This window comes from Aulonocara sp. 'chitande type north' Nkhata Bay, linkage group LG14 (assembly GCF_057382095.1).
Source record: "Aulonocara sp. 'chitande type north' Nkhata Bay isolate Kocher_YH1m ecotype deep benthic linkage group LG14, A_spYH_male_GT1.1, whole genome shotgun sequence".
NCBI classification, from domain to species: Eukaryota; Metazoa; Chordata; class Actinopteri; order Cichliformes; family Cichlidae; genus Aulonocara; species Aulonocara sp. 'chitande type north' Nkhata Bay.
The window spans coordinates 9,163,914-9,235,395 of NC_141357.1; the positions used below are offsets into that span (position 1 = coordinate 9,163,914).

Sequence of the window (71,482 nt, forward strand, 5' to 3'; positions counted from 1 at the left end):
CCTCCTTTTTTCCACTAACTGTAACAACCTGAAGCTTTCCAGGTAGTAATATCACATTAATGGCACTGCTGTAGGTGGTGGCAGCACTGGTTAAATTCCATCCTGCCTGGATCTACCACTCAGTCTAATTAGATGAAGTAATTATAACTGAGAGGTGCATTCCTGAAACCTGAAATGGGTGTTATGCACCTTGTAGGGTGGCAGCACCAGCATCGCCCAGAGCTCAGAGGAGGAAGAGGGAACATTTTGTTTCACAATAAAATGAAGCTGAACATCTGGTAAAGGAGTTTTTTAACTTTCATTTCCATTTAATTAAACTGAGTAAAAAGCTTTTCATTTGACACAAGTTGTCTAATTTTCAATTTAAATGCAAAAATGATTTTAATGCCTAACTGACGATACTATATTAATCTTGGGCTATGAGTGCACATTGTCCATGCCTAGTTTGAATTTCTTTTCTGTTTTCCATGGCTTTTCAATTTGTACTAAGAAGCCCTTGAGTGAATGAGAGGGGCATTTTTCAAAACTTGCTCAGAGGCCACTACTAGCCCTTAAAATTGGCTACATAATGGGATTAAGTTAATTTAAGGTCTTTCTGGCAGCAGAATAAAGAGTTATGTAGAAGTTCAATGAGCTCTGTGTGAATGAATGAAACAGCTCATTTACAGGCTGCGTTTCCTGAGGAATCAATTTGTTTGCTACTTTTCTGCATTGTAAAGTAAGTGGAAAATGATGTCATCAGGCTGTATGCTTTTGCACACGTGGCCATCTGTTAGTAACAGTCAAGAGAAACGGCTTGATTTTTTTTAAGGAGACCTGCACTGATCTGTGATACATTTGTGGGCAGTAGTGTGCTGGACATTAGGGAATGTGGCAATGTATCTGAAATCCAACCTCAGTAGCACCAACAGGTAAACAATCAGGCTTGAGGACAATTTTCATTGTTGGGCTTTACAGTACAAGGTTCGATCGAAAATGGAAGGTATGCTGACACGCATACTGTTTTTATAAAAGCAATCTTTTGTGTATTTGTACTAAAAAAAAGACTGGTGTAAAAGATCACCAGTTTTCTTTCCTGAATAGGTTGTCCGTAGGGAGCTTCACTGAGGAGTCAATCATCGAACTCTAAAACGCGGGAAACTGTAGGTCAGTTACACTTTGTGCTGGAGGCTAAACCCTGGAATGTTCTGACATCTAAATGGTGCCAGTCTTTTACCTGTACGTTCATATTCCTGTGTACCCTGTGGTTTTTACAGTACAACATTTGAGCGACTGGCTTACAAAGCTCAACTAATTATAAAGGTATATATCGGTGTGCAAATTTCTTGAACTAGAAGATTTACCGTATGCAGTGGTTTAGCCTTTTGGAAATTCAAATGGCTAAAATGTAATAGGTAGTTTTAACATCACTGAGTTGGTATACTCTGCCTGGCTCTGTAGTGTCTGAAAACTGGGTAAATTATATACACACTTGGCATCGAGACAAAATAGCTTCATTCCATATTTTGGACTTTAAAAAGCCTTTCTTTTAAGATTCTGTTGAAGAAAACATAGAAACATGCTTACTCTAGCAATTACACATGCATTTAAAATAAACAAAATCTTTGAAAATTAATTAAATTTTGCATATCACTTTGGCAAGGGAGGAAATATAACATATTTTCTGCTAGTCTTATATTTCAGAACTCTACCCTTGATTTTACACATATAGTTTTTTTTTGTTCCGTTACATAGAAAAAACATCTTTCTTTTTTTTTTTGATATGTCACTGCACGAAAAGAGCAACAGACAACAAAATGAACCCACACGTCAAAAAGAGAAGCAAATAAAAAAACAAAATAAATAAATTGCATAATTCATTTCACATTGACAAATAGAAAAGCAGACGGTGGAGAGTAGTGGACTGCTGGAAGAACTGAGGCCTGCTTTTACTTTTGGAACGTGATGGACCCACTGACTGGCTGCAAGTCGCTAATGAACTCTGGATAAATGTAAACCGAAGAAAACCAGGACACGTTTATGGCCTTCCACATCCTCACACTGCGTGCATGTTTGTGTTTCTGACCTGAATGAAACCAGACATAACGACAGAATCCAAGAGCTCTAAACTGAGCTCAAACTCCTCTTCCTACTTTTGCATTCGCTTGTTTTTGTAGCGGAATGAGTGTATGTTGAACATGCGTGCACGCCATTCAGTAAAAATAGTCCAGCACTGACCTGTGCTCTGCAGGGATTAGATCAGCGCTGTACTGTGCAGTGACTCTTCAGCCAGAGCTGCATATAGTACAGGACATTGGCTTGGCTTTTAAGCTCAAGGTCAGCATTTAAGCTTTCACTAGAAGTACACGCTCACAGTAAGTGAAGGCCAAGAGGTTGCTCAAACCTTAGGCATTCTGGCATGGCCTGTCAGCACATTTGTCCCTCCTAGTCCACGTAGTAAACTTCGCTGATTTCACCGAGTCCCATCGGCATCCTCAGAAGAGACTAAATCTGGGGATAATCACCTGTAAGAATCACAGAGATTATAAAAGTAAGAGTGAATGTAAAAATAGAGCTGCTGCTTAAGCTCAAAGGCCAACTGCAGATCTAGGGCCATTACTTAGCATCATGTCATATCCAGAGTATTTCCACTATAGCTTCAATATCATTTTGTGGCACTGATTTTTCTTTTTAAAATGATCAGTGATCATTTATATGTACTCTGCATGGTTTTTATGACTTAACATAAAATATAAGTTAAAGGCTGACTGTGTAGAAAATACAAGAAGCCACTGCACTGTAGAGCTCCGTAGGGGTGATCAGTTTGCAAATGCTCACTTGATACTCCTAAATGGCGAAAGCACAGAGTGTTGGTCTGTAACAATTACCTGTAAACTGATTATGGCCTCTGCAACAAGACTTAAACAGACAAATTGTGAGTTTGGCATGAACTGCTATGTTCTTGTGCCCTTGTCTCAGTCACCTGGGCCTCCTCCCCGCAGAGTTACAGGAGGAAATCATGCTGGTGGAACGAAAGTATACCCAACTGTCTCTATATCTGGTTCAGTAGGCACACAGTGTGTTCCCTCCATCTTTTGCATCATAAACTCGTGCATGTCTGTATGTGTCCAGAAATACAATCTTTTTCCCAGCGTGACTTCCTTCAGTCTGCCACTCTTTCACTCGTCTGCAATAATCAAGGTGCAACACTCTCTGTCATCTTTATCTTTTTCTGTTTCTTGCACATCATTCTCTTTTCTCTCACCATGCATGCATGCTGAAATCCAGTCAGGAAAGAAATGCAAAACGAAAGCCACTGAAATTAAAAAAACAAACAACCTACAACTGTCCCTAGAGAGCAACTACGATCAGTTACACAGCTTGATCATTCAAGAAACACCGCATTGTGTAAACATGCCTTTGTCTAATGGCTCATAGGCCTTAATTACCTGAAGCTGCGCAGCTGATTTTTGAAGAAAATCAAGGCTCTATAAAACACATAAAGGTGTAACTGCATTTTAAATTCAGATAAGTAACAAGAAGTGTTATTCTAAAGAGCTGCAAAAGAAGTTTGAAAAAATCAGCTGCACATCCTCAAAGCATTTTTTTATATCAAAGCTCACAAATCTCTCCCCTTCCTACACCGTGCATGTCATTAATCAGGACCTACAGTGACAAATGCTTCAAACTCAACTAAAATGAAAAGAAAAGACAGACAGTTTATACATAAAAAGTACAGCAACAAGATTTCCCAATCAACCCGCCCCATAAAGATAAATAAATCTATTTGGATATACTCTAAATGGATAAATAATATTACCATGATATACTCTATGTAACGTTTCAGCAATAATTAAATATCTCAAGGATGGCACCATCGCTTTCTCAAAAGAAGAAAAATCATTATTCATTGTGATGTGTTTTATGAAATCTGTTTAAAGTTGTAGTAAAGCGATCTCTTCTCAAGCTCTTTCGTTATCTTTCGCTCTTCTCTTTTTGTTTCATCTCTTAGCACACGAAAAAGCTGGAGGGAGTGGAGTTTGTGCTTTAGCAGAGACTGACGCTGTCTGGCCGATCATCCGTTTGTTCATTAGTTCCTCTCAGATGTTTACGCAGCAGGAGAGCAGCGAAGGTCACTGCTGTCGTTCGAAAAACCCCTCGGGTCTGTACAGGTCTGTACAGTGGAGCAGAGCAAGAGTAAGGGATAGGGCAGAGAGGGGGGGGAGTGTTTATTGTACTCACTGTGTTTCTGTTAAAATCAACTTTTGCCAAGAGACTAAACATAAACATCGTCAGTCTTACTCTCTTGGTTTTGGCTTGTAACGCTTTCTCTCTTGGCGTCGGTCTACCTCAAAATCTCAAGCAGGCAAAGAGAGGAAGCAAAAGAAAAACGTTCTGTCTTCCCCCCCCCTCCTTGGTTCATATGTTTTCCCAAAGCGTGACGTCTCCCTCCTGTTCTCCCTCACTCTCAAACTTGCCTTCATTCCCCAGAGTCTGTCACGGCTTTGACAGTTCTTCCGTTCCTCTTTTTAATAATGTTGCTGCTGCTCATCCTCCCTGTCCCATCCCCTATCCTGCCCCCCCCCCCCCCCCCCTCCCATTTTTTTTCACTGAGGCTGACACAGTCCAGAAGAAAAGCACCATGGGATGCATCAAACAACCATGTCGCCTTCGAATATCCCCAGAGAACACAAAACAGCCTCTCATCTGTTTTCCTCCCTCTTCCCCTCTTACTCTCATCTCTAGATCAGCCCCGTGAGGATTTAATTCTCCGCATAAGAAACGAGAAGCAGAGAAGGTCGTTAGTTAAAAAAGACAGAAGTATAAAATGGCAGTTGGACTATCTCCTTATGAGATCAGCATGTCTTTATTATGTATGTTTGCAAAACGAAATTTGTTGTCCTCTTTGATGCTCTCTAATTTTCTTCCTTCTCAAGCCTCTGCTGACTTTCAGCGCCGCAGAGCCTGAGGTTTGGTCTTTTTTTTACATTCTGTTTCATTCTGTCATAGAGGAGAGGTCATCTTGTTTGACCTCCACACCATCTTCATTAAATTAAAATCAGAATTCGTTCATTCTCTCTGTTGCACATTCATCCCGCTCCCCCTCTGTTGTCTGTCTTCATCGTCAGACGTAGGCCGATTCGCTGGACTGTGTGCGTCCCAGGTTGGGTGGCTGAGACAGATGCGCCATGTCCTTCTTCCTGATTTCACAGATAGACTTCCTGCGGGCCTGGACGCCCCTGATGGCGGCCTTGATCTTGCGCCAGCCGAGATGATTGAGCTCAGCCAGATTGAGCACAACACAAATGCCGCTCACGGCAAACATGAAGACCAGGAAAACCGTTTTTTCTGTGGGCCGGGACACGTAGCACTCCACCTCCTTGAGACACGGGTAGCGGTCGCACTCGAAAATCCCAGGCACGCTGAAGCCATAAAGGAAGTACTGGCCCGCTAAGAAGCCAATCTCTAGGGCGTTTCTGAACACCACCTGAATGATGTAAAAGCGGGAGATCCCTTCTTGACGGCGAACCTTGGAGCTCTTCCCGTGCGTGAGGCCCCGTGGGGCATTGGGGATCTCCTTCACCTCCAGACAGTCAGGTTCTTCCTTCCCTCCTCCACTATCCCCTCCGTGCTGAACTAGAATTCCATTTATGTTGCGGAGCTTCCGAGCCCCATCCCTTCCGCCGTAGTCCCTCTCCATTATTGGATAGAGAAAAGAGTAGCGCCGGTCTCTCTGCTTGGCTGACTGATGGACAGAGTAGGTGATAAAGCAGAGGCTGGGTGTGCACACCAGTATGATCTGGAAGACCCAGTAGCGGATGTGGGAAATGGGGAAGGCTTTGTCATAGCAAGCTTGGTTGCAGCCCGGCTGTAAAGTATTACAGATGAACATGGTCTGCTCATCCTCGTACACCGTCTCTCCGACGATGGCCACAATCAGAATACGGAAGATGACAACGACAGTCAGCAAGATCCTAAAAGACAAACAACACAGAGATAAATGGGGTTAATACAATATTTTCTTTTGGAGAATGCACTGAATAACAATACTGTGCATTTCATCTCACCATCTCACCTGGGTGTTATTTTTGACTCTGAGCTTGGTTTTATCCCACATACTAAACATGTAACCAAAACTGGATTTTATCATCTAAAAAATATAGCTAGAGTCCGTCCTATTCTCTCTCGGGCCAACACGGAGATGCTGATGCATGCTTTTATTACCAGTCGCATTGATTACTGTAATGCCCTGCTCTTTGGTCTTCCTAAGAAGAATATTTCAACTTTACAACTTTTGCAAAACTCGGCAGCTCGTGTGCTGACGAAGACCAGAGGGCGGGCCCACATTACACCGGTTTTAGAATCGCTGCACTGGCTCCCCGTGTGTTTCAGGATCGACTTTAAAGTTCTTTTATTGGTTTTTAAATGTCTTAATGGTCTTGGGCCTTCTTATCTCTCAGATCTGCTTTTACCATACGAACCCTCGCGGACCCTGAGGTCCTCTGGTACTGGCCTTTTGATTGTCCCTAAAGTCAGGACACATACTCACGGAGAGGCAGCTTTTCAGTGGTATGGTCCTCGTCTGTGGAACAGCCTGCCGGAGGAGCTCAGGGCCGCAGAGAACGTACATGTTTTTAAGAACAGGCTCAAGACCCACCTTTTTAATTTAGCTTTTACTTAACGTTTATTTATTTTATGCTTATTTATTCTATCCTGTTATTCTATTATTAATTTAGACTTTACCTAATATTTATTGATTTTATTCTTATTCATTTTTTAATCTTCTTACTCTATTTATATTTATATTGTATCCTGTTCTTATTTATTTTATCATTTTACCCTGTATATATCCTATTGTGTCATATCTCCAGTGTTTCCTCAGAGGGCGCTCTCTGCACCGGGGCTGTGATCGACCATGGCTGCTGGGTCTCTGGGGGTCCTCTCAGCCTGGCTGGGGGGCTCCTTGGCCTCCCTCCTGCTGTGTGCCCAGCCTGGAGGCTGCGGTCTGTGACCGGTTCCTGGCGCAGACGGCTCTCTGTTATAGTGTTTCCTCACTTGGCTCATGCGAGCCCAGCCCAATTTTTACTCTTTAAGTGTGCGCATGTGTGTGTGGGTGGGGGTGGGGGGATATATGTGTATTCACATCATTTATGTTAATGAGAGTGTGGGGAGTGAGTTGGAGGGTGGGGTGGGCTGCTTTTAACTATGTAAAGCACTTTGTGCTACATTTTTTTTGTATGAAAAGTGCTTTATAAATAAAGATTGATTGATTGATTGATTGATTGATTGATTGATTGATTGATTGATTGATTGATTGATTGATTGATTGATTGATTGAGTTGTGTTCATCTACAAGAAAACGTCCCTATCAGAAAGGTGATAGAGGTGATGAGGGGATGAGATGTCCTCTCCCTAAAATACATCAGCATCTCTAGCTGGGTTATGGTAACCTCATTCCCTCCACCAGAAGTTATTTGTTTAATGAAATTATGTCCAGTCCTTTGAACAAAATGCTAGCAGGAAGTCAAAGTAACATTAGAGAGAAAACAGATGGCAGCTCACAGAGCTATTGTGACTGACTGGTACCATCATGTTTCTCTTTACTCGCATGTTAGGTGCATGGATACATTTTGCTGTACCATTTAACCCCGATATGAGCAAACTGATAAGAAGAATGTAGCTACATTTATTTTCTGGTCTTAACTAAGGGTTAGCTATCAGGGCTCTCTACTATAGAACCAGCTCCCAGTTTGGATTTGGACTTCCTTTATGATAAATCTTCCCATACTGCTTCTCTTGGTGATTGAACAATTCAATCAACTCTTTCCACTCCCTTGTGTTTATACACCAGTGTTATATTTCATCGTTAGTTATGGAAAAAACTCTTTCTCCCATAGCGTGTCTTTTGTCATATCTTCCTCCGCTCAACCTGAACCAGTCGTGGCAGATGGCTGCCCCTCCTCTGAGGTTTCTTCCCCTTAAAAGGGAGTTTTTCCTTCTCACTCTCACCAAGTGCTTTCTCATAGGAGTTGTATGATTATTGGGGTTACCTTCCAATATTGTAGGGCCTTTGCCTAAAAAGTATAAACTGCCTTAAGAGGACTGTTAGTGTGAATTGGTGATATATAAATATGACTGAATTGAACTGAAGGGTTCCGAACTGTCAATGGCTGACTCATTATTAGGAAAACAAAGCTATAAAGACCAAAGGGCAATAGAAATGACCTTATTAAGGCTACAAAGTTAAGCAAGGTGACTTGACGCTGAAATCAAAGCACGGGCTTTAAGGACGAAAGCCGAAAAGAAAAGGGAAAACCTGTATTAACGAGAGAGAGAGAGAGAGAGAGAGGCATTGTGTCACTGTTAAGTCACTGTTCCCCCGGATAAGAACCAGAGAAGAAGAGTGCTCCAAATGTCATTTATCAGCCAGAGTAAACACTCCAGAAGAAAAACATTTATGTGCAGAGCATTGCTAACGCTACTCGTCAGTCCTCATAAGTCAACCTGCTACCTGTATCTTACAAACAGAGTATGTGTGTTTTGTGAAGAGGGGAAGCAGCGATGACATATCCACATCTAAATTTAGTCTCTCTTTTCTTTGCATCTTTAGGCCCAGCTAGCATAGCAACCACAGTTTAGACTCACTTAAGTTGGAAATGTGATTAATCTTGGTAATATCCAAGCACCATCTCTGTGTTGTTGGCTTTCTTGTTAACAATACACCCTCTTTCCTTTTAGTTCCATAGCAACAGGTGAGAAGGAGGTGAGCTTTGTTTGCAGATTTGGTGCTATTCCTGTGTGTGGTGTGGTGAGACAGAGATTATTGCTCCTGAAATGGGTTCACATCAACTCAGCCTCGGTGTAGGTGTGCCTCGTTATTCGCGTCTATCCGGGCATTTGCTTGCATGTGATGACTTGGCATATCTGTACACTTTGTGAGTCTGTGTGCCTCCATTATGTTAGACACACATATTAGGTAAACTGGATTCTTATATTCCTCTCTACTTTCTTTCTTGCCAACATCTTTTTCTTTGTTCTGTTCTTACTTTAGGCATCCTTCATTTATTTTTCAGATCTTAGACCGAGCAAGCACTTTAGATAGCAAGCTTTTTGCACGCTCCATGAGCCGATGGCTGTCTGGCACTGTATTCTGCGACCATACTTGTCTAAAACAAGATTGTGCACCGCAGACAGGCTCAGCAATATTGTTAGTGTGTTGATCGATTGTTGCATTACTGTTCAATCCCTTAAATACGAGGTTTGAATTCTGTGTAAGATGTGCTCTCACCAATCACCAATGTTTAGATAAATGAAAGTGTCATAAATAAGAATCGCTGTCGTTGCTTCACATGAACCCAGAGGACACGCCATTCACTGGCTCATCAAAACCTGACCTCATTACATTTATCATGGACTTATGGGTTTTGTGCATGTGCGAGTCATTAGATTTTGACATATAAAAATAGCCATGGAGTTAGTGCTAACAGGCATTACAGTATGATGAATGAAGAGAAGCTCATTCTTGAAAAAGAGCTTCACAACAGACAGTTGGAGTGTTTTGGGTGTAATTTAGACAGCAGTAGTGAATGATACACTTCCCAATTTTACATGTTAGTGTTATTTTTGCAGTTGTGTTTGCATTCATTTAAATATGTTGGTAATATTGCATATATTACATAATGCAAGCCACTAAAAAGGGGGCAAGACTTGAGGCTCCTAGGTGCTGCTCCTTGATCAGAAGAATCCTTTTTTAAGCCTAAAACATTATGTATATATACTTTAACAGGTGTCTGACACAAGGAGCTATACCTGTTTGCTCTGTTTGGTCTCATCTCTGATACTGACAGTCACCAAACTGGATTTCTCCACTGTGTTGTGTTTGGAGCATTTTCATAGAATTGCCTGACAAATAATGGGGCTTCCTGTGTGGTAGCCCCATTACTTCATTTTGCAAGTAAAATTTTAGTATTTTTTTATTAGCCTGCACTAATTACCAGATTTGTGTCTGCTTCTGGCAGCCTTACACCTTAAGAATGCAGCTTACTAGTACTTGCTTAGCACTCAACTCTCTTGTCCGATTATTATCCCAGAATGCATCCAAAACCATCAGATGATGCGATGGTGGCTATATACATCTTTTAGACACAGCCAGTGTTACTATAATACATCACTATTTGTTCATTGCTGATCCATTTATCAAATCAGTTTCTGTTTAACAGTAAAATCTAACTTTTGTGAAACAAAACAGTTTCAGCATTTCATCAACTCAGTATGTAAAAGGTAAAGTACAAAGCTTTCTCAGATTTATCATATCAATTAGAGGATTTGTTTATCTGGACACTGTTGGGAGTGGACTGTGAATCCAGGGGGAGACCCATGGTGCTGCACCTGAGACCCTGCCAGATAATCATTAGATGGCATTTGGCTGTGTGAACGGTAATCTACCAATCGCACAGTGGCTTCGCCAGTCTTGCGTGGCGCAGATGTGGAGTTGAAGGGCAGAGTTAATCCTTTCCAGAGTCCAGCGGCATGCAGCTCACATGTAACTCCTATCAAAACGACAGGTCACCAGTGATGGCTTCCAAAATGAAAAATAAAAGACTCACTGCCAATCCTTTCACCTGTGATCAGCAATAGGGAGAGAGGAATGTCGGAGTAAGGGGGAAAGGAATAGATGCAAAAAAACCCCCAAAAATAATAAGCGATTCCATTAAGGAGCTTAGTAAGCAGGGAATTCACAATACAATGGTGGAGAGTGTATAGCAGTAATTGTGCGCACACAAACACACATATACTGTAGCAGAGGAACGTCCAAACGGGGACGGGAAAAGCGATTCCATTAAGGAGCTTAGTAAGCAGGGAATTCACAATACAATGGTGGAGAGTGTATAGCAGTAATTGTGCGCACACAAACACACATATACTGTAGCAGAGGAACGTCCAAACGGGGACGGGAAACTGTTGAGTGAGCGCTAACAGAAGACATCAGCTTTCTGTTGAAGATGAATGAGTTCCAGACAGGGATAAAAGATTATAAAGTCACCAAAAACGCAGTGGCTCAGACATCTTCAACTTAAATTAAAAGAGGTATGTGCCAGTAGTGTGACGGCGTGCGAGAGATAGAGAGGGGTTAGTAAAGAAAACCAGCAATGGAGGAAAATCTCATCGTAGAGAATGAATTATATAATAGCTTCCACACGCAAACCCAGTTCTGTAATCTGTGGCTGGGCCAAGGGAGGATTCTTCCATTAGGGGTCTTTTTGTTAATGCCATCGAATAGCTTTAGATTATCGTACCGCACAGAGCAAACCCCACCTGTTTTTTTCCCTCTCCTTTTCAGAGCATTATTCTTTCTTTTCTTGGTTTTATTCACTCTTCATGCAGCTTTGGGCCCCCATTTATCTCCCTTGCACCACAACAGCAGTCATCGGCCCCCATGAGGAATAATCCGGAATAATCTTAAAATTGTGTCTGTAGTTTTCTATGTAAAGCCTTGATTCACAAGTGATTCCCACAAAAAAAATAAAAATGAAATTCCACAGAGTAAACTTCCTTCTTATCTCATGTGGAGAAATGTGCAGATTCACATTAACATGCACAATTAAAATGAAGCAAAGATTTTTACAAAAAAGTTGAAATCAGCTTCATTTACATGATTTTTGTGTTGCTTTATCACTGAGTGTCTAGCCAGTGAGCATATTTATACACCGGGTAATTTATAAATATGCTTGAACGATATTACAGACACGTTTCTCAGCACACTCACACCCTCGGTTCCCAGCAGACAGTGTTTGTTGTTCCTTTTGACTAATTTATTGGTGATTATGCAAAAACATTACACCAACTCCAAAACGCCTCCTCTCCTCCAGCAACTGCAAGTCCCTGACCCGCCATCTTTTTTTTGTCTTTCTCATTATCTGACAATAGAGCTCTAGCAATAAAGGGGTGGTTGTATGTTTTGAAAGCTCTCATTACGGGCATGCAGTTAATTGTAAAAAAAATTGATGTAATGTACAATAGCATGAAAAAAATTATAGCTCTGGCATGTGACTGGAGAAATCTTGTTCCATCTGTTTCTCCATATGTATGCAGACATACATGGACACAAACACACGCAATGCTGCTGCTGCTGCTGCCCTGGTAATCAACACTATTCAACTTTCAGAGAAATTAAAGTGCAATTCACAGTGCAGCCTCCGTGGTATTAGAAATGAAATCTTTAATCTATCTTTAATGTCAGTCTTTTCCAATTAAACTTTCCTCAAAAATGATAGAAATCGAGGTGATGTGGGAGTTGTTTCTCATTATGCGCTGGAGCTGAGTTTCAGATAATAATGAGGCATAGCAGATGAACAAATGTAGATCTCTGTGTTATGATGTTTGTGGAAAGGCATTTTTGAGTGTGCTGTGTTAGACAGGGAGAAAGGTTGAGATGTTAATATGGTGGAAAAACATCACAAAATTCATTAACTGTGGATGAATGCGATCATGAGAGAGCTGAGGCTCTCTTAAGCTCATATTGAGGCGGATATTGAGGAAGAGGAGGGGAAGGACAGAAAATAAGTGGCTCGAGGGATCAATAAGGAACACAGGATTGTAGATTGGAAGATGTGGCAGTGGAGATAAAAAAAAAAAGAAGAAGAAGAAGAAGAAGAGGGATGAGGGATGAGGGATGAGGAAGCGCAGCAGTGGTTCCTTTACCCATAAACCCAGCAAACACACACACACACCCCTATCTTCCCTCTCTCCCTTCAATCTCCCCTCTACTCAACTTTCCTCTGCTAGTTACCACGGCAACAGGCAAGGGGCAGAAAATGAAGGGAGATGAAGAGAAAGAAGTGTGCAGACTAGAAGCTAAGTCAACTAAAGAACAGCGTGTTTCAGCCGAGCAGGGGGGCACATTTGTCGCACCAGTCAGAGCGGAGCTTCGGTGCCTCAAAGGGCTCGATGCAAGTTCACTTTATGCAAAAAGCCCAAAGAAGAGTTCACTGAAAGAGTAAATTATGCCAGCAAGGCACAGCAAATTATCCAATGTTGAGGTTGTTTAGAAGTAATTCAGATTTTCAAATCCAGAATATACTGGCCCTGCTTTTAAGTGTTTGTGTGTGGGGGTGGGAAAGGGGGGCTCGGGCTCCACAGTTATTGCATTTTAAGGTGAGAAGATAAAGGAAGTTTTAGAGATAAGATACAGTAACTATTTTAAAATATGGATACATAGTCTCGACTTTTAATGCTACAGTTTCAGTTTATGAAATCCCCAGTAATATTAAGTCAAAGAGAAAGCTCTGAGCTCTGTCTCTGCAGGCTGAGGAGTCCATCAGCTGCTTCGGGTTGTGATGTAAGGCTCATTGATACGGTTAACCTGCTAATCTTTTTCAGACTTTCACCTTTGGTCTCCTTCGATACCTGTTGGGTGCTTAGCTCGGCTTTTGTTTGCACGTCACACCACTACCTCCACTGTCAACCCCGCATCGCTGCTGCCACTCAGTTTCTATTAGTTACATCCCCAACCCGCTTGTTTCTTTTTGTTATCCATTAGTTTTTGTCCCTCACAAACTGACCAGGCAGTTCCATCTTGTGTCATCTGTTTCACCTCAGATCTGTCCCTCACTGACCCTGATAATCGATCTGAATTGCTTTTTGACTTCAAATGGAGAGCAGTGGAACAAGGTTATCTTCTTGCTGTGCCTCCACTATAAATTAAATTTCCTGACATGAGCGGTTCTAGAGGAGCTGGATGGTTGCATTCATTGGAACTGTCTTTCAAAATGCCTTTCAAGTGTCACATTTGATAGAGAGCAACTGAAAATGACCTCATCCATTATCACAATGGAAAAACTAACTAGAGACGGGAAATAAAAAGATGACTCTGTTTGGTTCTGCTATATGCTGGCTAGATTGCATAACTGTCATAAAATAATATACATTGACAGCTAGCTGTTAGCATGCTAAAAGAAGACAATGCTGAAGCTGCATCATGACTGCTTTAGTACATATTTCAGGATGTCAGTGGGACAGTTTGAGCTCTTGTTGGCAGAGCTGGGTCCACATCTGAGGAGTCAGAGGAATCATTTCAGAGACCTGTTTGCCCCAGAGCAGAGTCTTATCTCAGTGTCTGAGGTAAAATCGTATTATTTTGCTTTTTGTGTTTTCAGTTCCGACACATATTTTGAGCTAAGAGTGCACTTGTTGCAAAATGCAGTGGCTTGATTTGCCATATCGGATCAGAAATGGGCTTGGTTCAAAAAATAAATGCCGCAAATTCAAATTTAGGTGCTTGGTGTGAACACTAGCATCAGGAATAGGTGCAATACTTCCAGGATGTTACACGTCCAGTGTGTAAAGGCCTTGAGGGTTGAGTTTTTAATAAACTTAGGCATTAAGGTCTACCATAGAGGTGGGAAAAGGACAAGTTTAACAATCAGGGAGCCCTCCATACACTGCTGTTTTGGGGTTTTGTAGTGTAGTCAGTGAACATCCTGCTGATTTCCTGTTCCACACACCAGCTATAGTTTATACAACCACATATATTTTTAAAAGCTAATAAAAAAGCTGTGTTGTTGTCTGACAATAACCAGTGATTCTGGTTTGCATTTCAGTCAATGTTTTGCCTTTTCTACATGAACTGTTTACCTAGAGATTAGTCATTTTAATATTGCTGTATTTTGAATTACATTTTTTTACTAAAGACTCATAATCCTAAAATTAATCTCTATACTGATTTCATAGTTGGGCAGACAGTGATTCATCTTTTCTGAAGCATTAAAATATTGGTGTCTGGGACACTGAGAGCCTGAGGGCTGTGGTGTACACCGTGAGTTTTTAAAAGCTTAGCTTAAAGGCGGGCTGCAGATGAGTGCTAATAAAAAGCTGTAGAGGGGTAGAATAAGAACTGAGTAGTTTTTGGGAGCCATGGCGCTTCAGAAAAAGAAGGGACACAGTACTGCAGCATGTTGAAAGGACAAGTGCCTCAGCTGAGGCAGTTAAGGCTTGGACCCAGAAAAAAGTACTTTTCAGAGGGTCACAAAAAAGTCATGTAGGTCACTTTGGAGACAGTTATTAGGTATATAAACTCTTAATGATGTTCAGCAATACAACAGACAAAATATTGCTGATTTTTTTTCTTGCACCCCATCGCCACCCTTTATCCTGCTTCTCTTTCTGCTTTTTCTCTGAAAGGTTCAACTCTTTATCTCTCCTGTGTGTCTTAAGTAAACCAGTTGTTAACCCAAATCCAACCAACAGCGCGGACAGATTTAATCCTGTCACATCAAATATGGATGGACACTTGTCACACACTCTCTCTCACAGTCTGTCTGTTCCTTTGCCAAGGTTTATCAATAGCTCGTAGTTCACAGCAGGTCATCTGGCACCAGGTTGGATCCAGCCTCATACAGGAACCCTGAGACCCACACTCTCACACACACACACCCAGGGGGATGTTCCGGTGCTTCAGGCCAGCGACAGAAGGAGTGAGGGGGCTGCCCTCTCCCCTGCTGACAGACCTTTATCCTGCATGGCCACCCACCTCACCACATACACACACACACACACACACACACATAATCACATGCACAGACACTCTAAACGAACTAAACTAAAATACGGAGACCTGTAACACCAGCGATTGCACTGAGCACCAATTCTGTCAGGACACCTTTCCATGCACATGTGCGTGCATACACACACACATTTAATCAGATACACGCAGTCTTCCAGCTGTTACAGGGCATCACAAAGCCGATTGTGACTGACATTGCTGAGTCCGCCATCTCAGGAGAAGATGAATTTCTAATACAGAGACCAGTGAAAATAGTTACCGGACCTTTGCTCTCGAGTAAGATGGGATCAGGGCTCCGTAGCTGTTTACTAACAGTTTGCGGTTCTCTAACATGGCAAACCTGACTATTCACCTTTGCTGCTTGCTAAATTGATTTTCTCGTCTTTCTTGATATCTGGCAAGACATGAGTTGTGGACGGAAGCCAGGGTACCTAGAGAGAACCCACACTAACACGGGAAGAACATGCAAACTGCAGATAGAAAGAGCAAGATGTTTATTTTGTTTTTATTTAGCTTTTTCATTTAGGAATAAAATATAAACCTGGACGTGTTTAGTGCATGGCTGCCTTAAAAATGGCAACAGACAACTTTCTCCATCTTTCATATACAGTCTATGGTTTTATCCTGCTTTTCAGAGGTGTGATCACAAACTGCCTGTAGTAAATACATGTTTTCTTAGTCTTTCATTTAAATAGAAATAACTGAGTGATAATTGCCTAAAGTAAACTATTTCTTTCATTCCCTGCTAAGCTCTCCCTTTAAGATTTCACATGCTATTTATTGTCAGAAAGCTTGAAGTGAAAAGCTTCTATCGAAACCATGTGACGTGATATGAATGGAGCCTCGATAAATGCCACACAGATGCCTGTTGGGAGACACAGCTTTCTCCAGTAAATTGCAGCCGGCATCACAAGTCTTTTCTGCTGTCATTCTACAAGTTGTGAAGTCTAAATTTATCTGTATTCACCTCACAACACTGTCTACCAAGTATCTCTTTTTTTTATAATTAGCTACGAGAGTGGTGCAAATGCAACCTACTGCTGACCTACCTCCCTGCAGCTCTGCCTCACCGCTTAATTGAAGAATCTGCAAATGCACTGTTCCAAAAAATAGTTATGTCAAAGTATCTTACTGTATATTTTACAGTTTTGTACTGTCCTTCTAGAATATCATGAAATTTACATAAGTAGACTGTGATTTTATATGTCAAAGGTAAAATAACATAACATCACTGTACATATCGTAAAACACAATTTACTTGTTTTTTAAATATATATTTTTTGTATATTAGCTGTGCTAATTATATATTTTAAAAAGTAAATGTAGAGGTAGGAATTGCAATTAATATAAATCTCAAAGTATTCACAACATTCCTGAACAGAAATAGGCCTCTGCACATGGGGTGAGGGTGTGGCCATGAAAACAATGTGACATGCCATTGGATGTTGGGACACATAATAACATGACGCTAAGCATCGGCTAATGAATGTGAACTAACAACCACAAGGTCGCGGGTATGGCTGTACTGTAGGAAAAAATCCTAATATAAAAGTATTTTACTGTGCATTTTACAGTTTTGTTCTGTTCTTCTAGAATATCCTTAAAGTTACGTAAATAGACTTTGACTTCACATTTCAAATGTAAATGAACGTTAAATCACTGTAATGTAATAAAACATAATTGTCATGATTATTAAATGTATCTGTCTGTACATATGCATATTTAGATTGTTAAAACACATTCACAAATGTATCATGATTTCACAAATATCTGTCCGTTATTTGAAAGATCGAACTGTTGAATTCAAATGTAATGCTATGGAAAAGTATATAACATGATTCCTATAAGCTTGTGTTACATCACATAAGTATTATTATCATTGCTATTTAGGGTGATCGTGGCTCAAGAGTTGGCAGTTTGTCTTGTGATCAGAAGGTTGCTGATTCGAGCCCTGGCTCGGACATTCTCAGTATTGTGTCCGTGGACAAGACTCTCCACCTACTGGTGATGGCCAGAGGGGATGATGGTGCGATATGGCAGCCTCCCCTCTGTCAGTCTGTCCCAGGGCATGCAATCCATTATTATTTAAACCAACTATTAACTGTATATTTCTGTACATTTACGTATTATGATTCATATTGCCATATTAATTGACCTTGTTTATAGGTAATTTCATTATTTGATCACGTTAAAATGTTCCTAATTTAATGTCTAAAAGCACTTGGAAAAGGCAGAATCCCATGTAAAATTAGCGCAACAAACTCTATTTTCATTACTGAAAATGACTGTATTTTCATGAGAAAGTTATTTTCTGTTATTTTACTGTAGTATTTTGGCGCCCCAGCTGCTGGAATATTACCGTTTTCTTAAGATTTGTTTTTTTTTCCCTATTTATAGATAATTTCATTGTTTAATCACATTAACATCTTCTTAATTTAATGTTTAAAATCACTTGAAAAGGCAAGATCCCATGTAAAATTAGCGCAACAAACTGAATCGTCATTACTGGAAATAACCATATTTTTATGAGGAAGTTATTTTCTGTTATTTTACAGTAGTATTTTGGCGCCCCAGCTGCTGGAATATTACCGTTTTTTAAGATGTTTTTTGTAACGGTGTGGGATCGTGTTTCGTGGAGTGAGTGTGTGTGTCGAGGTGTGAATGCATTGCCACGATTTTGCTACTACTTATAAGACTGACAAACAATGATTTTGGTCTTTGTGGCCTGTTGGACAGCAAACCTTAAAACTTATCTTTGCCCTACAAACAGTCAAAACTACATCACACACACATGAAAATCAAGGTCAAAACACATAACCAAATTAAATGAAAGCAGTATAAATACATAAGCAAATTAATGAATTAACTTTTACGTTTTCATACATTTTTCCATTTGCCAAAGAAAAAAGTACTGTAAGGTGTTAAATTTAGACAACGCACACTAGCTTGCTGGGTTTTTTCTCAAAGGCATTTCCATCTGCAGTACTTTACAGTATTCATAGAACACTACAGTAATTTACAAAAATATCCAGCATAGTGGTGTGACTACAGTTTTGTATGGTGTTGTATCACTAATGGGGATTAGATTAGTATACTGTTTTCCTGCCGATGCTCAGGTAGCTCTACCTTGGCAACAGACCATGTGATAGAGTTCAATGGGAGAACACGACATTAAAAATAGACTTTCTAAAATTGACTCACTGATCATTCACTCTGTATCAATGGTGAGACTGAAAAAAGTGAAAGGAGTGAAATGAGTCACCATGGCAACAGAGCAGCCAGTGGGAGCGTTGGTTTTGGGGGGTAGGTTGTAAGGTCGTGATGGAGGAGTGAGGCACGAGCAGGAGAAAGAGCAGCAGGACAGAGGAAGCAAGCGATTGCGTGGGCAGGAGACGAGGGATGGAGCGGGGGTGGGGGTGGGGGTCAGTGGAGGGAAATAGAGAAAGACAGAGAGAGAGAGAGAGAGAGAGAGAGAGAGAGAGAGAAATGATGGCCGTAATCCGGATTAAATCAGTGGGTTTTGGACAATCCCGAGCTAAGACCGTCCGTGCCAACTCCCCACCCACCGTGGCAATCCCGTGCCAAGCCCCAGCCCAAATCAGCCTCTTTGGCACATGCAGGGAGCCTCCATGACACACAAGCAGACAGCACATGGCCATGCAGGGAACATCCCAAACCCACTCACACAAAACACACTCCAGAAAAAAAATATTACTAATACCTATTTTTATACAGTGTTTCTACAATCATGCAATCATGCAAATCAATGACAAATATGAATGACTGAAAGACACATGACATAAAAATTTTTAAATGATCTTAAATCCTGGGTTTTATATAGATGTAAAAGATCAACATAAAGTATGAGAATAAAAGCTGCCACTGTAGCTGGTTTAAAGACACGAGCGTGTGCTTGCTTCGGTTTTTACCACAATTTTAATGATATTCCAGTACAGAAGCTCAGAGATATACAGATATACAGAGGGACATGTTGGAACATTTTGAAAAACTGAGAGTTTGTGTAAAAAATTTAGCAAAAGTCGATGAGATAGAAACAAGTAACTATGAGATGATGTTGCGGCAGCAAGCAAAGGGACCATTGCAGTGTATACTGGGGCCTTAACACGGAGAGACAGACAACCATTCACACTATGGCCAATCACTAATTAACCTAACTGCACTTATTTGGACTGTGGACAGAAGGCAGAGTACCTAGAGAGAACCCACACTAACACGGGAAGAACATGCAAACTGCAGATAGAAAGAGCAAGATATTTATTTTGTTTTTATTTAGCTTTTTCATTTAGGAATAAAATATAAACCTGGACGTGTTTAGTGCATGGCTGCCTTAAAAATGGCAACAGACAACTTTCTCCATCTTTCATATACAATCTATGGTTTTATCCTGCTTTTCAGAGGTGTGATCACAAACTGCCTGTAGTAAATACATGTTTTCTTAGTCTTTCATTAAATAGAAATAACTGAGTGATAATTGCCTAGAGTTAACTATTTCTTTCATTCCCTGCTAAGCTCTCCCATTAAGAATTCACATGCTATTTATTGTCAGAAAGCTTGAAGTGAAAAGCTTCTATCGAAACCATGTGACGTGATATGAATGGAGCCTCGATAAATGCCACACAGATGCCTGTTGGGAGACACGGCTTTCTCCAGTAAATTGCAGCCAACATCACAAATCCTTTCTGCTGTCATTCTACAAGTTGTGAAGTCTAAATTTATCTGTATTCACCTCACAACACTGTCTACCAAGTATCTCTTTTTTCATAATTAGCTACGAGAGTGGTGCAAATGCAACCTACTGCTGAGAATAAAGCGCGCTCCCTGCAGCTCTGCCTCACCGCTTAATTGAAGAATCTGCAAATGGGATCGTGCTTCGTGGAGTGTGTGTGTGTGCCGAGGTGTGAATGCATTGTCACCCCCTATCTGCTTGCTGATATGATCAGCTGCAGACATGGGGACTGCGACAGTTTTGGCAGCATGCACGTTCGTGTGAGAAAGCGTGTCTATGTGTATGCTCCTGCCCCTGAGTGATGAGTAAATATAGTAACCGCACTGCAAGCTTACGCACATGTTCGTATATTTGGATGACCATCTGGTTATGAGTGCGCACATGTGTGTGAAGGGGCATTTGTGTGAGAAGGCAGTGAATCAGATGGTGCAGCATGTTAGTCCTGGCAGAGATTGTGTGTGTCTTAGCAAGGTGTAAGGTGTGTGCACTTTTGCTATTTGTTTATTCGTGTTGAGTCAGTTGCACTGTGCAGACGCTGATACTGCCTCTGAGGAATAGTCATCACAAACACGCACACTATAAACAGCAGAAACAGATGGATCGACCACAAACCAAGTGGTCCTAACAGTAATCCAAGTGAAGTGTTAAGATGCAGCCGAAGATGGGAGTTGCTTTGTGGGGTGCAAGGGGGATAAATCAGTGTCAGAAGAATATCCTTTTCATCTTCAAAAAGCGAGATGGGATGAGATAACAGGATACATGATGATGTGTAGAGGAGTGGTTTTATCTGATCAACAGACAAACATGATGATCAATCAAATAAAATGGAGCGTCTTTACAAAGCCTGCATAGTAATGCTCTTAGTCATGTCTCACAAAAGCATATTGTATAAATAAGACAATAATCTCACAGTAATCTCACAATAAAAACACCAAGCTCACAAAAATAGACCCAAGTGAGAGAACATCAAAAGCTGACGCTCTGCCTTGTTCCAAACAAAGATCAAAGATAGATATTTGTTGTAATTTTAGCCCTCGTATTTTATGTAAGTTGCTTTTTTCCCCCTCTTCCTAACCTTTTTATAGCACTGAAAACAGCCAGGTAAGGATGAGTTTTAATGACATTTCATTATCATTAAATCACAGATTCACTGTGTTTTGTAAGCACTGCGTGCACCATACACTTACAGATATTCTGGGTGGCCCTACATGGGAATTTGTTCCACTGTAATCAAATGTTTAAATATTTCAAACACAACTGTCTCCCTTGGTAACAGCTGTGTTTACATGCATAGGAGTGCATTAAATACAATCATGTGAAGAAGTAAGAGTTCACAGGACTTTTATGTCCAGTCCTGGACAATGTTAAGTACAACCTTACTGTTTCCACAGGAATTAAGAGCAGAGGTAGCAGCCAAGTGCTGCTAATCAAATGCATTTGATTTACGGATAATTAGAAAGTGTGACCACTGCTGTAAAAGCAGAAGTCTTGGCAGTTTGCTGGTCTGGAGCATTCAGGTATGTGTTAACACAATGCCGCAACCTCCCCAGGATTGGACGTGGCAGCAAATTCACTCCGAGGTCGGACCGAGTATTGCTTAGAGAAAATGCAAAAAAATGCAAAAGCTACATCTCAGACTCTAGTGGCCGCAGTTAACATGTTAAATGTTAAAGTTCATGACAGAACAATTAGAAAAAGACTGAACAAGTGTGGCTAGTTTGGAAGTGTTACCAGTAGAAAGACTTTTCTCTCTACAAAGAACATGGCAGCATGGCTTAGGTTTGCAAAGTTAATCTGAATAAACCAAAAAGACTTGTAGAACAATAGTGACTCAGTCACTAATATGCATAAGGAATTGTTCTTACCCTGCACAAAAAGTGAAAAAAAGTGATGATGAAAAAGTGAATCAGACTTTTTGCAAATCCTTGGTGTCATGCTCACTGCCTACAATCCGCATACTATCTGCTTACCACTATACTGCCATTTATTTGTATAAGGAAACAAGTTCACCTTGAGGTGGAAAAGGTGGTGACAATATTGTTATACGCAGGGTTGCACATAAGTGGTCTGCAGGTGCGCATTCGCTGTCAAAATAAAAGACGCACACCAGATAAGAAGTTGCCACGCGCGTTTGCGTACATATTAAAGGCAGTGTTTTTGTCCGGTAGAGTGGTATTTTCACAGCATATTCTGCACCACATCTCTGTGCGTTCATCATTTGTTTGAAGCCAGCTCACCTCCTGCAACCACTTTTCCGAGAATACGCGCTTCTTTTGCGGTTCGGACTCCTTCTGACATTTCTTTGGAGGTGGAGGAACACCAAAGCTTGCTTCTTCGACATCTTTAAGAGTTCTGAACAAATGTCTGTCCTCCTCCAGAAAATCTTATGTACGCAAACGCGCGTTGCAACTTCTTATCTGGTGTGCGTCTTTTATTTTGACAGCGAATGCGCACCTGCGGACCACTTATGTGCACCCCTGGTTATACGAGACAATCCTGCAAAAAAGGTCAAAAAGGTTTGGCAGGACAAAGTCTGAATTAAGAAAAGTAAATGGCGTCTGAAATGGAAGCCAAAAAAGGCACAACTTTGCAAAGGGTTTCCATGGACACCTCATACCAGCTGTCAAACACGGTAGTAAACACGGTAATAATTTGGGCTTGTTTTGCACCCACAAGATCCCCAAGCACATTAGCGTTACTGTGTCATCTATGAACTCCTCTGTATAGCAAAGTAGAATCTGAAATGCATAACCTGAAACTAGGTCATCCAACATGGCAATGAGCAAATCTTGGTATCTGTCTATGGATGCAGCTTTTTGACTAGGGTAGCTCACATTAGCTAATAACTTGGCAGTCTAAAAATGGTCACTTCTGGCCCTGAAAAACCAACCAACCATTTCCAGCTTCACAATGAGAATCCACTAGAGGATTACCTCATGGGCCATCATCTTATCCATCTTTTATTTACAGTCTGTGAGTTACATCAATACCCCAAAACCACATTTACTGTGGGTAGAGGTGATTTTTGTAGTTTAAACTCATTGTCTGGCTTTTTAAAAAAAAAAAAAATCAGGGATCCGAAAGGTGTAATGTTTGCTTTACTTTGGATTCAGCTTGTGCCGCTAAAGCATGAAAACCAGCATGCAGTGATGTGAAGTTTGTTTATGATAAATAATTCATTGCATCACTCTGAGTATCATGCAGTAATACAGATGAGCACAGGGACTGCTTTTCTTGGGTGGGTTTTAAGGTATTGACTTTGTGACAACACAACAGTGGATGCCGGCAGGTGGTTCTTAATAACTTAAGGTGAATCAGAAGTGCGTGGATGCACCACCAGGGACACAACTGGTTCTGCTTTCCACTCCATTTTATAAAAAGTAGAGCGAACCATATGATAACTGCTAAGGATTCAGTTGCAACTTGGATTTACACTGCTGTTGGCAAAAATGATTTTCACTGCACTGTTCTCAAGTGATACAAAGCTAATGACTGCCTGGAAGGGTAGAAAAATGTATCAGTCTAGAACTAACAAGCACATATATGATAATTACTTTTTACAGCAGGGTACCAAAGTTAATGTAGCAGAGCTTTAAAAAGAAACAATATCTTATAAATGAAGATAAGACTAAATTGCCTTAGATAGACATTTTTCCAGGGTGGATCCCATGTTTGTGTGTGTGTGTGTGTGTGTGTGTGTGTGTGTGTGTGTGTGTGTGTGTGTGTGTGTGTGTGTGTGTGTGTGTGTGTCCTCCAGTGAGGTGCTAACACTAAACCCATAAGCCTTGCTGAGTCACCCCAACAGGGACAGCTTCCCTCTGAGGCTCTGCAAGGTGAATTCTTTCTGAACTTTGACCCCTGCTCTAATTTTCATCCCCTCCACCCTTGAGATGTTTTTATAAATTGATGCCCTCCTAGATGCACAAAGCAGATTGGCATTAGTGTACAGGTTTATCATCTACTTTAAATAATGTCTTACAGTGTAACCAGTAAGCTGTCAGCCTGTAAATGTCATAGGCAGCTGTGAAACCCAAATGCAGTACACAGTATTTAAAATCAAAATCATTCTTTAATGCTGTTTAGAAATGTTTTTTTGAACTGAATCCAAATATTCAAAATCACTTGGAATAAATTCCTCAGAGAAAACAGAGCAAGAAAGTGAAGAGCAATCAGGGACAGACCCAAACTGAGCGTTCAAATACACAAAGGCTGATTAGGTGGTCGGTAAATAAAACAGGTGTAACCAATCAAGCAAAAGAAGATTTAACAAGAAACAAAAGGGAGCTAGAAACAAATAGAAACGCAAGGAATGCCGAATAATAAGACTATCCTCAGGAACTACGAGCTTGAGACTCAGTACGCTAATGAAAATACATTAAGAACATATAAATGTTAAGCACGCAGTGTGGGTGCTCGGTTAATGACCCAGGAGCATGACAGTAAATGCCATGTCAACCCTGACCTTAGCATATGTGGAGCGTGAGATTGAAGCAAGGAAGAATAAGCAGCTGGGGTACAGCGAGAGGATGGGGGAGGAAGTAGATACGGGGTGTAAGCAAAAAGAAATGAGAACACGAGCTGTGTAATTACATGCAGTTGCTCTCTTTTTCTCCCCCAGCTACAACTCTGCCTCTATAGTAATCCCAATGGAGGCTGGTTGTAGTATTCCAGCCATGAAAGGCTGTGAGCAGCTAAAGAGCAGCTCTTTCCTGCTCTGAGGGCTCATTTCCAGGATCTTTGTATCTCGAGCAGGAACACTAGTGCATACTTGTGAGGCACTGTCAATAATAAACTTATGTTTGATATTTCATTTCCAGATGCTGCATGTAATTAAAGTTTTATCAGCAGCTGTGTAGGAGCCATCTAATGTAGCAGGAATGGCATGAGTCTTACTCCCATCAGTAATTCATAATCTGGCAATATAACATGTGAGGTCATTTTAATAAGTGTTGTGTGGTAGCACCGTGAAGGCGCTGACATTACAGCCGGCAGCATCTCAGGGGTCATTACATATGAATGGAAGGAAGTGTGAAAGCAGAGACAGAGAGGGATGGAGGGAATACATGTTGGCGGTCTCACTTGGCTCCCTGTTAGAGTGTCTTTTTAACAGTCTCGCAGGGGAATCTGCCGCAAGCGACTCGATATCGCAGCCTCTTTCCTTTTTTTTCCTGCAATATAGCATCATTTGTGAGCTAATTCTAATTATGTACAAACAAAATCGAGCGTAGCCTCTACGGGGTTGCGAGTGCTCCACAGGGACTTGCTAAATAAATGCACCATGATCTAAAGGTCATGTGACGACAGAGCTGAAACTTGCCACCAACCAGAGACGCATCGAGTTGCAGATAACAAAGGTCACTAATAAATATTGGTTTTAGCTTAATGCATGCATTGGAGTGTGCTGATAAAGTGGCATACACAGATACATGCACACATATATATGGATGAGCTCCCTGAGTGAACACTCTTGAGATTTACAGGGGCCGTGCTGAGGAATCCCACTGAGAGAGCAGGCCTTCGTCAAGAACGAGATGGAGACCTTGACTGGAAACATACAGTATTGATAAGTCTGCATGTGCACAGACACGCTGAGATCAAATGAAATCCTCCATCATCTTCTCTTCTGAAGGGAGACGTTAATGAACTGAAGCTGGAAGGCCTACTTGAAATGCACATCTAAGCAGTTCGAAGGCTTCAAAATGCTCCAGACAAAGTGCTCGTCAGATCATCTAACAGTGTCTGAAAACCTTTGGGTGCGTTTGGTCAGGCTTACAGTAAATTCTTTACATTTTTTTTAAAGCAGAAACAGCGAGAGCTGAACGAACTACAGTTTGGGAATTTAACCCTTTCACGCATGGTGGTGGTCACAGTGACAGCTATTCAAAGGCTGTTTTCTTGTATTTGTGTCAGTGTTGATGGTATACTTGCACATAAACCACTACATTGGACACTGATGTGTCACTCTACACCAAATTCAGAATGTATGTTGTCCTCCTAAGTGGACAAACTCTTAGAAAAGTACATGTTTAAATAATGAAGTTCAAAAATCTTTTTTTCATGCCTAAAGATTAATAAAAATACTTAAGAAAAAAAATCCTGATTGAGGTTGTCATAATTCATCCATGAAAGGGTTAAACAGATCAGGATTTGCAAAAAAATTGTTATCCTGTCTTCAAGTGTGACTGTTCAAAGCCAGCGTAAATACTGTTTGATTACTGGGGATTTATGCTTCACCGGGAAATCTATGCTGTAGCAACGTCACAGCTGCAAACCCCTCTGAAACCCTACTCTGTAATGTAGCATGCACCTCCCTAGAAATATAACTACACATCAGGTCAATGCACCTCGCAACTTCTGGGATTGTTCTCTTCAGTACTGACAGTTCCTCCTTTGCATTTGCAGCTACTTTTCACAGAGTGAGAATAACCATCATCATCTCAATATAAGGTGCAATAATCATAGCATCAATATAAGGACTCACAAATTCCCCCAAAGTGGATTGTAAATACTATGCAATGTGAGGAAACATAAAAAGAAGTGGAAAAACTAGAATCACAAGTATGTTTGCCCCTGAAATAAACAACAAAAAGCAGGAACCAGCAGGGAAAAAAGTCCCGGCATTTTATTCGTTTTTGTCAACTTGCACTGCATATAAAACACCAGGACGCGACCACATGGTAATTAACACATTAATAATGTAGCAGCACAAGCAGAAATGTTGGCAGTAACATTGGTCATAGTCTCTACAAAGATTCCTCACAGAAGTCTAAATCCGGCCTTAGATCAGAATACTTTATTAATCCCAATGAATTATGTGGTCACAGTTGCTTAGAGACAGTAAGTACCAAACTAAATTTAAAAATACAATATATTACAAATGATATAGTTGATATAAAATTGATTAATATTGTTATTTTCTCTATAGCTGATGTGCAAATAACAGCATTAGCCTCCAAATATGCAAGAGTATAATTTTCTGTAAAAACGTGAAAAGTCATGTTGTATTTGAGAATTAGGTATTTAAATATTCACTTTGAGTAGTGAGAGTGTTTCTGCATACCAGCTCTCAGAGTGCTGCATTATCTGTTGATTTGGCTAAGTTTAAGAATTTACTGAAGTCAACAAAGAAAATTATTTATGAGAAAATTCGAGCAAATGCAACTCCTTTACGCCTTTACTCCATAAATACGCCGGCTCCTCTGTCAGGTAGCCAAGAACGAGCAGTGCCACCTAAAGAGGCTCAACATAAGGACTGAAAATCAGCCAGAGAAACTTGTCCTGATGGCTCCAGAGAGCGAATGTGTGATAGAAAGACATGCAAATGCTTGATTAAGGTTGTTCTTTTTCCCAGCAGATTCTGAATAAAATTGAAAAATTGAAAGATGGAGAGGATCATGTCTTTGAACTATTAGTATCATAGAGTCATGTTTTGTAGCTTCAGAGAGTCACTTGCTTCTTGATATTTTTATCTTATGAACTTTAATCTTAGTGTTCATTGTTTCAATGTTTTGCTTTTATTCTGGATTCTTTGAGGGCGGTTGTTCTCTCTTATATTGTCTCTAGTCATGCCTATTAGGGCTGTCAATGGACCTGTTTAACACTGCTGCTCATAAATGGTGATGCTGATCACTGAACTTTTATTTTACTGTCTTTGGGGTGGCTCATTGAGAAAGCCATTGTAAGAATAAATATTTGGCCTGCTAATTAATATCAAGGTTTATGTTAACAGGCAAAAAGTCAATGAGGTACTTAGAGCTTTAATCGCTCACTTAACATTTCAGTCAGTTAAACCCATGAGGTAATTCGTATTGCAAATGGACAGGCCTGAAAGTCTGTTTCATTAAGCGACCTGTCTTCTATCAAGCGCCGCTTTCCATTCGATTATTGGAGATCAATATTAGGAGGTGGGAGGATGGACTTACATGTTTAGCAGTCTCGTGCTGGCCAATGGCAGCTGACAAATGACACTTCCGCATATGGAAGGAGGACCATAGCGACAGAATGAGTGATGTGTTGACAGCAGTTAAGTGGCGAGTGTTATATCACAGCTTGTGTTCAGAGGCTGTGTGTACCAAAAGGCAGTGCCACAGTCCATCATGTGATCCCGGAGAACTCGATTTACACCTGGGCCGCTGCTCGTAATGGGAAGAATAAATCACTGCTAGCAGGTGATGCACAAGAACACACACACTCGCAGGCAGAACTAAAGCAAGCGCACATGATCTGCTGCCAAAGTACGTTAGAGCTCACGTTTTACGTACAGCCTGAGTGTTTCTGTAGACACACACACACATACATATAAACCCTGACTGTAGAAGGGACTCTACAGTCACGGTCGTGTGTATTCTTACACGAAGGAGTGTTATATTACTGCTAAAGTGTGCGTGACTCATGTATGACAAATTGACTCAGGCACACGCTGGCATCGCCTTAGGGACAGCAACCTGTCCAGTGCTTCTTTCACAGGACGCCACCTTCAGTGACCAATGAGATGAAGGAAAATAGCAGGGGAGAGACAAATGGGTTTAGGACTGACGGAAACAAGCTTTATTAAGAGACTTAAGTCCATGATTACACAGAAAAAGCACAACATAAAATATATATATATGTATATATATATTTAAAACATGAAACAATATTAGAAATAGAATCTACAATGAATACAAATCTTATATTACACATAGCGCAGTTATAAGAAATCAGTTTACACAAACACTTCAACCATTGATTCATTAGACTGGATGAGTAACAGGAAAAATTCACAGTAGGATTCATGAGCGCTAAAATTATACTGTTAGCAGAACCATTCAAACTTTCTATAAAAGTGAACATTAACTTCCTGAAAAGTGCTTTTAAAGTACAAACACCTACACTTACAAACATCTGACATTGCATCTTTGGATGCAACGTGTACCTTCTGGATCTACTGATGAGCATGCCAGTAAAAGAGAACCCTCACAATGTACCCAGGAACACATTGTTTAAATTTACCAATAGTTTCCTGTGGTTTGCTCGATCAAAAGCTTTACACACATCAATAAAACACATGAGGACTGATGAATTTTTGGTCCTATACAAGTTCACTGTTTTCTTAAGTCCACATATACATATGTTGATACCATGCTTGAAACTAAACTGATTATCCAGAGAAGAGATATACACACTTTATCAAGCAGGATTCTTTCTAGAACCTTAGATAAAATACTGGCTAGTGTAGTCGGCCTATAATCATCCAGACAGCTCACTAGTCCAGCTTTGTCCTTAATAACAGGGAAAAGCAAAATACACAACATTGAGTCTGGTATGGATCATAAAACCAGGGAAACAGAGTGCTAAAAGAGCTTAAACGAGCATTTTTTAGATGTGCTGCAGTAATGTGATCCATAATGCAGTAATGTAATGTTGTCTCCATAATGCTGCAATATTATCTGCCCCAGAAATATCTTCAACCACACACGGTAGAGATGGTTTGCCTGGTGGCTGATGGTTTCTTTCCAAAAATCTGTGACTTTATTACTCACCATTGTCCTGGCCATAGAGTCATAACTTTCTCATTTTAAATATAAAGCGAATAGCATACTTATATCTGGAATTCGCAAGTTTCTTCTGTTCAAACTCTGGACCTTGCTTAGGTCTTTCATCCATGGCTGAAAGATTATAGGGAGTATAAACATTTAGGATAACAAAACTATTGTTTTTCTGCGTATATTGTATACCAATACACCAGCTGATCATCCAGTCTAACTGACTTTATCACAGCATCATTTTTCTTTGCCCCAAAGCACATTCACACACCCCCCCCCCCCCCCCCCCCCTCAATTCTGTCTCTGACTATAGCTGTGCTGACATCAAATTTTGGAAAGGTAGTTAAGTTTCCCAAGTCTTTTTTAGGTAACCATGTCTCTCGCAAACATAAAATGTCCCATTCTGCAAGCAAACTGTCCACAACGATATGTCGAGCTTTATCCCCTGTAGGCCACGCAGGCCACCACAGTTGTAAGACAACACCTGAAGAGACATCATCATGCTAATATGTTAACACCAGGAGATGCAATTATCTCCCCTGCTGGATGCACTTTTTGACCATTTCACTAATGTCATTACATTCAGCAGTAACCTTGAAAGAACTGGGCTTGTTGCATATATTGACAGTTTTCTGGTGGGTGACATCTCTATTAAGTTTCTCTTTAAGATACAGAGAACGCGTTTCTGCATCTACATCTGTGGCAAATTTAGTGTCGAACATAATAACTAATTTAGTCTTTACAGTTTTGATAGTACTCACAGCTGCAGTACCAATGATAGATACAGTTCCAGGTCTCTTGTTGCGTCCAATGGTTGCAACATCCATTGCCGAACCTGAAACAACCTTCTCCGGCTACCGGAAATCCTCCCCTTCTTCACAACTTTACTCTATTGTGGAGAACACGTGAAGAGCTCTGACTCAGCTGGATCCTTCATAGTAGTAGTGTCCATGTTAAGTGGCTGTCATCAGAGCCAGATCTTGATCACACACTAAAATCTCTAGATAACACACTGACTCATCACTCACCCAGATCCTCGAACCAGCCAAGCCTCCAGCTCCCTGCCTTCCGGTCAGGCCACCTTTGCCTTGACTCTCCTGCAGCTCTTCAGAATGATTCCCCCAGGATAAAGTGAGAAGCGGTCCCCCGGTCCCTCAGCGCTCCGAGTAGCAGCCCCAGCCAGCAAGTCAGACTGACACTTAAGAGCAGTCACACGGTTTTTGACTTCCACAGCGCCAGCCCGAACTTGCTTACAAATGCCCGCCTGAAGTTTGACTACATATTTCAAAGCACCCACCTCATTACACTGCTGGTCCATTCACCGTAGTAAACAACAGACATAATCCCCATGTTCATCCATTTTTTAATTGGACAAGTTGCTAAAATGTCCTCCAGCATGACTGAGATAAACAGCAATGTGTTTGAGATTTCCAATAAACAGACTGTGTATCTCATGATGAGTGAATAAATATCCGAGTCACTCCCACCAGAAGCAACGAAAATAAGCGGTCGGTTGGCAAGACTGCCTGAGAAAGGCAAAGCTGTTTATCAATCAGCTGGTCATTACACAGTCTGTCAGTATGTCAAACAATGTGGGAGTGGAGGACAAAGTAGTTCCAAAAACACTTCTACAGTAAACACAGACTGGTGTCAACCAGTGTTTTCGGTGTGGGGTTGAAACTTTAAATTGCCTCTTTACATTCACGTTGATGTCATCATAGACGGTATAAAAAATGGACATTGCTTCCAAATTATAAGCGTGGAAGTGCCTGAAACCCGCTTTCTCTCCACCGGATAGCGATATCTGTCTTTGCAAAAATGTCTGTTGGGACATGGCTTTGTGTCTTGGAATTGGAATTCAAATGCTGATATAACAGCAGCCTTTAACCCACTTCTAACCTGAGCTCAATCCTAGGGCATCAAATACTGCCGTTCTGTCAAAGTCGCTGGGGTCTTGCACATATGCGCAAGGTGTTCTTTGATGTCAGTGCCATTATGTAATAACTGCTGCAATGTTAGACACCAACAAAAAATGCTCCTGATTGAAAGAACAGGAAGGTGCATTTAAAGCCTTAGTTATACTTGGTTGCGGACAGCTAGAGACCCGACAGGCAAGTAGTCGTTCCTATTATACTGCTTTAAAGTCCGCTGCCTGGCCGCATGCATAGTCGGTGCATTGTAATGTAAATTCTTTACAGACAAGTCCACACGGGCACAGAAAACAGCCAGGCATGCACACTCTTGCATGAACCCTCTCGCTGACTGTCTCATGATGACATTGACATCACTGGGACCCAAGCAGACGCTAGCAAACTCGCAGAGAGGGAAAACATAATCCCCACTTTAGGCATTGGCAATGATGTCTATCAGAAGACTGGCGTTCGTATTTTGAGTGGGAACTCTCTTTTTACTTACTGTTCACTTTTGCTTTTGTTAGCTTCAAGCACCAAAAGGGTTGGGTTTAAGAAAAGATCGCAATTAGGTCCTGCCGCAGCATGAACTCTACATATTAAAAAACTAGTGCTAATGCAGGGGTGGGCAACTCCAGGCCTCAAGGACTGGTGTCCTGCAGGTTTTAGATATAACCCTGGGTCAACACAGCTGAATCAAATCATTCATTCATATCAATTCATTACCAGGCCTCTGGAGAACTTCAAGACATGTTGAGGAGGTAATTGAGCCATTTAAATCAGCTGTGTTGGATGAAGGATACATCTGAAACCTGCAGGACACCGGTTCTTGAGGCCTGGAGTTGGACACCCCAGTGCTAATGGTAAATGGCCTGCATTTGTATAGCGCTTTTCTAGTCCTTGAGGACCCCAAAGCGCTTTACACTACATTCACACACAAGCTACATTGTAGCCACAGCTGCCCTGGGGCGCACTAACAGAGGCGAGGCTGCCGGACACTGGCGCCACCGGGCCCTCTGACCACCACCAGTAGGCAAACACGGGGTTAGTATCTTGCCCAAGGATATTTGGCATGCAGCCAGGAGGCAGCCTGGGATCGAACCACTGACCTTCTGATTAGTGGCTGACCTGCTCTGCCACCTGAGCTACAGCCACCCCATCATCTAATGGGACGTTATTGTGTTAAAGGGTTTAAAAGGGGTTTCCAGTTACATTATTAATTCACAGTGTAAATTTCCTGCAGAAGTCTAAATCACACATAAGGAGTCTCGCCCAAAACTTTCATTAGTGGCGTGTTGGCAGTGAAACCAGGCAAACCACAACAAGGAGAATGAGCCCTTAGCTTGGATAGTGATGGTGGTGTATTCATGATAAAAACTTCTTTATTTAAAAAAGTACCACCTCAGTTTTATCAGAAAGATTATGTATGAACTTTTGTTGTCTGTAGATATGTGGGAACTTTTCAGGTGCTATAATTTGCAGACTTGCTACAAATATTGCCATATGAGTATCTAGAGTGAGGGTACTCATTGAGCCAGAGCAGATGCAACTTAAGCAGGAAAGGGCTGCTGGTAAGCCCATGTGAATGTTTGGATATTTTTTTAAATTTCTAATGGGCTCCTCCTGTGTTCTGAACATTTCAGCTGTCTGTACAATAGATATAATCTGTGCAAAGATGATCTGAGCCTCTGGGTGTCCTTCTTGCTCTGCTTAGGTCATGACATGCAGCACCATCTCGTGACGAGACTCCTCTTGGCTTCCTACCAACGCCCTGCAGACTGAAGCCATGTGTCTGCTCGCTTGTCTGTGAATAAGCGCTCCCCGCTGCCTTCGCCTTCACTCGGTCTTTTTACTCTTTCTCCGTCATCTGCTTCGTGTCTCCCACATCTCGCACTCCGCTTGTCGGTTCTCCTCATCCCCGTTCTACTTTGGAACCAAGTTCTCTTGCTCTGCTTTTTGATTTGTTTAATTTTTACCCTTTCCCTTCACTGCCTGCCGTAGATGTCATTGTTCTTTTTGAGAGTTTCTCCTTAGCTACCCTCTCTTTCTGTCTTTTCTCCTTCCCGCTCTTTGCTGAGACCCCACACCCATTATGACTAGCCTAGATGATGAGGGACAGTGTGCTCCCAGGGTCTCGTGAATGAGGGAAAGCAAATGCTGACAAACCATGTATCAGAGTTTTGTAAGCAGAAGAAGACTCATCCAGAAAAAAAACAAACTCCACGCATCGTTTACTTTATAAACTGCCCAACATTCATTCGCTCAATAATTCAAGAGTACCACTAGCAAGGGTGAGTCAGTAGCTGGAGGGAATTGGTTTAAACTGCAAATTCAGATGGTTTCTCATGAACTTAAGTTGAACTTGCGGTTTCACACATATCCTGAGAAAGCCTTCATACTCAGGAATACGTCCTTTACTTAATGTTAAGACGTTTCTAATAATGTTTACAGAGCCGATGTGCTAAAATGCTCATGAATAATTGCTCGTCCTGCGGCCCTGAGAACGAGTTACTCCAACTAAGATGCAACACATCTCGGCATGTTAGAGAATGCATAAATCATAACTGCTGTGATCGGCTGTGGCTCGTGGATTTTTTTCTTTTGGGGGGGGGGGAGTAAAGATAAAGAAGATGACATCATACTTGACAGAAAAAGACAAGAGGTGAAGAAAACTGTGGTAAATTGTCAACTGGGTCACGCTTGTGTAGCGTGCTGGCTTCTGAAACCAACTTGATGTTACGGCAAGGAGGGAGGCATCAGTGTGGAGAAGCACATGGCAAAAACTGGGAATGACAGAATTGTAGATGTTTTAGTCCTCTGTGTGGACTAATAGTAGCCCTCATGGCTGCATAACCCTCCCATCGTATCACCCAGACAGATTAAAGAAACTAACCCACCTACCCCCCACAACCTGCAGCCCGTCACCCTGGACCTGAATGTGAGCACAGAGGGACTCACAGTCAGCATGCACACACTTACTATACTGTAGAAACACATATAGATAAGGACACATGCACATAATTTCAATTAAAAGATAGCATTCACGTCTTCAACAGCTCACCTTCCAATCATAGTAGAGTGCTGCTGCACAGCAGCCTCCAGGAGGCGCTCTAGGATGGTCCATTCTCCCATGGTTGGAGTCAGGAGGCATCCACTGGGCACAGAAAGTCAGGACTGACCCCACTTCAGGTGGGCTTCCCAGACAGCTGGGGTTCAAGTCAATCAATCAATCAATCAATCAATCAAAGCTTTATTCGTCCTTGTCTCTCAGTGTTCAAGTCCACTTGTTAGGTTGAGTTGAGGTAGGGAGTGGCTTCAGGTGGCTGGTTTGGTATAGAGAAGTCAGGAACCTCAGTGACACCTCATTGTAAACTCCGTGTCTTCTATTAAATGTGCTGTCCGCCACGCTTTCCTCACACCACTAACTGTGACTCCTGACTCCGCGTGTGCGATTCGCCTTCCATGCACTTCTTCACGTGAACGTGTCTTCCTTCTCCTCTCCTCTGGGCTACCCCGGCTCTGTTTACCTCCTAAAACAGCTGGTGTGTCCTATGTTCTCACACCAACACTCGCACACACCTGCTCTGACAGAGACCCGAGCCTCTCGTCTACTTCTGCTGACTTTTGCGGAGCGGCCGTAGTTTGTGCAAACAGACATCCATCGCTCGCACACTAACACTACGCCCTCGTACGCTCGTTCTTTGACAGCATCTTGTAGTAACTCCGGCCGGGCAGAGGTCCATACACTCATGTGAGCCTGAGCAGCCAGGGGTTTCTGCGTGTTCTCCTCTCCTCCATCCTGTTTCTCTGTCCACTCTTCAGGCTGTTTTTCGAGGGATTCCTTCTCCTCCTCCTCTCTGTTGCTCCTTCCTTCCCTCCTGCTTTGGTTCAGGCAGAGCAGCACTGTAGCATCGCACTCTTCCTCCTCCTTCCCTCTGCTAGAAACCGTGCCGGAGTCGCTGGGTTATCCAGTTCCTCCCTGCCTCTCTCTCTCTCTGTTTGTTTCTGTCAGCGTGCTTTACGAGGCAGCGCTCCTTTCCTTTCTTCCCTTCATCTTGTTTTTTTCCTTCCCACTTGGTTTCTCTCTGTGTGCGCCCTCCACCTGCCTCCGTCTCTCTCCCTCTGTCTCTCTGAGCCAGTAGGCAGCCAGACCGAGCGTGTGTCTAGAGGATTAGAGCGAGGAATCATCTCTCTGCTCCTCCCCCCTCTGGCTCCCTCTCACTCACTCTCCATCACCGTGTTTATCCCCCCCCCCACCCCACCCCCCCATCATACCATACAAACAGTTTTTCACTCTTCCGCCACACACGATTTTCTCCTGCATTTACATTTTTGCCATCCATTGTGTTCTCGCGTCTGTGCAGTGATACCTACTGTACACTGCAGACGGAGACATTAGAGGCAGTGTCACGCCGAGGCTATGCAAGGATACTGAGGCGACACAGGGGAAGTGTGTGACAGAGCGAGAACACGATGGAAGCGCTCCATGTGTGTGTTTGTGTGTGTGAGATACTCACTCAAACACACCATCAGTAATTATGCGAGTAAATCACGCATGACCAAACATCTAGGTGTTTTCATTATCAGTGATTCTTCCCGTTGTTGCTCTTTTTTTTTTTTAACAAATGCATTAATCATCATTAAATGTCACAGAGCAGATGTTGCAAAGAGGCACTGTAGTACTCTGTTTCATGATCTACGGTGATAAATAATAATTCAGATATTATGTAATATGCTGCTAGTAAGGCTTTTAAATACTACCTGGACAATAGTCTATAAGGGATATACATTAGATATATTTCGCAGTGGTAATATAAATATTAATGTGATATAAATATTAGTCAATAATGAGGAATTTCAGTATTTGCAAATAAGATGTCACATCTTGTACCTTCTGATACTTTTATTACATCCATTTTCCACAGGCTTAATGTGGAAAAATTGTGTGTTTAAGCACTTTTAAAGATGATAGAAAGCCAGAAAAGAACAAAATCAAAACAAACGAGTGTTGATATTTCACATTCAGGGCATCCCTACTCAGTATTACAGAAAAAATATGAATCCCGAATCTAGCACAAAGGATAGGGTCCTCCTTTGGCTATTTTGCTCGAACAATCCCATATTTAGTTTGCAATGACATTAAAAACAAAAACTTGAAAATATTTGACTTTTTTTTTATGTTTAATATTAAAATATTTGACTTTCAGCTCCTCAGGACACATTTCCTGTAGTTTCAGAGACAGTGCTGAAAAGGTGCTATGCTCCCATAAACTTGATTAAAAGGTATATTTACAGTATGGTACAAAAAGCAGTATGTTTCTATGGCTAGTTTCCCCTTCAGAATAAGTGAGTACTGGGACTGAAAACACCTGGATTCAAAGATTGATAGATGTCGACTTCAGTCCATATATTTTGTGTGAGTTAGGAGAGCTTCTGTGTTGATTTGACAGGTGCTCTGACACACAGATTGTACATTCTAAACACAACAAACGTATATGATTTTTCAGCACTGCTTCCTTGTCTGAAGTGTATCTTGTTTTGGGGTCATTCTGGGATCTTTATATCCCTGTATCCTGCATCACAGAGCTCAGTGCGTCCACGTGCCTCTGCGTGTGCTGCGTGTACGCAAGGAGGACAAGGTGAGACAGGCAGGAGGATACTGGGCCGCCCCCCCCAAAAAATAAGAAAGAAAAAAAAGAGCACGAGAGAGGGAGGGGGAAAAAAATGCCTGTCACTTTGCAGCAAACAAGCCTGAGATCACTTGACAACGTTGACTCACACACACATATACACACTGTGGCATCTCCATGCAGTGCAGCTGAGTGTTTTAGAGGCTTCCACTGTTACTCGCTGGCTCTGCAGACCGGAGGAATAGTAATCTATTCTGAAGGAGGTAATGAGTGACTGCGCACACACGTAATCCCTCCTACTCCTCATGCCAACACAATCTGGCAGCACCATGTCTCACACGTGAAGAGAGGAGGGCAAACGGAGGGGAGCAAACAACTTGGCTGCAGTCGGTCACTGGCATGAGTGCAGGAGAAAACACTAATATCCTTATATGGTGATGTGCGCGCTTTTGTTTTGACTAAAACAATAAAATTAGTTTGGAAACAGCTTGGTGACAAATTTTTATGTTGATTAGCCACGGTATGTTTATGTGCAGTTGGTGATAGCGTTGTAGAGCTGCAGGCCTCACCATAGGCCTGATTTATCAAATCTCAGTTCTCCAGACCTGTCACCTCCCATGAAGGCCTACAGATTTGGTGTTATATGTCAAAATGCCTCAATTTTTTTGATACAACCTACCAAATACTTAAAAAAAAAAACCAAAAAAAACCCAGCAACATCCACAAAAATATCTGTACAACAAATTATTTGATAAAATTACTTCTGGCCCAGTATCTCGTAAAAACTTTAAATATAGAACGAGGGGTTGGAGACGAGCTGTGGCTTTATGAGTCAGCAGGTTAATTCATCAGCAGGTAATTTGGCGTCATCACCACTAATAAGTGCTCAAACGAGCATAGCCCAGGATCAGGTGCTCAGTTTGTCTTGAGAGGGAGGAGGGACAGCTCAACCGACTAGCATGTGGTTGGGAGCCCTTTTGTGGACACTGAAGGTAAAGACTACAATTTCACACTGATTAACAGATAAGAAGCTTTGGAGCAACTCCAGGGACCATGGGGCTTAGGGGACGGGGCGTGGGTGTGTGTGTGTGTGCGCATGCAGGTCCTTGTTCACGCCAGTGGGACACTGAAGGCAATTATGGTTTTAAGCCAGCGGGATGGAATCAATTATCACATGCCAACTTCCTCAAGCCCATCTGTTTGTTTTTTTTAAACCCAATATTAAAAAAAAAGAAAAAGAAATGCATTAATCTACTTCAGTTAAGCTCAGCTCAATCAACTAATGTAAGTGAGGATTTTAAAAAGACATACTTTGTTTCTATTGTGTACCCTTAACTTTGTATGCTGCAAATTGTTATATAATGTGGGCATCCTAGCATCTAAAGCAGAGTGTATTAACTATTTGTGAAAACAGACTAAATGATGCAATCTCATTTGAGCAGCTTCTATGATGGACTTGTGTAATCAATATATAAAAACAAACAAGCACAGAAAAATGTTTAGGTGTGTGAGTATGGCATAATCTTAAGCAATGAGCTGACATATTGCCATTACCACTACAGGGTTTAACCCTTCATTAACCTAGTGTACTCTTGTATGAGCAGCGTAGTGACACACTGACAGCTGGACTCGACCATTTACTACAAACCCTTTGATCGTGCCCTGATAGGCATGACATTATGTAACACAAACACACAATGATACAGTAATCTGTATTTAACTGAAAGAAATTATAGAAACACTGCATGGCAAATGCACTACAGGAAACAATTAAAACTCATATCCGGCACTCTTGGTCAGAGTTTATATATCACTGCTGCAGGTGACATCAGTCTGAAAGGGCCCAGCAGGCCCTCAGCAGTCATTATGTCGTATATACACAGTTCCATTATTCTGCACTGGTGGTTTAAAAGTCTCCCAGCTTCTTGCGTTCAGTCCCGTGATGTGTAGGTCGGCATCAACTAATCTCCTTGAAAGCCCTCTTCTCCACATACTTCACCTTGAGTCTTCTCTTGAACCTAGGAGGGAGAGGGTGGAAACTCATGTTATTCACTACACACCTTATGAATTCACACATCACTCTGGGCCTTTGATGAGATGTTATGTAAGAGCGAAGCAGAGGTCCTTACTTGGCTCTTTCTCTGGGTTCAATAAGGTTTCTCTTCTGCAGACTCTTGAAGCGGTCCATGAGCACGCTGCCCTCTGGCTGTGGAGTCGCAACATTACACAAAGAGAAATAGTCAAAACAAAGCCATGTGACACAAATGTCACGCTGCTCTCACTGGATATGCAATTCCCACGTGCATCATAAAATCCTATTCTCATCACAAAGACCGATTTAAGTATTATTCAAAGACATAATTGGGGGAGATAAGAGGGAAGGACTGGGAATTTTCCACCAGCAATTACATCAAATGAAACTAATGATCCCTGTGGGGAAAGCGAGTCAGCACAGTATGAGAGAATGGGATAAAGCTTTGAATAGTGGAGAAGTGCTGAAGATAATACAGCAGCCAAATTAGCCAAAACCCATTACAGATAAACTGTGTCCTTGCTCACGGAGGTCAAAGTGCTTCTGAAGTACCTTGAGTTGTCGCAGGGAGCCGGCTAGCTCGTCGCTCAACTGAACCTCCATGTCCTGAGGCTGGAACCTGTGAAGAAATATATAAAGCAAACATTAAAGACGTGGATAGAAAAGGCTATTTATAGCCAAAAATGACCCCTGCTGAGACAATGTTGGCCACTACCAACAGAAAATTGAGCTGGGGCGAGGTGATGTGACTTGTCATGCTAGTTTTGTTTAGTTAAAAACAATATTTTGATTTCATAGCTATCAGGAATAGCAGCCATTACTAGAGTGCACTGAAGCTGTTGTACAACTTTACAGGATTACAGTTCTGTCCCCATTAGCAGCTGTGACTGAAGGAGAAAACCCAGATGAGCAATAAAGAGTCTAAGTGTTCAAACTTCCCTTGTCATAATCAGATTATTATTTATTTTTTTTTATTTCACAACAACAGCTGTCAAAGAAACAAAGAAATAATATTTCGTATGTCATACGAAATAATAAAAACTTAAAAAAAAAAAGAAAAAAGAAAACCTGTCATTTAAACCCATTTTGCACCTCAGACTGTATAAAAGTTGTTAAAACTCTGGAGCACGTAAGTATGAGTGTGTAAAAAAACATGTTAGGCTTGTACTTGAGTTTGCCGAGTCGCCTGGGCTGAGCTTTCTGGGCCTCCTCCTTGGCCTTGCGTCGTTTCTGTCTGATCTGGGTCGTCTCTTCCTGCTGTTTGATCGAGGTCTTTATGGAGCGAAGCTGGAAGAGCTGCTGTTGCTGCTCAGTCTGTCGCCTCTCTGTCAACCGCTGCTGCTCCTATATTAGGGTTCAAAAGAGAGCCATGAGTGGACTGTGTTACATACACGCATGTTTTATCCCCTTCAGATTTCAGGTTAACTATTTACAAGTGTTGAAGTCATCAGATTACGTTTGAGCTGTTTGTTCTGACTCTTCTTTTGGCTGCCTATTTAGGGGGTCACCACAGCAGATCACCTGCCTCTCACGCCCTCCTCTGTCACACTGCCCCTCTGCATATTCATCTGCATTAAATCCATGAATCTCTGGTCATCCTTTGTCCAGTGTATCCACTGTCCCTCCTCTGTACATGTCCAAATGATCTCTGCCTTGCCTCTAACTTTGGCTCCAAATTGCTCAACCTAAGCTGCCCTCTGATGTACTCACGTCTAACCCATCTGTTCTGACTGGTGTGTTTATATCAAGTACTGTTATACTGTTTAAGAGATATTGTATACTTTATAAAAATGATTAATTTGGAGTCTTAGGCAGTGAGATAAATGTTTAAAATGTGAGTGGAATGATAATATGGGTAATAGGAGGTGAGCTTGTTAGACTAACTTTAAAACTTCCGTTTCCATTAGTTTTTTCTACTCTTGGTCCCGTATGGTTTCAGGGAGAGCAGATATTGCCAGCTGCGTCCGTGAGTATTGAAGTCCCACCCACCACTAACTGAACTAAATATTCTTACACAGACATCAGTGTATCCTCCAGTGAAAAATCTTAATACAATAAAATGCAATTAATGAGTTTTCAGTGGAACTTTTTGGCTTTTCACTGTAGGCACACATTCATCAGCCCAATAGTGACTCCATTAGGTGCCCTTAATAAGCCACGACAGTGAGCATGTATACAGAAGGACCACCCAAGTGGAAAGAAGCAGTCCTTAACAAACCCGTCCTTTACCAACAGTGGCAAATCAAAATGTGTGCTGTGAAAATCACTGCACTTTGGGTTTTGTGCAATCTTTTTGCAGATGTATGAAGACTTCTTAGGGTCAGGGTCACTGTAATTTGGGATGTTTTAAACCTTCTTGTAGCCGTACCTTCATTTTTTCTGCCTTCTCTCTCTTTCTCTGTCTTTCAGTCTTCTTGTCGGCCACTGCGATGGCTCCCACTGCCACTTCCTCCCCATCCTCTTTTGGAGCATCTTTTTCTTCCTCCTCTTCACTCTCCTCTACCAAGCCTTCTACCTGCTCACGGAGGATTGTCTCCTGAAAAACGCAATAACGCACAATAGAATTGAAAAAAGTCAAAGACACATTCATCAGCAGCACCAAAAACAAAGTGAAAGATGAAGGCGAGCTAGAGGAATTGTCAGCTGTACCTCTGTAGCTGTGTCTGCTTTGTTGTAAGCCAGCTGTCTCTCTAGTTTGTCTTCTACCTTCTTCTTTTTCAACTCCACCTCATGGGCTTCCCTGAGCAATTCCTGCATTCAGAAGAGAGAGATGAACATTTGTTAATTACCAGCTGCAGCTTTATAATAATCTAAGTCAGTGGTTGTTAGGCTGGGGCCATAGTTTCAAAGTCACCTTGCTCTAAATACTGTTTCCATTCAAAAATTTGCCTACATAAAAGTTACCATGTTTATTTTTTGCACCAAAGAGCACTAATATTAAATTATTAACAGTTATGCAACACTTTAATCTTTTTCGGCAATTACATTTCAATATGTAGGATCAGTAACTACACCCAAAGATGCAGGTTTTTAATTTACCTGGTGGGAGAAAAAGTCTGGGTTGTAGGACCCTCCCGGAGCGATCACCTCTACAGCCGGGAGCACAGACGGCTTCTCGTTCAGCTTCTCTGGACGCTGAAATATCAAAATACCACACTTCAACAAAATCAAACAAATATATTTTTATACACTGATTCGAATCAATTAAAGCCCTCCCCCTATCTTACACGTAAGGGTTCTGAAAAGTTACAGCCTGTGCCAAACAGTTACCCCCCCCCACACAGAAAACACTGCTGCCAACCCGCTTATCACACTGCTGTAGTCAAGTTATACCATTATTTATCTACACTGCCATGTAACACACTGCCGTGATGTCAAACCAGTATCTCTGCACACAATGAATGAATGAGCAGCTTCCTCTACTACAACCTTAATACGTTCTGTAATTATATGAAAGCGTGAATACATGGGGTCCATGCACATCTATGCAAATTAACACCAAGCTGAACCTATTCTAACCCCCCAAAATAAGGCAATTAGTAGGTCGTGTAAATGAGCATAATTGGAGCACTTCAGACAGCATGATTAATCTTAGTCAACTGTTATTCTCACCTTGACAAGTTTCTTGCGCGTCTGTTGAAGATACCAGGGTTCGCCCAAATCTTTGGCTGTAATTGAAATTGGGGGGGGGGGGGGGTTTATACACAGCATTCCAATAAAATGTGTCAAAACTTCCACATTTTCTAAATTAACAACAGATATTGGAAAAATCAAACCACACCCCTGTGCCAGTCTTGCAAGTTGTCAACACAGCTGCAGGGAAAGCAGCTGTTAGACAGCAAAGCAGCATGTTAAAGTATCCCTCCACCTCAGCTGGAACATTTCCTTTGGCTGACCTAAACTGGAACTTCATAATACATGTACAATAACACTGGCATACTGCAATCAACTCTAAACAAGCCAGCACTAAAACCTACACAGGGGTGTCGAACTCCAGGCCTCGAGGGCCGGTGTCCCGCAGGTTTTAAATCTCACCCTGAGTCAACACACCCGAATCAAATGATTAGTTCATTACCAGGTTTCTGGAGAACTTCCAGACATGTTGAGGTAATTTAGCCATTTAAATCAGCTGTTTTGGGTCAAGGACACATCTAATACCTACAGGACACCGGCCCTCAAGGCCTGTAGTTCGACACCTGTGACCTACAGCTTCCTCCTCTGGGTTCCCCTAATCACATCAGCTGTTATGGACAAACATTCTGTGCCACAGAAATCTTTAAATGAGTATTCACTCACACGGTGCCCATATCACTGATGGCTACCTGCTCTATGGATACCCAGCTTAATATTAGTCAATAGCTATACCCAAACCTAGAAATGCATGCAAACACATTTCAGGTTCATGCTTGCTTATAGCTTATCCTTCACATATAAACTACCAGAATGTAAACAAGATACAAATATCCACAGTTCTGCATGAACCCCGAGTCTCAGAGCCATGTGAAAGTGTTAAATCACTGCTGAATCCATCAAAAATCAATGAAGTGCTCTGGCACCTTTACCCTTGAAGCCATTAACAACTTCTATAAAGTTACAGAAACCAGTGAACCATCAAAATATGTCAGGTGGATCTCGTGCTGTAGATTTGAGTAGAAGCATGAAACAAATAGAACTGTCAGTGACTGCATCACTGGCTGCACCACTGCGAGAAAATCTTAGGCAAAAGGTTTTTTGTTTTTTAATCTCAGAGTAGACAGTAGATATAATCTGATATGTATAAGATGCATCCTCAGGTCCCAGACGACTGTTCACACAACAATCAGCTGAGCTCCATGTTAGTCTTCACATTCCCAAGAAGGAAATACTGGGAGCGCAAGGATGGGATCATCATTGGATGTACATAAATGAACACACAAAACTCACTCTCTTGTCCCCAAATGTCATAAAAATCTCTCTCTGGGTTGTTGTTGGCCTCAGTTTCTGTCTTTTTGCTCGTCCTGTCGACAACGGTTCTATTCAGCAGACGCTTCTTGCTCCGTGGGACCACGCCGTTGGCTGCCAGCTTCTCCGCTCTCTCGGCAGTGCGACGAAGTTTCTTGGCATTTGGCTTCTGGTAGGCCAGCACACTAGTGGGGGGGGTGGGGTGGAAGAGGAAGCAGAAGAGATGATTATTTGATTACATGCGGAAGAAGGATGCAAAAGAAATGGAAGTGTTAGAGCAGAATCTCCTCTCCTGGTGTGTTTTTATATCCTCAGATCCCAGGACACTGTTCACATAACAGTCTCCTGAGCTCCTGTGAACTGTCTTCACATTCCCATGAAGGAAATACTGGGAGCGCAAGGATGAGATCATCACAGGACACACACAGTCCTCCACATTAACCCAAATAAATATTCTTAAAACATAGGTTTATATTCTACAAATTGTCTCCTGAATTTCTAAATGAAGGTGTTTATTATTAAGGGGAAAAAAAAATCCAAACCTACATTGTCCCGCGTGAAAAAGTGACTGCCTCCTTAACCTAATAACTGTTTGGGTCACCCTTAGCAGCAACAACTGCAATCAAGTGTTGGGATAACTGGAATTTTGGCCCGCTCATCTTTGCACACTTATAACTGAGCCACACTGGGGGGTTTTCGAGCATAATTGCCTTTCTAAGATCATGCCACAGCATCTCAATCGGGTTCCAGTCAGGACTTTGACTAGGCCAATCTAAAGTTGTCTTTTTGTTTTCCTTAAGCCATTCACAGGTGAAGTCGTCAGTCCACAGAGTATTTTCCCAAAAGTCTTGAAGATCAAGATGTTTTCTTGCAAAACTGAGACCACCCTTTATGTTCCTTTTGCTCAGCAGTGGTTTTCATCTTGGAACTCTGCCATACAGCCCTTTTTTGCCCAGTCTCTTTCTTATGGTGGAGTCATTGACACTGACTGTAACTAAGGCAGGTGAGGCCTGCAGTTCTTCGGATGTTGTTCTGGAGTTTTTTGTGACCTCTTGGATGAGTCATTGCTGCACTTTTGGAGTCATTTTGACTGACCAGGCACTCCTGTGAAGGAGTTCCATGTTTTTGCCATTTGTGGATAATGGCTCTCAACGTGGTTTGCTGGAGTCACACAGCTTTAGAAAGGGCTTTATAAAATTTTCCAGACTGACAGATCTCAATTACTTTGTCATTTGTTCCTGAATTTCCTTGGCATGATGTCTTTCAAGGATCTTTTGATCTACGCCACAAGCAGGTCCTATTTCAATGATTTCTTGACTGAGAATAGGAGTGGCAGTAATCAGGCCTGGGTGTGGCTAGAGAAATTGAACACAGCTTTGCAAAGATGCAATACACCAATTTATGTTACAAAAGGAGGGGACAATCACTTTTTCCACATAGGACCATGTAGGTTTTGAATTTCTTTTCCCCCTTAATAATTAACACCTTCAGTTAAAATCTGCATCGTGTTTACGTGCATCATTTTTATCTAATACTTACATTTGTTTGATGATCTAAAACATTTAAGTGTGATAAACAAAAAACTGGAAATCAGACAAACAATTTAAAACAGATTCAAAGGGGGGATGGGGGGGTGTCACACTCAGTGAGTAGGACTATATGCCCAGACCTTGGTCCCAAGGCCCTTTGCTGTGTGTCTTCCCTGACGCTCCCACACTTGTCTACTCTTCACTACTGTGCCACTTAATAAAGGCAAAAAATACTGTTGAAAGACCACAGATTCAAGGATCAGAGAGACTAGGATTACTGACTCTTTAGGCGGTGCAACAAGGGAGTCATGCTGAAGGATCAGGTCTATCCTCAGAGGACGCGATGATTTCCCTTTCCTCTTCTTCCCCTTGACTGGTTCTGCAGCTTCTTCACAGAGGAAACAAAATTTCAGATTTACCAACTTGTTCAGGTGCATTTTTTAAACAAAATAATAGAAATCATTGGATAGAAATAAAGTGCTTTAGATGACAGGGAAACAAGTTTACCTTTCTCTTCAACTTTCTTCGGCTGTCCAACATCCAAAAAGAACAAACTGTCATCTGATTTCTCACACAGCAAACCCCTGAAATCCAAAAAGATGCCATTATGTCATACGTATAATTTAAAAGACAGATTTTCAACTACAACAATTATTCAACAGTGTCATGTATGCTGTGGACAGTGGAGAAAAACAAAGTCCATCACAGGGGTTTTTAAGCAGACTAAAAACCACCAAAGTCAATAACAGTAAACGCTCACATTTCAAGACCACAAACCAACACGTCTGTTTATTTTTGGCCGACAGCAGGTTTGAAACTATCAAGTCATTACAAACCATGATAGTGACAAAATAAAAGTCCCACGACAGAAGCAACTTCATCCTTGTAATGTTTAAAACGGATATGTTCTGAGACCATGATTATTATCAACTGAAAGGTAAACACAGCACATTTTTATCTGCCCAATATAAATCTAGGGGTAAAGGTGAGCAGAAATACTAGTATCAGATATAATAGTTGACAATTTCTGTTTTTAATTTTAGACTTAAAATACACATTTTCAACACGTCTCACTGGCTGTTAACTCACCCCGTGGTCCTCTCTTGATGCCTGACGTCTTCTAGAAACTCCTCTACGTCCTGTACGTCACTGTATTTGTTCCAGTTCTTCTTCTTATTCTTGTTCACACGCTTTCTCCGACTGCTGACCAGGTCTGTAGGGGTTACTTTGGGGTTTAAAGTTAAAAAACCTGGCTGTGAGATCGCCACGCGCTTCAATCTCCTGGCAGCCGCCATGTTGGAGGACTAGTGGGGGAGGGAGAAGCGCGTTTCTTCTTCTTTTGTATGCGGGAACCACAGTTTGGCGCCACCAGCCGGACTGGCAGAGTAAACGCTATTAAACTGCTTTTATAACTAACTTAATGAAAAAGTAGTTCTGCTTTTCACTGCATTGTTTACAAGATTAAGATGAGATTTGTTTATATATTTTACAAACTCACCATATTGTAGGACTGGCTCTAATGTAAAATATATATATTTATATTTGTATAATATTAACAGTTTAATTACACTGCTTTTACATTTTTATTTTGAGAAATAATATAAAATAAACAGCAAATATAGCTCTAAAGGGCTGAAAGACTGAATATCACTGTTTCTGCAATGACTCTTGAATGCTGATGGTGCTTCAGTCTCCCTTTTCCTGTAATGGGCGTTTGGTTTAAACACTTCTCTAATAATTACTTTAACCAACAAAAAGGTCAAAAATCAGCTTGGGGAAAAACTTGTTGCGGGACGTTGCTGGTGAAGGTGATGATGCAGTTGTTTATCATGTTGCAGCATGTGTGAAATATGTTTGTCACAGTTGCATCATGGGAAACGTGTCTCCTCTTGCTTTCATATGTTCTTTTTCCTTTTTTTCCTCCCTTCATTTTATTGCGAGAACAACGCTTAAGAGTCTCAAGAATACATTCCCAGTTTTAGGCGGCAATCTTTGACCAAGTTTTCAAAGGTGAGTATCATTATTTGAATAAAACTCCACTTTATCTTTTAATGTCAAGTTAGTTTGGAAATTATGTGTTTTTTCGTTTATTTTCGACGAAAACGCAGGGCACTCGAGCTATTATCTGCCTGCTCGGGGAGTGAGGGACCTAAAAAGCACTTGTGATCCGGTCGAATTTGACTCGGAAATGCGCCTAAAGTGAGGGGTCATCTGACACAATAATTATCATCAATCGATCCCCTGACATGTCTAGTGTCGTCCTCAAAAAGTGTATTCCACTTTCACGCCGCGGTTTTTATATTCTTCCGTCGTTTTTATCGTCACCCTCTTCGTTTGGTACAACGATTTTTCCTTCCCGTTTACATTCTTCAAGCCAACCAGCCAGCCATCATCTTCGGTGCGCTAGTTTGCCTTTACGAGGCCGCCGGGGTGGGCGGGGTCGACTGGTTTTCCTTTAAAATAGCTCATTCTGAATGAAAAACACTAGACTTGTGAGCAAGCGGAGAGCCCAATATGAAGAAACGAACAAACCCACGTTCAGTGCGCAAGGGGCGAGGTTTGTCTGGGAAACCCCGTGCCCTGAGTGGTTGGCATGTTCATTACGTCCCGCCCCAAAGGCGCTAATCCATGATGTGTTTGGGTTATCTGATAAAGGGCTCAGTTTTGATTGGGTGCCTATGCTGCCTATTACTGTTTTTTTTTTTTTATAGCCATTGCATAAGCCACCTCGGGTATTTAAAAAAAAAAAACAAAACTCAGGCTCCCGTGGAAGAGTGGAGTCTGTCATGTTGCTGTTAACTTCCAAATCATTTTAAATACAATGCGAAAGTTAATTTTCATTCTTTACAGCCTGTACACATATTTTATTCTGAACTTTCCGGAAGAAAAAAAAATAAACCCTGTCTGTTGAACATCTAAGAAATATGAAACTAAATTAATATGCAATCACTTTATTTTTATTATTGCTGTAACGAAAAAGATTGTCATAGATATGGGAAAAAGTGTCTGTATTTATTATTATTATTGTTGTTATTGTTTTTATTAATGCAGCCTTTTACTTGTTTTCTTCAGGTGATCTGTAGTAGCCATGGCCCGTACCAAGCAGACTGCCCGTAAATCCACTGGAGGTAAAGCTCCACGTAAGCAGCTGGCCACCAAGGCTGCTCGCAAGAGCGCCCCTTCCACTGGTGGTGTCAAGAAGCCCCATCGCTACAGGTGAGATGTCACCTAGCTCTCCTGGAAACTATAGTATAATGTAAACCTAATGTGTATGAAAAGAGCAGGCATCCGTCATTAGTCAGTCTTCTTAACTAGGGGCCCCCGTTGTATTGTTGCACATTCTCACTATAAGATAAGACTGACTCACTGCCAGTTTAATTTCCACCTCTGCACTTCAGGCCGGGTACTGTGGCTCTGCGTGAGATCCGTCGTTATCAGAAGTCCACTGAGCTGCTGATCCGCAAGCTGCCCTTCCAGCGTCTGGTGAGGGAAATTGCTCAGGACTTCAAGACTGACCTGCGTTTCCAGAGCGCAGCCATCGGAGCTCTGCAGGTCAGTAGCTCTCACTGATTAATTTCATTTTTAAAACAACAAAAAAACAGGCTATTTGTCATCTGTTCACTAAAATGCCTCTAATGTTGAATTTTTCTGCCACCTGCAGGAGGCCAGCGAGGCCTATCTGGTGGGTCTGTTTGAGGACACCAATCTGTGCGCCATCCACGCCAAGCGTGTCACCATCATGCCAAAAGACATCCAGCTGGCACGTCGCATCCGCGGAGAGCGTGCTTAAAACATTTTGATTTATTATACTCTGTCCTCTCGTCCCTTCGCCACTCATTTCTCCTTTTCCTTCCTCTATACTTAGTAGTTTGGTTTGAGGTTCTCTATATATATCATGATTGTGATAACCGTAAATGTGTGATCATGTCTTCTTTGGTGCTACCGGTAGCAGATTTTTCTTAGCGGTATCTTCATGTACTTTGAAATCATTCATCAGTTCTAATTAGTGAGCCACAGGAATACCTTGTGACCTCTATGAATAAGATGCTTTTGCGAACCAAGAATAGTGTATGATCTGAACATGGGAATAGAAATTAGCATTAAGGTTGAGTTTCATCTTCAGACAGACACATACATTGATATGAGTCTTCTGACTTTCTTTTCTTTTTTTAAAAAAACAAGTAGAAATTTGTTGTAAAAGTAGTAAGTTTTCTTTTGCTTTTTTTTTTTTTTACGATATGGTGTATTTCTACTGTTGCTGTTTGATGTATCAAAATTCAAAAGATCAATTCTGGTTGTCAATTGGAAATGTCATTGTGCTATGATGACACTGCATGGTTTGACAGATGATGAGCGGCATATATGTAGCAGACCTTTGTTAATCATATTTTAATTTTCAGCCACGTTATCATGTCCAGGTAATATTATGACTTTTTGTTCCTCTCTCAGGTTGATATGGTAACCTTTTTTTTTCTACTGTGTTCTTGATTTATGTTTCAGTCATTTTTAAGAGCAAAATATTTGTACTCCAGAATTCACATACAAACATAATAAACAGATTCTTGTGCTTAGATGAGTTGTGATTTTTATCTTGAAGCAATTTAAAGTCCCCAGCTTTGTATTTTTGGCATATTCATTTATAAAAATTAACCTACTAAGATTAATTTCAGTTGTATTTATATAGCACTAAATCACAATAACAGTTGCTTCAAAGTGCTTTATATTGTAAGGTAAATACCCTGCAATAATAGAGGAAAAAAGATGACCATTTATAAGGAATTACTTGGTGACAGTAGGTAGGAAAAACGTCCTTTTAACAGGGGTTGGGGAGAAAAACTCACTCCAGGGACAAGGATAGCTTTACTTACTTTTTTATTGTAAATTCATAAAACAGCAATAGTTAGTGAAAATACTATTAAAAATGTCGGAAGAACTACTCCAAAGTTATTTTTATTTTTTAAAATTAGTCCTTGTAAAACTAAATAACAGCATTTCGAATATGAAACATTTTGACAGTAGTTTTCCGACTGCTGCGAAAAAGCACTTAAAAACAACCTTTGAACTGTCACTGCATGAAGCCAACTTTTAAATGTCTCTTTCAGTTTGACTCAAATGTTAATACTTTAATTCGACAATAAAGAAGGCACTCAAAGGAAGCGCAGGCACTTCCGTTTTCTACATTTAGCTTTACCGACATTTAAAAGCCCGAAATGTTCGATTAAAAAGAAAACGTCAAACTAACTCCCCAGTGCCGGTGTTGTGCCAAAAAGTGATTTCCAATGTTTCCGTGTATTTTTTATGTGTAATATCTTTACGTATGTTGGTAAATAGACTTCGGTGAACAGCGTTTACAAAGGGGTTATATATAGAATTAAAAGATTATCTGTTTTTTCAAGTATCTTTATAACTCTGTGTTATTGTACTCACATTATAACCAATCCGGTCCTTTTTCCCCACTTACAATATTTTTACAGAACTATTGTAATATTTGCTGCCATTTCTGCTGTCTTACTCTTACAAAAGACATTTTTAATGTTAATGAGATTTTTTTTTAACTGCATAAATAAAGGTTCTATAAAAGTCGCTGCCAAAAACTGATTGCGGCTTCTACCTTGTTACACGAATGTTGTTTGTGGCTCAATATGACTTTGTGTCATCCATGAGGGATGCATTTGACATATGTTTCACATATTATAGGCCAACAAGTTACTTATAGCAGTTTAAATACGAGCAATCAGTTTTTGGCAAATACCGGAAATCAGTTTTTGGCAGACAATCACTTTTTGGCACAACACCGGGCAGCACCTGTCACTGTAACCACAGAAATGTTGTTAACGCCGTTGCATTGTGGGACGCATGATTGACGCGGCGGCCATTTTCCCGCTGGACGCTGCTTCCCATTGTGGATACGAAGAAGAAAATACAGCCAAGCGACACATTTCTCTCCACTTCTCTTCACTTTCCCTCTAGGTAAGCGTCTCGAAATGTGTCACCTGGTTCGTGGCTGAACTTTGAATTTTTCTGTTTGTTTTATTTACAATTCACAAGCTCGTTTGAGGGAGAAAAAGCAGTGTTTTCGTCGTGTGAGAAAATAAGACACACACGGCTGTCGAAGCGGCGGTGAAATGCAGTCATCTTTGCAGCCTTTCAGATGAGCGGATATTCTGGTTCAAATTATGCGCCGGTTCAGCTCGGTTCTACGCTGCCATTAGGGGTCGTTCAGCATTCCTGTGTTCACCTATGAGTTCCTTAACATGTACTATCTCTGTTTTTTTCATTTTCCGATTCGCTGGAGCGTCGGAGAGTTGTAAAATTGAAGTTGTTTATGTGCTACCCGCTTGTTCTTCTGCCCTGGGTCTTTATCCCGCTTGCGCATCAAACCGCCGCCATCATCAGAGCGAGGTGGGCGGACCTAGTAACAGTGGAAGGTAGCTGGAGAGCCCGCCCATTTTAGTTTCCATACGCTGGTTGGCTCATGGTAATAGTTTTAGCTTTGCCAGCCAATCGTGTAGTCGTTCAACTTTGATTGACGCATGTCTGGCTGGTCGTCAACGGGAAATGTCTTGTGTGTTTATTTACTAGAAAAGTTGAGTAAATCTAAGTTGTCTGCTGCAACCTACAAGCTGCGGTAGCTGTGATTAAATAATTGCCTAATTTCAAATTGCCATTATTGAGCATATTCGACACAGCAGTAGCATTACATCAGTGCTGTTGCTGTAATAACAGAAAATAACACAAAATGCAATAAAAGGTTTTCCTGTTATCATATTTTAATTATTGGAGCCTTTCAAGCATTTAATGTATTTGTCCTCCATATTACTCAGCAAGAAAAAGAAGGCATTTGAAAAATTGTCCTATAAAATGCCAAATTCAACCTTTTTATTCACTCTTTTTCAGGTGATCTGTAGTAGCCATGGCCCGTACCAAGCAGACTGCCCGTAAGTCCACTGGAGGTAAAGCTCCACGTAAGCAGCTGGCCACTAAGGCTGCTCGCAAGAGCGCCCCTTCCACTGGTGGTGTCAAGAAGCCCCATCGCTACAGGTAAGGCAGGCAAAAACTAACTTGCAAAACTTCTCCTCTCCGTTTTTTTCAGCTTACTGTAAGGGTTTTGTGTTATTGTTTTTTCTTCAGGCTATCACTGATGTCTCTCCTCTTCTAAATGTGTTTATTGTTGCATATGCACAGTGCAAGTCAAAGCCAAGTTTAAAGTAAGTTTAATTTCCACCTCTGCACTTCAGGCCAGGTACTGTGGCTCTGCGTGAGATCCGTCGTTATCAGAAGTCCACTGAGCTGCTGATCCGCAAGCTGCCCTTCCAGCGTCTGGTGAGAGAAATTGCCCAGGACTTCAAGACTGACTTGCGTTTCCAGAGCGCAGCCATTGGAGCTCTGCAGGTCAGTATGAAATGGGGCTTTCAAGAGGAGTATCCCTCTGAAAAAATTCTCAGCTAGCTCTGCCCACACATGACTTTGGATGAGGTATCTGTACCTGACTGTTTCCACCTGAAACAGCCTGACTGCTCGCAGGGTTAGTTTCTAAAGCTGGCCAGACACTATGCTGGTTTGAATAAATGTGTGTGATGTGTTAACTCACACAATATGTTGATATTTAATCAGGGTCAGAACCTGCAGCCTCTGTGCTCACACTGTGCAGATCCATCATCCTGCCACCATGTGAAGCTCAGGGTTCTTGAAGCTGTGTGTTCAGTGTTGACACAACAAGAGAGAGGTGTCATTACTTTATGCATTTTTTTTTTAAACATTGGCATGTTATTGTGCTTTTTTTTGTGCTGAAAATGTGATTTGAACCAACATTGCTAGAGTGCATTTTGCAAACTGTTGCACTCCTAAAATTTACATCTATATTGTATATCAGGTGTGCTGAAGACTTTATACAGTGTGCACACACACACAAACATATCTCTAGTATGTAGTTTAAAAAAAATTAAATCTCTGCACAATTTTGTTCAAGATTTTTTGTTTTTTTGTTTTTTTTGTTGTTTTTTTTGCAAAATGACTGATGAACTCCAAAAGTGTAATAAATATACCAAATTCAAGTGATCATTGAAGTGATTGTTTCAGCTCTGCTGAAAACTGTTGCATTTCCTCTTTTCTGCAGGAGGCCAGCGAGGCCTATCTGGTGGGTCTGTTTGAGGACACCAATCTGTGCGCCATCCACGCCAAGCGTGTCACCATCATGCCCAAAGACATCCAGCTGGCACGTCGCATCCGCGGAGAGCGTGCTTAAACGCTCTCGTTCTCCCTCTTGGTCTTTCTCCTTCTCACCTCTTCCTGTCCTTCCTTCACCTTTCTGCCTCTCCATCCCTCTGCCCCTCACCCGCCGTCCCTCCCTCCCTCCCTGTGTTAGTAGTGTGTAGAGGAAAACTGATTATATTATAATTAAAGTGTATAGTCGTGTTTTTCTTAGTGCTCTCGGCAGCAGACTTCTAGGGTACTCTCTTTTTGTGCATGTACCAAATCTTTGGTGATGAGATCTCCTCAAGCACACATATCCTGGTTTGCACTGTTTCTAACAGGCTCTGTGAGAGAGTGGGTAACATGGATAAAGTGAGGAGAGAAACAGAGTAGAACAATGCAAACGTGGGAGGGACAAGCAGGAGGACAGGATGGCTGTTTTTTTTCTGCTGGGGGGACTCTGGTCTCCTTTCTGCAGCAGGGTGCTAGAAGAACTTGCCTGGTCCTCTCGTCCTGCTTCCTGTCCTGCCAGCCTCGGCTCAGCAGCAGTTTGTTTCTGCCCCAGAGAGCTGAGCCTGGACTTGGTGTCCTGTGTGTCTGCGTGAGTGTTGGCTCTGATCATCACAGCAAATTGTATACAGTCTATCAGCATCTTGGGGAAGTAGTTCTATGATTACCATATGGCTCATTGCTGTTATTCATTGTGTTGGGTTTTGTCTTTCCAAATAAGTCTCACAGTTGTGATTTTTTCTTTGTTTGTTTTATTTTATTTTTGAAACTATTTGACACAGATTTGGGGGGATGAACAGATTCAAAACAAAACAAATACAGAAAGCAGATTTGAAATATTTTTTTCTACTGAAATGTGATGCTACTGACTCTCAGTGACACCAAAGTTTGATCCTCTTGTACACGCTCTTATAGAGTTTAACCTCATCTGTCTGTTTGTTGTGTTCAAATTGGGTTCTAATTATTTAAAACCAAAGCTTATGAGCTCAAATGGTGTCAGAGATACTTTTTTAGCAGTGGCACGTTTTTTAATACCAAGACCTTTTTATAGCAAAGGCTCATCAAGATTTGTAACATTCTGTAAAACCAAAAGTTCTCAAAGTGTAAAAATGATTTTTTTAAGAAAATAAAACAACTGATTAAAATGTGAAGGATATTCTGAATCAGCATTGAATGACTAATAATAGTCATTTTTTCTGTATACGTCCCCCCTGTACTTTTATTTTCTTCACTCTGGATCAATTGATCATCTGTATACCGCTTCTCAGGTTGACTTTTCACCCCTTTTAACTTAAATTTGTTTTTTGCTTTATTTGAGTTTCTTTTTTTTAAATGTTGAAGATAATGTTTCAATTAAACAATGTTTGTAATTTCCAGATTTGTCATATAAGGTGGTAATAAATGGATGTTACACACACTCCTCTGTGTCTGTGCTGCATAAATAAATGCTCTCAGGTGGATTGTTTATACCTGTTAAAGAAAGACCACTGTTCATTTACCAATAAGCTTTTCCAACAGTTTAGCAGCATTACAAAAGAGAAGTCTAAAATATATTAAGAATTTACATTTCGGTTCAGTCTACATGTAAATGGTTGCTGACCTGTATAGCTTCTTATTCTGTAGCAGGAATAAATAGCTAGAGTTGGTGCTGTAAGGATCCAGTTTATTGTGAAGAGTACTTTGTGCTCTGTAAGCTTTAAATATTTTTGGCTCTTCATTTTCAAACACTTACAAACTGCTCCCAACACATCAGAAACAAAAATAAATAAAATAGTTTTTATGACTCAATATGACCCCAAACTTTAAAACTTGAAGCTAAATGAGATGCACAAACAGCAGGTTCGAGAGCACCTGGGACTTCCTTAAGTTCCTTATATTATATTAATGGCAGTGACACCACTAGATGGCGCTACAACACAGTGTTTGTGACTTGAACTCATAGCTCCTCTACACCAAGAAATTAGTTACTTCTAAAATCACGATGGGCCTTAATTTAGAAATATATGTATATGATTGTAATTGTATGAATGAAATCAAAATATTTTTCCATCTTTCTTACCACTAATGTGGTTAACCAAAATTAAGTTAACCTTAAGCTCAGCTCTAACATTAAATTTTATTTTTTTTTGTCCATTAAACTTTGCCTTTTAATATTTTTAGGCCCCTCTCTCTGACACACACAGATGTGAGACTCCCTTCCTGGGTTGACATCATTCCCCTCATCACTGTTTCATTTCATCCTTCTACTCCCTTGATTAAAAGGGATAAAGCCATGCCCTCAGCCATGTTCATCACAATAAAACACACACATTTGCCCATGTCGCTGCATGTCTGTGTGACCTCAGCTATACTGATTACAATGAAACGCACACAGACAAACAAACATCTAATCAAACACCAGCCTTTAATCCTTTTGTTTTGACCAACCACTGTACATTGGTGCAGACTTACAAACATGTATGGATGTACACCCACATACCCACAGACAAGCGATCGCTTCTGGGCACCATTTTTCTGTCTGATGTCACTTCTAATCAAAAGCTCACATGACTTTATTGAGTCAATACTTGTTTAATAACTTTCATACAAGACATGGTCTTTACATATATATATTTTTCCCCATGAGATCAGCATTCATACAACTACTCCAGCTGACAGGATTTCCATTTTTCCTTTTCAGTCCAGTGGAGTCAGACTAAATGTAACAAGTTGTTAGTTAATGTTAAAATGATTAAATGAACTACCTTTCAGTGTAAAAAAAAAACCCCATCCTGGTTAGGAAAACCTGCAGTGCGTACAACGACTAATTGTCACAGCTTTCCTTTATATTATTCTCTTTTCTTCTATGTCCATCCATGCTTCCATTTTCTGATGTTTATCCAGGACCATATTGTGGTGGCCAAGACAGCGAATCCTAGACCTCCTCTCCTGGACACCTCCTTCAGCTCATCTAGGGGAACACCAAGGCATTTCCAGGCCATGCAAGAGATGTATACTGTCCAGCGTGTTGTAGACCTACCCCGGGGCCTGTTCATGGTAATACATGCCTGGAACACCTTGCCCAGGTGAGCCCCAGGAGGCATCCTACTCAGATAACCAAACCTACTCAGATCCCATGACCACAAGTGAGAGTAGGGATGTAGATTGCATCACTGCAGACACTGCACCAATCCGCTTATCAATCTCCCGCTCCAATCTTCCCTTACTCATGAACAAAACCCAGAGATATTTTAACTTGGGGATGCTAATTCTCATTCCTGCGTGGTCGAGCTTGAAGCCACCACCTTACAAAGCCAACAAAATTGCAGTGTTCCACACCTAGGATGAAAACTACATCGTTACATCCTCGACTGGCACCAACCACCTTGTGGCCGCAGCTCCGTGCAGCATTGTTTATTTAGACTCAATGTTCCAAAGCTTCCATCCGAAGGATTTATTAGCTCTTCTCTTTATCCAAGTGTCCAAGACATGAGATCATAGATGTCACGAAATGATTACAAAAACAGTCATCAAGTTGCACCTCATGCTTTTATGTACAACCTTATACTTGAACATCGTGCTTGTTATGGACAAATTGTGATTAGCACAAGTTCAGTAACAGAATAACATTCAGGTTCAGATCAGGCAGATCTGGGCACTCTGAAGTGACCAACAACAGTCAGGACCAGTTCCCCGACCTGAAGGCACAGACACACAACCCTCTTGTGCACAATGGAAAATCTGAACGTACAGATAGCAAGCCGGGGGGATACAAGAATAGCCACCCTGGCCTGCCACTGCTCACTGCAGGCAACTCCAGTTTGAAACAAAGTCCAGTCCCTTTCAAGGAGACTGGTTCCAGAGCCAAAGTTCTGAAGTTGGGCTTTGAGGTGAGCCCTATTATATCTATCCAGTGTCTCGCAACCTTATACGCAAGGCCAGGCTCCTCCCCCACATGAGATGTGACATGCCATATCCCAAGATCCAACATTCCAACAGCCAGGGGTTTGACTGTCAGAGCCTTTGTCCTTGAATGCCACCCAACACCCCGTGTTCTCATTTAAATTCCACCCTCAGTCGTGAGTTAAACTGACCAAAGTGCCCCAGCCTGTATAGCAGTGGGTGTTAGGTGATTGGGGGGGGGGGGGGAGGGGGAATATCACCTGATCAATAAGTTTGACAAGCTGATTTTTTACATCCCACGATTTACCTTTATATGCTTTGTCTCGCTTCATGTATTTAAATTTTTTTAAAATGACAGCTCAGCAGATAAATTTGTATTGGATTATTTGAAACATCCATACCAGGATCAGACTTAAGCATCCTGCCGCGGTGGCACAATAACCCAGTCTGTTTCCTGTTCCAAACGGGACGCATTTTCCCAGATTATACTGAAAATTGGCTTCACACACTTACCCAGTTAATTATACATGAAATAATTTCATGCTCTGGATGAAAGGAACACCCTACTAATTGTCAGTTGCAGGATTTCATGGCAGAATATGAAAAGAATGGTCTCTTTCAGGATTTGGACCTGAAGGGTAGCATGGTGGTAGCAGGTGAGCCAGGCCTTTATTGTTCTGAATAAGCTGCAGTAACGAGGAATTACTGTGTGAAATATTTGTGTCTAGCTTTTGCCACTGATTGGAGCCTCTCTAGCTTTTCTTTGCTCTTTAGAAACATTCAGTCTGCTCTTAAAACAAAGAAGCATCATGTGAAACCACTACAGCTCTAATAGCTCAACATATAATGGACTCTGCATGTCAACACATTAAAGAGGTATGATCCTAGTTATTCTTCTTTCTATTTCATGCTTTTGTCTATGTGCGTGTTTCAGTGTGTATATGTGTGTGTATTTGTACACAACTGTGCATTCACCTTCCCCAAGGTCTGCGTAGTGGCGCTCCATCTGTGGCACTCAGGGGATTACAGCCAATCTGTCTGTCTGCTGCTCAAAGTGCTGACCGTCAGACCAGCAGCAGATTAACACAGTGCTGGGATTGGGAGGAGTGGAGGGGGGGGAGTGGGCAAATGAGGGAAGTGGGTAGATGTTGAGGAAGAGAGAGAGAGATGAGTGTGTGTGTGTGTGTGTGTGTGTGTGTGTGTGTGTGTGTGTGTGTGTGTGTGTGTGTGTGTGTTGGGGGAGAAGGGGGCAAGTTGAGGGGTCGACCCCAGATTAGAACAGAACTGGTACAGTGCGTATGTGTGTGTGTTTGTGTGTCTTATCTGGGGGAGGAGGGGGTGTATACATAGGACAGAAGGAGAAGAAGGAAGAGGGACAGATGTATATGGTGGGGGGGAACGAGTGGGGGCCAAAACTGGCATAAAACTCTATGCAAACAGGCATCTCCACTGTTTAAACCAGTTGAAACAGTTCAAATGGATCAATCTCTAAAATCTAAACTCTAAAGCATTAAAATTTGTCAGACGTGAAGGTGAAGGTGAAAAGTCTGATGTCATTTGTTTCTTTGTTTCTTTGTTTAATAAGGATCCCCACTAGCATCAGCCTTAGCTGTTCTTCCTGAGGTCCTTGCTCTCAATCCAACATCCACAACACATGAATAGAAACGAGCAGGTTGTTCTCATACAGACGCCACCGCGTTTCAGAGAGAGAATTAAAAAGCTACCTTATAACAGGACATAAATCCATCTTATTCTTTATTATTTCTAATTGATTGTGTTATCGCATGTCCAACTTACATCCTTGTAATGCAGTTTTAAGACGGGTCATGTGTGCGTTCAAATTCACCTAACATATGTAGCATGTCCCCATCATTATCCAAACAATTATAATCACAGTTTTTATTGGGTTATATTTAAAGTGTTCAATTGGGCCTCAATGTGCTGTAAAGGAGCCAGATGAGACCTTACTTGGATGAGAGTGTAGTATGCTAAGTTAAGCTAAGAAGCTAGGCAGTTTATTTTCCCAAGGGGCCACATGATAAACTGTGACTGTTGTGGAGGGCCACACCAATAAGGTGAACTCAGTTTTGATCTGTATTCATTTGATCTCTTTATAAGCTTATTGGTGTGACCCTCAACAACAGTCTCATGTGGCACCTTGGAAAAATTAATTGGTTAGCCCTGAAATGCTAGCCAGATTGGTTAGCAAGCTGCATTCACAAACTGTAAAGATACCAGGCACAATCATGCTTCTAAGTGACGACAGATTAACCAAAACTAGAGCACAAGCTTCTTGGATGGGCAGTACCTCAAAGAGGGACATAGTATTTTTCAGGTGACTACACCAAAAATGCTCTTGGAGGTCAAATTGAGTGGATAGTAGCGATAGTAGCCTGTTCTGGCATCCACCCATGCCCCTAACCTCACAATAAGTAGGTGAAATCAAACTGAGACTGAAGTGGGTTTAACCTCACTTGTCCTGTGAAGTCCAGCTGGGATGTCTGGCAGAAGATGGACGTAACATTGGGTTTTTTGTTTTTTGTTGTTTTGTTTTTTTTATTGTATGGTTGCAGCATTTGGGGATGTAGTCACTGTGGGAGGGCGGTGAATGGGTTAAGACTACAAGAGTGGACCACAGAGATTACTGTAATGTACTAGTGCACCACAAAGAGACTAGTAAGTGGGGGTGATGAGGAACTGGAGGTTGTGGGGGGCTGGGGTGGATGGAGTTGGGAATTGCTCTGAGGGATTAACTGTGGTCTCCTGTTAACACAAGCTGGTTGTCAGCTAGCAGCACAGCAGGGTTCAGTGGAGTCCCACACATGCTGTTTAATAAAGACTGTAGCTGTACACACTGTGTGTGGACAATGAGGGGGACATAAGAACAAAAGAAAAAATAGCTGAATACTAAGGACTACATGTGGGGTTAGCGCAAGTGATGGTTTTCATGTAGCTTTTTAATCCACTTAATGCTGAAGTGCGATTCCACTGGTCAGTATATATGTGGTCAGAGAAAAGATAAGATAACCTTTATTAGTCCCACGCGTGGGAAATTTGTTTTGTTACAGCAGTGGACAGTGCAAAGTTGCATAGAAAAATTAGAGAAAAAACACTGGAATAATATATCCATAAGATACTGCACACAATAGAATATAATAACAATAAAATAAAATACTATATACAATCAAATAAAATAGAATACAAATGCTATATACGATATGAGTATGATACAACGATGCCAGAAAGAGTATTGCACTTAGTGTTATTGCTATTGCACATGTGTGGATGTGTGTGTGTTTGATCAGTTGAAGTCTTTGTTGTGGAGTCTGCCAGCAGTGGGGAGGAAAGACCTGCGAAATCTCTCCATGTCCCACATCGTGGGTGCCGCAGCCACTGAAGGAGCTGCTCAGTCCTGTTAGAGTCTCCTGCATGGGGTGGGAGATGTTTTCTAAAATGCTATTACATTAGAATGATAAAGGTATTTAGGTTAAAATTAGGTAACCTGCTGACTGTCTATAAAAAATCCCTTTGTCTGGAAAACAAAAAGGGAAAAGTGATGCCTTAAAAAGGGGGTGCCTTAAAAATGCATTCTTACTGATGGCCAGCAGGGGGTGACATTTCTTATTGCAAAAGGAAGTCAGATTGTATTGAAGCCTATGAGAAGAATTGCCCTTCTCCTCACTTGATTTACGGCCTCAGTAAAAACCTTCTTGACCAGTTCTTTTCTTGATCAATTGTTTCCAGTCTTATTTTTATACAATATGATATTAATATGGTGAATTGCTCTTACAATTATTTCAGAAGAAATAATAAAGTTGTGCATGTTTTCTTGTGAGTGAAAGATCTTAAAGATCAACACAAAGCTTTGAAAAAGGCTTTCTTTCATTGAGGGAAGACTACTGTTAACCAGAAAGACTTACACGCTCATGGCTAGCTAAGAATGATCAATTAACCCAGCATGCATGTGTCTCTGGATAACATAAAAAAAAGCCCACACAGTCACAGGGAGAACCTACAGGCAGCACTAAACCCTGCTCATATAACACAGCAAAGTTAAGATCAATCACTCAAGTGAAACGAGTAAGTAAATGAGTAGAGACACATTTTACATCCCTGTTCATGTTACTGTGCAGCACCAGTGTGTCCCTGTGTGCATGTGTGTGTCTGTGCTGGCTTGCATCGCTTAGGCCATGTGCTTCTCTAGTCACACTGCTACCAGAAGCAGGCGAGGAGGGAGGGAGAACATACAGTCTGCAGACACATGGGAAATGCTCGGCAGCCTCTCTACAGCGCCCTTCGTTGAACAGTTAAGAACTGCAGTTTTGTGACTGACTGGTCAGTCTCTCCCTATCCTTATATTTCCTCCTCATGTTGTGTCTGTTTTTCCAAATTAAATACAACTGCAGGACGTGTGCATGGGCAGTGAAACAGAAACATGGATAGCAAGCAGTTTCCCCCGAGAATATAGTGACTTTCTTTGCTTTTAACTACTTAAGAACAAAATAATTGATGGTTACAGCAGGACAAAGACAAATATTGCGTCGATTCTATGAGCCATGTACAGTCAAAAACGATCTTTTAAGCCTTTACGTGTTTGCACGGCACAGACTGCAGGCTCGATGCCCATGATTTGGCAATGAATAGATGCCGTTTCTTGATGAATTCTTCATCTCGTCACAGTGACACACAGTAAATATTTGTGTGAGTGTGAGGCTGCTCGCCCGTCACAAACACCCTGGCTGTTGATGTGTTTTTTTGGCAGACACACTGACATGTAAATAGCCACCGAGTCACAGAGTCGGAACAAACATGTTGACTTGTTGTTTCCAGAAGGAGTGTGTGTTGTTGGTGTGTGCTTATGTGTGTGTCTGACTCACATTTTGTAACTTAATGGAGGCACCCCTGACCCCCACCCCTCCCGCTCCCACGCCACAAGTTTGTGATTGGTCTGCAGCTCCAGCGTTGGGGATTAGGCCATGTTTCCCCACTTTACGTCCCCTGTTCCTCTCTCGCTCTCCTCTTTTCTATTCCTCTCTCCCATTCTCCCTGCGTCACATGATCCATTACATCACGGGATTGAGGTCAGAGCTGGATTAGGGCGAGCTACGTGAGCGAGCGAGCAAACGAGAGAGGCAACGCTGGAATTACTGAAAGTGAAGGAGGAGAAATGGGTAGGTAGTCGTTGTTTATGGGGGGGATCAGATGGCCTACAGATGACGAGTGAGGGGGAGAAAACTGAGACAAAGACAGAGGAGGAAGCACGGGAAGGCGAGGGGGGACAAAAACATGGAGTGGGGTTTTAGGCTAAAAAGCAGGACTTTTGGTCCTGTGACATGTAAAATGCTCTGATGCAGCTCCATGAAGGTAAAACATGTGTAAAGTATTCCAGGATATTAAAGAAGTGTTCATACTGAAGTAAGAAAACACAGGTAACATAAATGTGGTGGAGTGATGGGGGCAAAGGTCAGGCAACACTGGATGCTATCAGACACAGAGGGCAGTGACGAGTGATGATTACCAGTGTAATCCACAGAAAATACAGCATATGTAGTGGTCAAAGTAGAAACACTGAAAATGAGAACAACTGTAGGTAATAAAATACTGATAACTGATACGTGTTTGAGCCACGTGTAAAGGCCAAGCACATCTGTAAGTGAAGCTGGAATTTGTTACAGTGAAGAGATTGGTCCCAGTTTAGATTTTCACCTACATGCAATTATTATGTTAACACTAGCATGAGACAGATGCTGTTTTTTATAATGTTTTTTTGTAATAACAATAATGTTTAACTGCAATTACCAAAAGCACATAGCATCTAACACTGACTATACTTTTGCCAATATTGCTTAAATCTACATGTGATTATATTTACTATATCTATATATCTAACCAACCCTAACATGATTGAATATAGTTTTGTATTTTCTAATTAATTTTATTTCCATTTTGAATTTTTGTTTTTAATTTCATTTACTTTCAGTATTAGTTTCACTCTTTTTCATTATTGCTGCATCACGGGCATATGTTAGAGGCAGGGTTTCGGAAATCAGTACAGGTATTACAACAAAAGCACAAAACTTTTTGAAAGCAATTGACTCACAGTTTTGTATACATCCAAAGTCTCAATAAACACGACGGGCAAGGTTTGATACAAATGTATCAATTGTAATGCAATTGTAAACCCTTTATTAAAAAAACCTGGCCTTCACCCTTTAGTTTCCTCAAATTTTAGGCCCATTTCAAAACTTTCATTCCTTTCAAAAATATTGGAAAAAAATCGTTTTTACCCAAGTGAATACGTTTTTAGATACTAATGGTATCATGGATGTTTTTCAGTCTGGTTTTAAACATTTACACTCCACTGAAACAGCACTTTTTAACGATATCTTTTTAGCTAATGATTGTGGAAGTGTTGTGATCCTTGTGCTTTTAGATCTTACTGCAGCGTTTGATACTGTTGACTATAGTATTCTTATCTCCTGTTTGGAACACCTGGTTGGCATCAAAGATGCAGCACTGGATTGGCTTCGTTCATATTTGAGTGGCAGAACGTTTAGTGTTAATGTTGAAAATTTTGAGTCCACTTCAGCCCCTCTTTCTTGTGGGGTACCCCAGGGCTCAATCCTTGGCCCTCTTCTTTTTTCATTATACCTGCTCTCTTTGGGGTCTATTTTTACAAAACACAAAATATCCTTTCACTGCTACACAGACGACTGCCAAATTTATTTGCCTTTAGCACCAAATGGCCCAGGCTCCATCCAAATCCTTTTGAACTGCCTTGAAGATGACAAAGCTTGGATGGCTCTGAACTTTTTGAGTTTCAATGAGAGTAAAACGGAGGTGATTGTATTTAGACCTAATAATATTTCATGCAACCCGCTTGGGAATTGTGGTTGGCTAGGGTCTTATATCAAACAGCACGTGGCAAATTTGGGAGTCATTATGGACTCGGATTTTAAATTGAACAAACATATTAGTTCTGTGTTGCAAAAAAGCTTTTTCCAGTTGAGGCAAATAGCAAAGCTGAAGCCAGTTTTGTCAAGACGTGGCATGGAGAAGGTAATACATGCCTTTATTTCAACTCTACTACTACTGTAATGCACTGTATGTTGGAGTCAGCCAAGGATCATGCTGCCCGCCTCTTGACTGGTACCCACAGGCATGAACATGTAACTCCTATCCTGTCCTCTTTTCATTGGCTTCCTGTTCAATTAATTTCAAAGGTCTAACGCTGGTTTATAAATGCTTTAATGGTCTTGCTCCCCCATACCTTTCTGAGTTACTTCAGCCTTATATTCCTTCGTGGACCCTTAGATCAGCTGACCAGCTCCCGTTGGTTGTCCCAAAATCTAGGCTAAAATGTAGAGGAGAACGAGCCTTTTCAATTTTGGCCCCCAAACTCTGGAATACGCTGCCTTTAAATATTAGACAGGCATCTTCATTTCTTGTTTTTAAGTCGCTTTTGAAAACACACCATTTTTCGACAGCTTTCAGACTGGTGTGAGTTGATATGTTTATTATGTGTATTATTATGTGTTTATGTGAGTGTCAGTGTTTTTATCTTGTGTTTTACCCTTTTGTTTCTGTACAGCACTTTGGGCAAACTTTCTGTTTTTAAATTTGCTATATAAATAAATTGGATTTGGATATAAGTCTTGTACATACATTGGGAAAGCTACAAAAATTATGTCTGTATAAAAACTTCATGGTGAATAACTTTAGCAAACTTAAATGGATTGGTTCTTATGCTTATGTAGCATTTTGCTACTCTATCTGAGCACCCAACGTGCTTTATACAACATGCTCCATTCACCCGTTCATACAAACACGTTTTCTCTACTTTTTTTTCTCTTTTTCTTGTCTAACATTCACAAACATTCATTCTCTGAAGAATCCATGGACGAGCAACTTGGGGTTAGCTATCTTACCCAGGGACACTGAGACACGCAGACTGAGGAAGCCAGAGACTGAAGCACCAACCTTGTGATTAATAGCTCAACTGCTCTACCTCCTGAGCCCTTACATGTTGCATATTGCGTGAGTAGTGTTGTCTCAAGCCAAATGCTGCAACTTATGCACAGAACTTATGATAATAAGATTCTTCTTCTGCAAATTAACTGGTCCGGCACTCTCACAAAACTTTTGGTTAATGCAAAATTATCTTTCAATTTGTTTTCAAAGACAACTCGGGGGAAAAGAACGTAAACACAAACTCCCTTTTGAAATGAGTCATCCATAAATAGTAACATTTCCCTTGAGCTTCAAATGTATCCATCCATCCAATCTCCACCGATGGAGCCTACTTATCCCACCTGCCATAGGTTGAGAGGTGGGGTACACCCTGGACACGTCACCAGTCTGTTACAGGGCTAACCTAGCCTTTTTTAGAATCACCAGCTTGCAGCAAGGTGGAGTAGGAGATAGCACTTTGGTCTCACAGGCCTTTCTGTGTGGAGTCTGCATGTTCTCTGATGTTTGTGTGGATTCTGTCCGGGTACTCTGGCTTTCTTCCTCAGTGCAAAGACATGCAGTTAGTGGGGGTGAGGTTATTATGTGTGAATGGTTGAAAAAAATGTATGAATACATTTAAAGAATCTTCCTCGTCTCCATCTGTTTCACACCCTCTTTCTTACAGGTGCGCTACATAGACACACAGCCTGCTCATTAATACTAAGTAACAAACTAATAAAATGGTCCAACATTTAGCTCTGGCTCAAAAACTGAGTCATTTGTAGGAAAGTCCTACCTAATCTAGGTAACAAGACTAAAGTTCATAAGTACAGGATGTGAGACAGCTTGTGTATATGTATGGTTAAAATAATATTTTTATGGTAACACCAACATCTCACATTTTTTAAGAAAGAAAAGGGATTCTGACAAATTTAGTGTTACCACAGAGTTCGTTCTGGTAAACAGCACCTAAGTTGACCCTGCAATTAAACAGGAGAGATCAGGGTGAAGCTGTGGGAGCCAGACTGAGGATTAGACTACTGGCACAAAACTGGATCTGGGGTTCCTCCAGCATCCTGTGCAATCAATCCCAGTCACACAGTTGAGAAACGTGGTTCCAGCAGTGCTGCCTGCAGTGGAACGAGGGTGAGCGGCAACCCTGATCAGCAGCATCCATGTTCATACAGCGCTTTCCTTGTAATATCTTCTCCCTGTTCTACTTTGACATGCTGATGTTTGATGGACTTCATCTGTGTTATGTCATGATTTTATTTTTCTATTTGCAAGAGGTCAAAGTTTAATTAACGATACTTAATGTTCAATGATGGACTGGGCCTGCGACAGCATCTGTCAGCAGGGGGAACATTGGAACCAATTTGTCATGTGGAGAGGGAGAAGGCTTTAATCCCGCCGATGAAAAGAGAAATGTCCACAGAAAGATGGACATAGAGATGATGAGCGAGAGTGATGGCGTGGATGGAGAGGAAGAGGAGGACGAGAAGGAGGAGGAGGAAGAGGGAGACAGTAATCCCATCTAATTCACTTAGTGTTGCGCTGAGGGAGCAGGACACTAAGAGGATTTGGGACATTCTCTAAATTAGATCAGCAAGAATAACAAACTGCAAGGAGAGGTGGAGAGGAGGGAACGAAGGGGCACACTGGAGGAGGTGGTGGGGAGGAAGGGTCAGACGAGGGGAGGCGGCGTGAAGGAAGGAACATGTGAGAAGAAGGGAGAAAGAGAAGGGTGCAGAGGGAGAAGAGGTAGGTTACATGCAGCGGGAAAGAAGTCAAACGAAACCTCCGATGGGAGGTGGGACATCAGAAAGAGTGGCACAGGCACCAGAGAGGTACTGAAATGGCCACACTGCTACCTGTTGCCTCAGGTTCAGTCACTCGGATACATGCTCTCACTAGCTCCAAATGCCAAGTGCCTCCATAATCCAGACAACTGTTTGAGTGAAGCATATCATTAATCTGCGGCTCTAAAGTCTGACTTTTACTATTAGTGATATTAACTAGGTGTTAAGTTGTAATCTGCAGTAAAGCCCTAAGCAGAAGTGTATGCTGAGGCTGACAGTGGCTGGTTGATCCATTCATAGTGTAATACTGATCTTGTTACCACTGTTAGCTGCAGATCACTCACTACTTACACTGCAGTACTATGTGATTTAGAAGTATTACTGGACCATTACAAATCTTATTTAAATGATTGATACGAATTATTATTTTTAATGTCTCTTATGTAATCTGTGCAGAGACTAGGGCTATGCTATGCTACGATGTTGAGGTATGATAAATAATATCTGATGCTAAAGACTGACAAATGAAAAATAAATGACTAACTCGTTACCAAATACGTGATACAGTTAATCTTAGGTAACTTTACTGAGGAACAGTTGTGCTATGATAAATAATTACATTTTAATACTGTATGTATCACCTCTTTGGTTTCTCATTGAGAGTTCCAGTGAACAGCTAACAAATACAAGTTTAACACTTGGATTCAATTTCTTGATAGCCAAGGAGCACAAAATTTAACATTTATTTACAATAAAACAAGTCAAGGGCATTTAAAAAACTAAAACCAAGCTAAAAGTCCTACACATATACAATGTATGACAGGTGCAACAGTCTTGACATGGATGTTCTTGCACCAACCATCACAGAAAACCCTCTTCTTCATTGGTTGGTTGAGAAAGGCCTTACTGCATACAACTCCTCCACTATATCCAACACCAGTTCAGCAGACACTTCCAGGGCCAATCTCCTTGGCTTCTGTCTGGCTTCCCCATCCTGTTGCTCTGCTGAAGCTCTGCAGTCTTCATGCTTTCATGCCATTCTGCACATGCTCTGTGACTCCTATCGACTTGCCCACACCTCCCATCTTTTATGCAGTGTGAGCAGGTGTTAATGCAGGTGTTGTTATGGTTGGGTAGGAAGTAAAACACCCAACAAACTTCAAAATAAAAGCATGCAAAAATATATACAAACCTGCATAAAACCATGCTATAAAAATAAACCAATAAAAGACAGAATACCAAGAGTCAAGTTAAGAGGAAACCAGGCACTGCTCATCACCAGGCCAATACCAACCCTACAGTGAAGCATGGTGGTGGCAGCAACATGCTGTGGGGATGTTTTTCGGGAGCAGAAAGTAGGAGACTAGTCAGTGTTGAGGGAAAGATGGATGCAGCAATATGCACAGACATCCTTGATGTTAAACTGCTCCAGTGCCCTCTGGACCTCAGACTAGTGTGAAGGTTCATATTCCAATAGAACAACCCTAAGCACACAGCCAAAACACTACTTGGCTGTGTGCTTAGGGGCCACTCTGTGAATGTCCTTGGGTCCAGAGTCCAGAGTTGAACCTGATTGAACATCAGATCTCTTGAGAGATTTAAAAATGGCTGTGTACTGACATTCCCCATCCAACTCGATGGTTCTGCAAACAAGAATGGGAGAAACTGGTCCATAAACAGGTGTGCCAAGCTTCATCATACTCAAAAAGACGGTACTTTCTACCAAAGCTGCTTCAAAAAAGGATTGAGCAAAGGCTGTGAATACTTATGTACATGTTATATTTTTTGCTCTGTATTTTTAATAAATTAGCAAAAATATCGATATAACTTTGTCATTATGGGGAATTGTGTGTAGAATTATATGGTGAATAATTAATTTAATACATTTTGGCTATAAAATGGCAAAATATACAACAAGTAAAGTACTGTGAATGCTTTATCAACCCTATCAAACATTTGCCCTCTCAAAATATTTACGTTTTTTACGTGATTTGAAGTACACTTTGCTCAAAAGCTGTCATATTTATACAACCACTGGTTGCTAGAGAGAACTGTGTAGTCCCCAAAAGGTTGGGAGTGGTTCCAAACCTCGCCAACTGCTCATAAGTACTCATTATTCCCTCATCAGTGGTTGCCAGATGGTTGTAAACTGTTCTCTAGTCCTGTGTGAATGGGACCTTTTTCACCAGATCTTGACAAATTAGCACACAATTAACTGGTCACAGTACATGAATTTAATCTGTTATTGTTGTTTCAAAATGTGCAAAGTGAGTTCTGCAATTATTAGAAATAAGGATGATGATTAGTTCATTACCAGGCCTCTGGAGAACTTTAAGACATGTTGAGGAGGTAATTTAGCCATTTAAATCAGCTGCGTTGGATCTAGGACACATCTAAAACCATTTGAGGCCTGGAGTTCCCCCACCCCTGCTCTAGTACTTAAATCTACAGTTCCTCTAGTGGTCTTTTCGGGGTCTAAAAGGGATTCCGTTCCCCAAACAGACAAGGGGATATTATGAACGTATATACCTGGAGACTTCCCAGACTGCTAATTATTACTAAATTGGACGTCTCTTTCCCCTGTTTCCACTGCTAGTACCTTTTGGAGCATTTTAATGGAATTGATTGCTGTGCAATATGTAGCATTGTGTGTAACTATAAGAGCTGTCATTAAAGTTTTTAAAGCTAAATGAAAATAAAACTGAGGTTGTCATTTTTGGCAACTTTAATCATATCGACAGCACTCTAGGCGCCCTTTCCTCATATTGTAAAACACATGTAAAAAACCTCGGTGTCTACATTGATGGTTCTTTTAAATTGAATAAGCAGGTGAGTGCAGTAGTTCAGTCCTGTTTTTTTCAGTTAAGACAGCTAGCCAAGGTAAAGCCATACCTTCCGGCTAACGTCTTTGAGCGTGTTATTCACCTTTTTCTTACTTGCAGATTAGACTACTGCAATTCATTGTATTATGGTCTAGATCAGGCCACCATCCATCGTCTTCAGATGGTTCAAAATGCAGCTGCTCGCCTGCTAACTGGTACCAAACGGAGAGAGCATATAACCCCAGTTTTAGCTTCTCTACACTGGCTTCCTGTCTCCTACAGGATCCAATTTAAACTTCTACTTTTTGTTTTTAAGTCACTTAATGCTCGAGCCCCTCCTTACCTGTCTGAGCTCCTCTCTGCCTATGCTCCAGGAAAAACCACGAGGTCTAGCTCAAAACTAATGCTGTCCATCCCACGGACTAACCTCAAATCCCGTGGTGATAGATCCTTCTCTGTGGCAGGTCCCAGACTTTGGAATAGTCTCCCCTTAAATATTAGATCTGCACAAACACTTGAGCAATTTAAATCATTACTAAAGACACATTTCTATGCCCAAGCATTTTGGTCTTATTTGAATTAGTTTAGTTATTGTTTTAATTCTTTTACTGTCCTATTATTGTTTTGTTTTACTGTTATTATTGTATTACATTGTTGCTTTTTAATACCATTTTTATATTGTTAAGCACTTTGTGCAGCATCGGCTGTTTGAAATGTGCTATATAAATAAATTTGACCTTGACCCTGACCTTGACTACTGCAATCACATTATTTCTCAGTAATGCAGTAATGTAACACTTTACTGTACTAAATTCAGCAATCCCATTACAGTTCTAAATATATCATTACTTTCATTACAAACTTTCTTCATTTAACTGCATGACAGGCAACATCCGAAATACCTGATGTCATAGGTATGGAAGAATAGGAAGGTAATAGGAAAGGAATAGGAAGAAGGAAAATGGTGGAGCAG

At 41.3% G+C, this 71,482-nt stretch overlaps 4 protein-coding genes across 4 annotated transcripts; 2 read left to right on the forward strand and 2 right to left on the reverse strand.

The window, feature by feature from the left end:
- Nucleotides 1–4,579: 4,579 nt before the first annotated feature.
- gjd1b (gap junction protein delta 1b) lies at nt 4,580–35,846 on the reverse strand. Its single transcript, XM_086260829.1, has 2 exons — nt 34,784–35,846; nt 4,580–5,954 (listed from the first exon to the last, which is right to left on the reverse strand). The coding sequence occupies exons 1-2, from the start codon at nt 34,852–34,854 to the stop codon at nt 5,105–5,107; spliced, it is 921 nt and encodes a 306-aa protein (XP_086116955.1). The 5' UTR covers nt 34,855–35,846; the 3' UTR covers nt 4,580–5,104.
- A 3,199-nt stretch (nt 35,847–39,045) lies between these two features.
- Nucleotides 39,046–47,194, reverse strand: nop53 (NOP53 ribosome biogenesis factor). The gene is made up of 12 exons (XM_086260831.1): nt 46,944–47,194; nt 46,362–46,438; nt 46,137–46,242; nt 44,308–44,510; nt 42,997–43,052; nt 42,424–42,519; nt 42,034–42,135; nt 41,753–41,920; nt 40,553–40,728; nt 39,937–40,003; nt 39,482–39,558; nt 39,046–39,370 (listed from the first exon to the last, which is right to left on the reverse strand). Exons 1-12 carry the CDS (start codon nt 47,147–47,149, stop codon nt 39,310–39,312), a joined length of 1,395 nt encoding a protein of 464 aa, XP_086116957.1. The 5' UTR covers nt 47,150–47,194; the 3' UTR covers nt 39,046–39,309.
- Nucleotides 47,195–47,709: 515 nt separating this feature from the next.
- On the forward strand, nt 47,710–50,425 carry LOC147314055 (histone H3.3A). The gene is made up of 4 exons (XM_086260832.1): nt 47,710–47,864; nt 48,927–49,070; nt 49,253–49,400; nt 49,510–50,425. Exons 2-4 carry the CDS (start codon nt 48,943–48,945, stop codon nt 49,642–49,644), a joined length of 411 nt encoding a protein of 136 aa, XP_086116958.1. The 5' UTR covers nt 47,710–47,864; nt 48,927–48,942; the 3' UTR covers nt 49,645–50,425.
- A 1,253-nt stretch (nt 50,426–51,678) lies between these two features.
- On the forward strand, nt 51,679–55,473 carry LOC147314056 (histone H3.3A). Its single transcript, XM_086260833.1, has 4 exons — nt 51,679–51,824; nt 52,752–52,895; nt 53,093–53,246; nt 53,971–55,473. The coding sequence occupies exons 2-4, from the start codon at nt 52,768–52,770 to the stop codon at nt 54,097–54,099; spliced, it is 411 nt and encodes a 136-aa protein (XP_086116959.1). The 5' UTR covers nt 51,679–51,824; nt 52,752–52,767; the 3' UTR covers nt 54,100–55,473.
- The last annotated feature ends 16,009 nt before the right edge of the window (nt 55,474–71,482 follow it).

Bases quoted from the DNA above. Each gene is read 5' to 3' on its own strand.
- LOC147314055 (XM_086260832.1), top strand. From the start codon at position 48,943: ATGGCCCGTACCAAGCAGACTGCCCGTAAATCCACTGGAGGTAAAGCT. The intron at 49,071-49,252 runs GTGAGATGTCAC...TCTGCACTTCAG, and splicing joins AAGAAGCCCCATCGCTACAG to GCCGGGTACTGTGGCTCTGC. The intron at 49,401-49,509 runs CTGCAGGTCAGT...TTTTTCTGCCAC, and splicing joins AGAGCGCAGCCATCGGAGCT to CTGCAGGAGGCCAGCGAGGC.
- LOC147314056 (XM_086260833.1), top strand. From the start codon at position 52,768: ATGGCCCGTACCAAGCAGACTGCCCGTAAGTCCACTGGAGGTAAAGCT. The intron at 52,896-53,092 runs GTAAGGCAGGCA...TCTGCACTTCAG, and splicing joins AAGAAGCCCCATCGCTACAG to GCCAGGTACTGTGGCTCTGC. The intron at 53,247-53,970 runs GTCAGTATGAAA...TCTTTTCTGCAG, and splicing joins CAGCCATTGGAGCTCTGCAG to GAGGCCAGCGAGGCCTATCT.
- nop53 (XM_086260831.1), bottom strand. From the start codon at position 47,149: ATGGCGGCTGCCAGGAGATTGAAGCGCGTGGCGATCTCACAGCCAGGT. The intron at 46,243-46,361 runs GTAAACTTGTTT...TCCTCTGTGAAG, and splicing joins GAAGAAAGTTGAAGAGAAAG to AAGCTGCAGAACCAGTCAAG. The intron at 41,921-42,033 runs GTACAGCTGACA...TGCGTTTTTCAG, and splicing joins AAGCAGACACAGCTACAGAG to GAGACAATCCTCCGTGAGCA.
- gjd1b (XM_086260829.1), bottom strand. From the start codon at position 34,854: ATGGGAGAATGGACCATCCTAGAGCGCCTCCTGGAGGCTGCTGTGCAG. The intron at 5,955-34,783 runs GTGAGCTGTTGA...TTTGTCTTTTAG, and splicing joins CACTCTACTATGATTGGAAG to GATCTTGCTGACTGTCGTTG.